Genomic DNA, 72089 nt, shown 5'->3' with positions numbered 1-72089 from the left:
TCAAAAATGAAGTTCATGACTAGGAAAGGAAAACTACACTCCCATCCTCATTCTCCTATTATCATGTGTAAAGGTAACTAGTGACCACCCACCTCTGCAACAGGCTCTCTATTTCTTAGCAGACGATTCATAAAGCATGCAGTCTAAAATGTGTATGCTAATTTTAGTTGTTAATTAATATCATAAATAAATAAATGAATAAAACATTTTTTAGAACATCATGTCTTTTAAGATTTCACATGTAGGTGTGTGCGGTGTACTGAGTACCAACCCAAAAGAAAGAGGTCTGTAAAGAATAGAAATACAGCTGGTAGACTTTCTCTATAGTTTCTCTCAGCCTTCTTAGCACTCTGTCACCAGCAGAGTTACCAGGAATAATGGCACTATAGCACCCCCTTGTGGACATCTCTTCTAACAACCCATTGAGCCACCAAAAAAAAAAATCAAATCACTTTTATTATCACGTCACATTACACAGGTGTACAGGTGAGTGAAACATTTAGGTACATCGTCCCTCACAGTAGTATTAAAAAAGGTGAGTGAACACTTCTGCAAAGAACACTGTAAAGCATACACTTCTTTTTGAATATTGTAACTAGAATAATCCACAGTATGCTTTGCAGAAGAGCCGTGTTCACACAACCTATCCCATTTCTGAAGTGAGAAACTATAGAAACACTGACTACAGAACAGAGAAGCCCTGTAAAGCCACCTCAGTATGAACTTAACACCTAAATAACCTCATTAGTCATTTTTTACACATCTTATATGAACTGTTCTTTTCTCTGTGACTATTTACTGTTTTATCTCATTATGTCTCAAACAAGCCCTTCCTTTGACCCATTTGATTTCATAAGCAGTACTGTGATTTAATAATCAGTGCTTTGAGCTGAATTGTTAACTTGTTTATTTGTGCAGGTTGTTTATGTAAACAATATTATTCATATTTCTGAAATACTTTCCTGAATTAAATGATCCAAAATATCAAACTGTGTGTGTGTGCCCTGCTCTCCTCGCCTGTATATATGAACACAATAATCATTGAAAACCCAAACTATGAACTGTCTCTTCTGTAATTCTCTGTAATTCTCATGTTATGGATTGCTCTAACCATGCTCTAATCATCTATAGCTGATGTGCTGCTCTTGATTTAGCTGATTTTAGTAATTTTAAGTAGTAATAAATGTGGAGGAGTCCTGACTTGACAGGTAAATTGCATTTCTATTAATTACATTTTTGTTACATTTAGTTACATTACCTCCATCTCTCAATACTCAAATGAAGATCAAATGTCCAGATGTTTAAACATGTTAAAAATGTTATGTACATGTACTCTTTATCTACATGTTGGCTGAGTGGATTAGTAACGTCTTCACTGATGTTTGGCTGAGGTAAGATAAATTGAGCATAATGGTTATTTTAATCATAACATATTTATGGAAAATAAACCAGCTTTCCAATATAAAGCTCCTTTTAGATTTTGTGGCTGACATATATAATACTAGACACAAACACTTGGAACAGAATTGAACACAAAACACACAGTCCAAAGAACTCCACTGCACCTCTGACTGTACCAGAGCAGCTAAGCTATGCAGCTGAGCTACTGCTTAAGATAGAGAGAAAATGCTGCTGTTAAAGAAGCTCAGAATATTGGAAATACACTTCTTTAAACTCCTAAACTTGTGTTGTATCAAATGTTTTAGACTTTCTAGTAAAAACACTGGATTACAGAACATATAAAAGTACTAAGAGTGGGATTCTCAGATTAGAACATGCCCCTATGCTAAGCTAAATGGCTAACATATTTTCCATCTTCTCATTCACTCGACATAACTTAACCAAAACACATTTAACTTGGACTATGGCACAAGGCTTCATCAACATATTAGAGTATAGATTCACCACTAAAATGTATGTAGGGACATTTTCATTCCTCTACATGACGAGGAAGAAACCAGCACACAGGTTAATGAGTCGTCAGCCTGTGGAACAAGCTTTATTCTGAACCACTAACCAAGCCAGAGGCTGGAGGTCCTTTACCACTGATGCCTAAGAGCGCCTCTACTGGGAGAAACGAAAATGACCTATTAGCCTTAGTCCAAACTAATAACAGTAGAATGATAATTATACTGAGGTTTAAACCAGCCTAAATGTAATCCAAACAAATGAAATAAAGAAAAATAAAATAAAAATATTAAAGGGGCCCTATTTCTTGTTACTGAAAATAATTTAACTTTTTTTCCCCCCAGTCTGCTACACCTGAAGTCTTGAACTCATGGATATCACCAGATGCTGTTTCTCCTCCTTTTTAATGATCTGTCAGGCCATTACTGCAGCGGTTTCCAGTTGCTGTGTGTTTGTGGGCCTTTCTGTCTGAAGTTTAGTCGTTAACAAGTGAAATGCGTGCTCAGTTGGGTTGAGATCAGGTGACTGACTTGGCCATTCAAGAATATTCCACTTCTTTGCTTTAATAAACTCCTGGGTTGTTTTGACTTTATGTTTTGGGTCATTGTCCATCTGTATTATGAAACACTGACCAGTCAGTTTGGCTGCATTTGGCTGGATTTGAGCACATTGTATGTCTCTGAATACCTCAGAACTCATCCGGCTGCTTCTGTCCTGTGTCACATCATCAATAAGCTTGACAAAAATGACAAAAAAGAAAAAAAAAAGTCAATACATGTACTGACTGATCACTTACCAGTATCACAGCTGTTTACGAACAGTCAGACCCTAGACCCTTGATAGTCCACTTTCAGAGAGGGAGTCGGAAATGGGATCCTGGGAAACTGTACAACAAAAAAGAAAAAAAAGCCAGTACATGTACTGAATGATGACTTACCAGTATCACAGCTGTTTACGAACAGTCAGCCTCACACAGTTGAAGACTGAAAAATGAGAGAAAGAATACCAGCCAGCCAGTCATAGTAGAAAATGGAAAAATCCTTGTTAGTCGTTTCCACCTTCAGAGAGGGAGTCGGTCACGGGATCCTGGGAAACTGTACAACAAAAAAGAAAAAAAAGTCAAAACATGTATAGAAACTGAATAATCACTTACCTGTATCAATGCTGTTCATGAACAGTCAGACCCTAGACCCTTGATAGCCCACCTTCAGAGAGGGAGTCGGTAATAGAATCCTGGGAAACTGTACGACAAAAAAGAAAAAAACAAAGTCAATACGTGTATAGAAACTGAATGATCACTTACCTGTATAACAGCTGTTTACGGACAGTCAGCCTCACACAGTTGATTATGGACAGAATACCAGCCAGCCAGTCACAGTTGTAAATGGAGATGCAGATGGAAAAATCCTTGTTAGTCGTTTCCACCTTCAGAGAGGGAGTCGGTCACGGGATCCTGGGAAATTGCATGACAAAAAAGAAACTTAGTTAGTACATGTACAGAATGATCACTTACCTGTATCACAGCTATTTACGAACAGTCAGCCTCACACAGTTGAAGATGGACAGAATACCAGCCAGCCAGTCATAGTAGGGAATGGAGATGCAGATGGAAAAATCCTTGTTACTCGTTTCCACCTTCAGAGAGGGAGTCGGTAACAGGATCCTGCGAAACTGTACGACAAAAGAAAAAAAAGTCAGTATATGTACTGAATAATCACTTACCAGTATCACAGCTATTTACGAACAGTCAGCCTCACACAGTTGAAGACGGACAGAATACCAGCCAGCCAGTCATAGTAGAGAATGGAGAAATCCTTGTTAGTCGTTTCCACCTTCAGAGAGGGAGTCAGTCACGGGATCCTGGGAAACTGTACAACAAAAAAGAAAAAATAAATAAATACATGTACTGAATGATCACTTACCTGTATAACAGCTGTTTACGAACAGTCAGACCCTAGACCCTTGATAGCCCACCTTCAGAGAGGTAGTCAGTCACGAGATCCTGGGAAACTGTACGACAAAAAAGAAAAAAAGTCAATACATGTATAGAAACTGAATAATCACTTACCTGTATAACAGCTGTTTACGAACAGTCAGCCTCACACAGTTCAAGATGGACAGAATACCTGCCAGCCAGTCAGTCATAGTAGAGAATGGAGATGCAGATGGAGAAATCCTTGTTAGTCGTTTCCACCTTCAGAGAGGGAGTCGGTCACGGGATCCTGGGAAATTGCATGACAAAAAAGAAACTTAGTTAGTACATGTACTGAATGATCACTTACCTGTATCACAGCTATTTACGAACAGTCAGCCTCACACAGTTGAAGATGGACAGAATACCTGCCAGCCAGTCAGTCATAGTAGAGAATGGAGATGCAGATGGAGAAATCCTTGTTAGTCGTTTCCACCTTCAGAGAGGGAGTCGGTCATGAGATCCTGGGAAACTGTGCAACAAAAAAGAAAAAAAAGTCAACACATGTATAGAAACTGAATAATCACTTACCTGTATAACAGCTGTTTACGAACATTCAGCCTCACACAGCTGAAGATGGACAGAATATAGCTGTATTTACCTATATATAGTTGTGAAGTGAGAAGCAAATGGATAGACTCTTGTTATTCGTTTCCACCTTCAGAGAAGGAGTCGGTCATGGGATCCTGGGAAACTTCACGAGAAAAAAGAAAAAAAAGTCAATACATGTATAGAAACTGAATGATCACTTACCTGTATCACAGCTGTTTACGAACAGTCAGACACTAGACCCCTGATAGTCCACCTTCAGAGAGGGAGTCGGTAATGTGATCTTGCGAAACTGTACGACAAAAAAGAAAAAAAAAGTCAATACATGTATAGAAACTGAATGATCACTTACCTGTATCACAGCTATTACGAACAGTCAGACTCACACAGTTCAAGATGGACAGAATACCTGCCAGCCAGTCATAGTAGAGAATGGAGATGCAGATGGAGAAATCCTTGTTAGTCGTTTCAACCTTCACGGGATCCTGGGAAACTGTACGACAAAAAAGAAAAAAAAAAGTCAATACGTGTATAGAAACTGAATGATTACTTACCTGTATCACAGCTGTTCACGAACAGTCAGACCCTAGACCCTTGATAGTCCACCTTCAGAGAGGGAGTCGGTCACAGGATCCTGGGAAATTGTATGACAACAAAGAAAAAAAAAGCCAATACATGTATAGAAACTGAATAATCACTTACCAGTTTCACAGCTGTTTACGAACAGTCAGCCTCACACAGTTGAAGATGGACAGAATACCAGCCAGCCAGTCATAGTAGAGAATGGAGTTGCAGATGGAAAAATCCTTGTTAGTCGTTTCCACCTTCAGAGAGGGAGTCGGTCACGGGATCCTGGGAAACTGTACGACAAAAAAGAAAAAAAAAGTCAATACATGTACTGAATGATCACTTACCAGTATCACAGCTGTTTACGAACAGTCAGACCCTAGACCCTTGATAGTCCACCTTCAGAGGGGGAGTCGGTAATGGGATCCTGGGAAATTGTATGACAAGAAAAAAAAAGTCAATACATGTATAGAAACTGAATAATCACTTACTTGTATCAAAGCTGTTTACGAACAGTCAGACCCTAGACCCTTGATTGTCCACCTTCATAAAGGGAGTCGGTAATGGGATCCTGCGAAACTGTACGACAAAAAAGAAAAAAAAGTCAATACATGTACTGAATGATCACTTACCAGTATCACAGCTGTTTACCAACAGTCAGACCCTAGACCCTTGATTGTCCACCTTCAGAGAGGGAGTCGGTAATAGAATCCTGGGAAACTGTACGACAAAAAAGAAAAAAAAGTCAATACGTGTATAGAAACTGAATGATCACTTATCTGTATAACAGCTGTTTACGGACAGTCAGCCTCACACAGTTGAAGATGGACAGAATACCAGCCAGCCAGTCACAGTTGAAGATGGACAGAATACCAGCCAGCCAGTCATAGTAGAGAATGGAAATGCAGATGGAAAAATCCTTGTTAGTCGATTCCACCTTCAGAGAGAGAGTCGGTCACGGGATTCTGGGAAACTGTACGACAAAAAAGAAAAAAAAGTCAATACGTGTATAGAAATTGAATGATCACTAAAAAGTCAGTATATGTACTGAATGATCACTTACCAGTATCACAGCTGTTTACGAACAGTCAGACACTAGACCCCTGATAGTCCACCTTCAGAGAGGGAGTCGGTAATGTGATCTTGCGAAACTGTACGACAAAAAAGAAAAAAAAAGTCAATACATGTATAGAAACTGAATGATCACTTACTTGTATCACAGCTGTTTACGAACATTCAGCCTCACACAGCTGAAGATGGATAGAATACCAGCCAGCCAGTCACAGTTGTAAATGGAGAGGCAGATGTAAAGACCTTGGTAAGTCCACCTTCAGAGAGGGAGTCGGTAACGGGATCCTGCGAAACTGCACGACAAAAAAGTAAAAAAAAGTCAGTATATGTACTGAATAATCACTTACCAGTATCACAGCTGTTTACCAAAAGTTAGACCCTAGACCCTTGATTGTCCACCTTCATAAAGGGAGTCGGTAATGGGATCCTGCGAAACTGTATGACAAAAAAGAAAAAAAAAGTCAATACATGTACTGAATGATCACTTACCTGTATCACAGCTGTTTACGAACACTCAGACCCTAGACCCTTGATAGTCCACCTTCAGAGAGGGAGTCGGTAACAGGATCCTGCGAAACTGTACAAGAAAAAATAAAAAAAAAGTCAGTATATGTACTGAATAATCACTTACCAGTATCACAGCTGTTTACCAAAAGTTAGACCCTAGACCCTTGATTGTCCACCTTCATAGAGGGAGTCGGTAATGGGATCCTGCGAAACTGTACGACAAAAGAAAAAAAAGTTAGTATATGTACTGAATAATCACTTACCAGTATCACAGCTGTTTACCAACAGTCAGACCCTAGACCCTTGATTGTCCACCTTGATAGAGGGAGTCGGTAACAGGATCCTGCGAAACTGTACAACAAAAAAGAAAAAAAAAGTTAGTATATGCACTGAATAATCACTTACCTGTATAACAGCTGTTTAAGAACATTCAGCCTCACACAGCTGAAGATGGACAGAATATAGTTGTATTTACCTATATAGAGTCGTGAAGTGAGAAAAAAAATGGATAGACTCTTGTTAGTCGTTTCCACCTTCAGAGAGGGAGTCGGTCACGGGATCCTGGGAAACTGTACGACAAAAAAGAAAAAAAAAAGTCAATACATGTACTGAATGATCACTTACCAGTATCACAGCTGTTTACAAACAGTCAGACCCTAGACCCTTGATAGCCCACCTTCAGAGGGGGAGTCGGTAATGGGATCCTGGGAAAATGTATGACAAGAAAGAAAAAAAGTCAATACGTGTATAGAAACTGAATAATCACTTACTTGTATCAAAGCTGTTTGCAAACAGTAAGCCTCACACAAGTGAAGAAGGACAGAATACCAGCCAGCCAGTCACAGTTGTAAATGGAGATGCAGATGTAAAGACCTTGGTTAGTCCACCTTCAGAGAGGGAGTCGGTAACAGGATCCTGCGAAACTGTACGACAAAAAAGAAAAGAAAGTCAGTATATGTACTGAATAATCACTTACCAGTATCACAGCTGTTTACCAACAGTCAGACCCTAGACCCTTGATTGTCCACCTTCATAAAGGCAGTCGGTAAGGGGATCCTGCGAAACTGTACGACAAAAAAGAAAAAAAAAGTCAATACATGTACTGAATGATCACTTACCTGTATCACAGCTGTTTACGAACAGTCAGACCCTAGAACCTTGATTGTCCACCTTCATAGAGGGAGTTGATAATGGAATCCTGGGAAACTGTACGACAAAAAGAAAAAAAAAAAAAAAAGTCAATACATGTATAGAAACTGAACAATAACTTACATGTATAACAGCTGTTTACGAACATTCAGCCTCACACAGCTGAAGATGGACAGAATATAGCTGTATTTACCTATATAGAGTTGTGAAGTGAGAAGCAAATGGATAGACTCTTGTTAGTCGTTTCCACCTTCAGAGAGGGAGTCGGTCACGGGATGCTAGGAAACTGTACGACAAAAAAGAAAAAAAAGTCAATACATGTATAGAAACTGAATGATCACTTACCTGTATCAAAGCTATTACGAACAGTCAGACTCAGACAGTTCAAGATAGACAGAATACTTGCCAGCCAGTCATAGTAGAGAATGGAGATGCAGATGGAGAAATCCTTGTTAGTCGTTTCAACCTTCACGGGATCCTGGGAAACTGTACGACAAAAAAGAAAAAAAAAAAAGTCAATACGTATATAGAAACTGAATGATCACTTACCTGTATCACAGCTGTTCACGAACAGTCAGACCCTAGACCCTTGAAAGTCCACCTTCAGAGAGGGAGTCGGTAATAGAATCCTGGGAAACTGTACGACAAGAAAGAAAAAAAAGTCAATACGTGTATAGAAACTGAATGATCACTTACCTGTATAACAGCTGTTTATGGACAGTCAGCCTCACACAGTTGAAGATGGACAGAATACCAGCCAGAGAGTCATAGTAGAGAATGGAGATGCAGATGGAAAAATCCTTGTTAGTAGTTTACACCTTCAGAGAGGGAGTCAGTCACGGGATCCTGGGAAAACGTACGACAAAAAAGAAAAAAAAAGTCAACACGTACTGAATAATCACTTACCTGTATCACAGCTGTTTACCAACAGTCAGACCCTAGACCCTTGATTGTCCACCTTCATAGAGGGAGTCGGTAATGGGATCCTGCGAAACTGTACGACAAAAAAGAAAAAAAAAGTCAACACGTACTGAATGATCACTTACCTGTATCACAGCTGTTTACCAACAGTCAGACCCTAGACCCTTGATTGTCCACCTTCATAGAGGGAGTCGGTAATGGGATCCTGCGAAACTGTACGACAAAAAAGAAAAAAAAAAAAGTCAATACATGTACTGAATGATCACTTACCTGTATCACAGCTGTTCACGAACACTCAGACCCTTGATAGTCCACCTTCAGAGAGGGAGTCGGTAACAGGATCCTGCGAAACTGTACAACAAAATAGAAAATAATGTCAGTATATGTACTGAATAATCACTTACCAGTATCACAGCTGTTTACCAACAGTCAGACCCTAGACCCTTGATTGTCCACCTTCATAGAGGGAGTCGGTAATGGGATCCTGCGAAACTGTACGACAAAAAAGAAAAAAAAAAAGTCAATACATGTACTGAATGATCACTTACCTGTATCACAGCTGTTCACGAACAATCAGACCCTAGACCCTCGATAATCCACCTTCAGAGAGGGAGTCGGTAATGGGATCCTGCGAAACTGTACAACAAAATAGAAAATAAAGTCAGTATATGTACTGAATAATCACTTACCAGTATCACAGCTGTTTACCAACAGTCAGACCCTAGACCCTTGATTGTCCACCTTCATAGAGGGAGTCTGTCACGGGATCCTGCGAAACTGTACAACAAAAAAGAAAAAAAAAAGTTAGTATATGTACTGAATAATCACTTACCAGTATCACAGCTGTTTACCAACAGTCAGACCCTAGACCCTTGATTGTCCACCTTCATAGAGGGAGTCGGTAATGGGATCCTGCGAAACTGTACGACAAAAAAGAAAAAAAAATCAATACATGTACTGAATGATCACTTACCTGTATCACAGCTGTTCACGAACACTCAGACCCTAGACCCTTGATAGTCCACCTTCAGAGAGGGAATCGATAACAGGATCCTGCGAAACTGTACAACAAAAAAGAAAATAAAGTCAGTATATGTACTGAATAATCACTTACCAGTATCACAGCTCTTTACCAACAGTCAGACCCTAGACCCTTGATAGTCCACCTTCAGAGAGGGAGTCGGTAATGGAATCCTAGGAAACTGTACGACAAAAAAGAAAAAAGTCAGAACGTGTATAGAAACTGAATGATCACTTACCTGTATCACAGCTGTTTACGAACAGTCAGCCTCACACAGCTGAAGATGGACAGAATATAGCTGTATTTCCCTATATAGAGTTGTGAAGTGAGAAGAAAATGGATAGACTCTTGTTAGTCGTTTCCACATTCAGAGAGGGAGTCGGTCATGGGATCCTAGGAAACTGTACGAGACAAAAAAAAAAAAGAGTCAATACATGTATAGAAACTGAATGATCACTTACCTGTATCAAAGCTGTTAGCGAACAGTCAGCCTCACACAATTGAAGATGGACAGAATACCAGCCAGCCAGTCACAGTTGTAAATGGAGATGCAGATGTAAAGACCTTGGTTAGTCCACCTTCAGAGAGGGAGTCGGTCACGGGATACTGCGAAACTGTACGACAAAAAAGAAAAAAAAGTCAATACATGTGTTGAATGACCACTTACCAGTATCACAGCTGTTTACGAACAGTCAGACCCTAGACCCTTGATAGTCCACCTTCAGAGAGGGAGTCGGTAACAGGATCCTGCGAAACTGTACAAGAAAAAAAAGTCAGTATATGTACTGAATAATCACTTACCAGTATCACAGCTGTTTACCAACAGTCAGACCCTAGACCCTTGATTGTCCACCTTCATAGAGGGAGTCGGTCACGGGATCCTGCGAAACTGTACAACAAAAAAGAAAAAAAAAAGTCAATACATGTACTGAATGATCACTTACCTGTATCACAGCTGTTCACGAACACTCAGACCCTAGACCCTTGATAGTCCACCTTCAGAGAGGGAGTCGGTAACAGGATCCTGCGAAACTGTACAAGAAAAAAAAGTCAGTATATGTACTGAATAATCACTTACCAGTATCACAGCTGTTTACCAACAGTCAGACCCTAGACCCTTGATTGTCCACCTTCATAGAGGGAGTCGGTCACGGGATCCTGCGAAACTGTACAACAAAAAAGAAAAAAAAAAGTCAATACATGTACTGAATGATCACTTACCTGTATCACAGCTGTTCACGAACACTCAGACCCTAGACCCTTGATAGTCCACCTTCAGAGAGGGAATCGGTAACAGGATCCTGCGAAACTGTACAACAAAAAAGAAAATAAAGTCAGTATATGTACTGAATAATCACTTACCAGTATCACAGCTGTTTACCAACAGTCAGACCCTAGACCCTTGATTGTCCACCTTCATAGAGGGAGTCGGTAATGGGATCCTGCGAAACTGTACGACAAAAGAAAAAAAAAAGTCAATACATGCACTGAATGATCACTTACCTGTATCACAGCTGTTCACGAACACTCAGACCCTAGACCCTTGATTGTCCACCTTCAGAGAGGGAGTCGGTAACAGGATCCTGCGAAACTGTACAAGAAAAAAGAAAAAAAGGCAGTATATATACTGAATAATCACTTACTAGTACCACAGCTCTTTACCAACAGTCAGACCATAGACCCTTGATAGTCCACCTTCAGAGAGGGAGTCGGTAATGGAATCCTGGGAAACTGTACAAAAAAAAAGAAAAAAGTCAGAACGTGTATAGAAACTGAATGATCACTTACCAGTATCACAGCTGTTTACGAACAGTCAGACCCTAGACCCTTGATTGTCCACCTTCATAGAGGGAGTTGATAATGGAATCCTGGGAAACTGTACGACAAAAAGAAAAAAAAGTCAATACATGTACAGAAACTGAACAATCACTGACCTGTATAACAGCTGTTTACGAACATTCAGCCTCACACAGCTGAAGATGGACAGAATATAGCTGTATTTACCTATATAGAGTTGTGAAGTGAGAAGAAAATGGATAGACTCTTGTTAGTCGTTTCCACATTCAGAGAGGGAGTCGGTCACGGGATCCTAGGAAACTGTACGAGAAAAAAGAGAAAAAAGTTAGTATATATACTGAATAATCACTTACCAGTATCACAGCTGTTCACGAACACTCAGACCCTAGACCCTTGATAGTCCACCTTCAGAGAGGGAGTCGGTCACGGGATGCTAGGAAACTGTACGACAAAAAAGAAAAAAAAGTTAGTATATATACTGAATAATCACTTACCAGTATCACAGCTGTTCACGAACACTCAGACCCTAGACCCTTGATTGTCCACCTTCATAGAGGGAGTCAGTAATGGGATCCTGGGAAATTGTATTACAAAAAAGAAAAAAAAGTCAATACATGTATAGAAACTGAATGATCACTTACTTGTATCAAAGCTATTACGAACAGTCAGACTCTCACAGTTCAAGATGGACAGAATACCTGCCAGCCAGTCATAGTAGAGAATGGAGATGCAGATGGAGAAATCCTTGTTAGTCTTTTCAACCTTCACGGGATCCTGGGAAAGTGTCCGACAAAAAAGAAAAAAAAAAAGTCAATACGTGTATAGAAACTGAATGATCACTTACCTGTATAACAGCTGTTTACGGACAGTCAGCCTCACACAGTTGAAGATGGACAGAATACCAGCCAGCCAGTCAAAGTTGTAAATGGAGATGCAGATGTAAAGACCTTGGTTAGTCCACCTTCAGAGAGGGAGTCGGTCACGGGATCCTGGGAAACTGTACAACAAAAAAGAAAAAAAAGTCAATACATGAATAGAAACTGAATAATCACTTACCTGTATCACAGCTGTTCACGAACAGTCAGACCCTAGACACTTGATAGTCCACCTTCAGAGAGGGAGTCGGTAATAGAATCCTGGGAAAGTGTATGACAAAAAAGAAAAAAAAGTGGATACGTGTATATGAACTGAATAATCACTTACTTGTATCAAAGCTGTTTACGAACACTCAGACCCTAGAACCTTGATAGTCCACCTTCAGAGAGGGAGTCGGTAATGGAATCCTGGGAAACTGTACGACAAAAAAGAAAAAAAAGTCAGTATATGTACTGAATAATCACTTACCAGTATCACAGCTGTTTACCAAAAGTTAGACCCTAGACCCTTGATTGTCCACCTTCATAAAGGGAGTCGGTAATGGGATCCTGCGAAACTGTACGACAAAAAAGAAAAAAAAGTCAATACATGTACTGAATGATCACTTACCTGTATCACAGCTGTTCACGAACACTCAGACCCTAGACCCTTGATAGTCCACCTTCAGAGAGGGAATCGGTAACAGGATCCTGCGAAACTGTACAACAAAAAAGAAAAAAAAAAGTCAATACATGTACTGAATGATCACTTACCTGTATCACAGCTGTTCACGAACACTCAGACCCTAGACCCTTGATAGTCCACCTTCAGAGAGGGAATCGGTAACAGGATCCTGCGAAACTGTACAACAAAAAAGAAAATAAAGTCAGTATATGTACTGAATAATCACTTACCAGTATCACAGCTGTTTACCAACAGTCAGACCCTAGACCCTTGATTGTCCACCTTCATAGAGGGAGTCGGTAATGGGATCCTGCGAAACTGTACGACAAAAGAAAAAAAAAAGTCAATACATGCACTGAATGATCACTTACCTGTATCACAGCTGTTCACGAACACTCAGACCCTAGACCCTTGATTGTCCACCTTCAGAGAGGGAGTCGGTAACAGGATCCTGCGAAACTGTACAAGAAAAAAGAAAAAAAGGCAGTATATATACTGAATAATCACTTACTAGTACCACAGCTCTTTACCAACAGTCAGACCATAGACCCTTGATAGTCCACCTTCAGAGAGGGAGTCGGTAATGGAATCCTGGGAAACTGTACAAAAAAAAAGAAAAAAGTCAGAACGTGTATAGAAACTGAATGATCACTTACCAGTATCACAGCTGTTTACGAACAGTCAGACCCTAGACCCTTGATTGTCCACCTTCATAGAGGGAGTTGATAATGGAATCCTGGGAAACTGTACGACAAAAAGAAAAAAAAGTCAATACATGTACAGAAACTGAACAATCACTGACCTGTATAACAGCTGTTTACGAACATTCAGCCTCACACAGCTGAAGATGGACAGAATATAGCTGTATTTACCTATATAGAGTTGTGAAGTGAGAAGAAAATGGATAGACTCTTGTTAGTCGTTTCCACATTCAGAGAGGGAGTCGGTCACGGGATCCTAGGAAACTGTACGAGAAAAAAGAGAAAAAAGTTAGTATATATACTGAATAATCACTTACCAGTATCACAGCTGTTCACGAACACTCAGACCCTAGACCCTTGATAGTCCACCTTCAGAGAGGGAGTCGGTCACGGGATGCTAGGAAACTGTACGACAAAAAAGAAAAAAAAGTTAGTATATATACTGAATAATCACTTACCAGTATCACAGCTGTTCACGAACACTCAGACCCTAGACCCTTGATTGTCCACCTTCATAGAGGGAGTCAGTAATGGGATCCTGGGAAATTGTATTACAAAAAAGAAAAAAAAGTCAATACATGTATAGAAACTGAATGATCACTTACTTGTATCAAAGCTATTACGAACAGTCAGACTCTCACAGTTCAAGATGGACAGAATACCTGCCAGCCAGTCATAGTAGAGAATGGAGATGCAGATGGAGAAATCCTTGTTAGTCTTTTCAACCTTCACGGGATCCTGGGAAAGTGTCCGACAAAAAAGAAAAAAAAAAAGTCAATACGTGTATAGAAACTGAATGATCACTTACCTGTATAACAGCTGTTTACGGACAGTCAGCCTCACACAGTTGAAGATGGACAGAATACCAGCCAGCCAGTCAAAGTTGTAAATGGAGATGCAGATGTAAAGACCTTGGTTAGTCCACCTTCAGAGAGGGAGTCGGTCACGGGATCCTGGGAAACTGTACAACAAAAAAGAAAAAAAAGTCAATACATGAATAGAAACTGAATAATCACTTACCTGTATCACAGCTGTTCACGAACAGTCAGACCCTAGACACTTGATAGTCCACCTTCAGAGAGGGAGTCGGTAATAGAATCCTGGGAAAGTGTATGACAAAAAAGAAAAAAAAGTGGATACGTGTATATGAACTGAATAATCACTTACTTGTATCAAAGCTGTTTACGAACACTCAGACCCTAGAACCTTGATAGTCCACCTTCAGAGAGGGAGTCGGTAATGGAATCCTGGGAAACTGTACGACAAAAAAGAAAAAAAAGTCAGTATATGTACTGAATAATCACTTACCAGTATCACAGCTGTTTACCAAAAGTTAGACCCTAGACCCTTGATTGTCCACCTTCATAAAGGGAGTCGGTAATGGGATCCTGCGAAACTGTACGACAAAAAAGAAAAAAAAGTCAATACATGTACTGAATGATCACTTACCTGTATCACAGCTGTTCACGAACACTCAGACCCTAGACCCTTGATAGTCCACCTTCAGAGAGGGAATCGGTAACAGGATCCTGCGAAACTGTACAACAAAAAAGAAAATAAAGTCAGTATATGTACTGAATAATCACTTACCAGTATCACAGCTCTTTACCAACAGTCAGACCCTAGACCCTTGATAGTCCACCTTCAGAGAGGGAGTCGGTAATGGAATCCTGGGAAACTGTACGACAAAAAAGAAAAAAGTCAGAACGTGTATAGAAACTGAATGATCACTTACCTGTATCACAGCTGTTTACGAACAGTCAGACCCTAGACCCTTGATTGTCCACCTTCATAGAGGGAGTTGATAATGGAATCCTGGGAAACTGTACGACAAAAAGAAAAAAAAGTCAATACATGTATAGAAACTGAATGATCACTTACCTGTATAACAGCTGTTTACGAACATTCAGCCTCACACAGCTGAAGATGGACAGAATATAGCTGTATTTACCTATATAGAGTTGTGAAGTGAGAAGAAAATGGATAGACTCTTGTTAGTCATTTCCACCTTCAGAGAGGGAGTCGGTCACGGGATGCTAGGAAACTGTACGACAAAAAAGAAAAAAAAGTTAGTATATATACTGAATAATCACTTACCAGTATCACAGCTGTTCACGAACACTCAGACCCTAGACCCTTGATTGTCCACCTTCATAGAGGGAGTCAGTAATGGGATCCTGGGAAATTGTATGACAAAAAAGAAAAAAAAAGTCAATACATGTACAGAAACTGAATGATCACTTACTTGTATCAAAGCTATTACGAACAGTCAGACTCTCACAGTTCAAGATGGACAGAATACCTGCCAGCCAGTCATAGTAGAGAATGGAGATGCAGATGTAAAGACCTTGGTTAATCCACCTTCAGAGAGGGAGTCGGTCACGGGATCCTGGGAAACTGTACAACAAAAAAGAAAAAAAAGTCAATACATGTATAGAAACTGAATAATCACTTACCTGTATCACAGCTGTTCACGAACAGTCAGACCCTAGACACTTGATAGTCCACCTTCAGAGAGGGAGTCGGTAATAGAATCCTGGGAAAGTGTATAACAAAAAAGAAAAAAAAGTGGATATGTGTATATGAACTGAATAATCACTTACTTGTATCAAAGCTGTTTACGAACACTCAGACCCTAGACCCTTGATAGTCCACCTTCAGAGAGGGAGTCAGTAATGGAATCCTGGGAAACTGTACGACAAAAAAGAAAAAAAAGTGAGTATATGTACTGAATAATCACTTACCAGTATCACAGCTGTTTACGAACATTCAGCCTCACACAGCGGAAGATGGACAGAATATAGCTGTATTTACCTATATAGAGTTGTGAAGTGAGAAGAAAATGGATAGACTCTTGTTAGTCGTTTCCACCTTCAGAGAGGGAGTCGGTCACGGGATGCTAGGAAACTGTACGACAAAAAAGAAAAAAAAGTCAATACATGTATAGAAACTGAATGATCACTTACCTGTATCAAAGCTATTACGAACAGTCAGACTCACACAGTTCAAGATGGACAGAATACCTGCCAGCCAGTCATAGTAGAGAATGGAGATGCAGATGGAGAAATCCTTGTTAGTTGTTTCAACCTTCACAGGATCCTGGGAAACTGTACGACAAAAAAGAAAAAAAAGTCAATGCGTGTATAGAAACTGAATGATCACTTACCTGTATAACAGCTGTTTACGGACAGTCAGCCTCACACAGTTGAAGATGGACAGAATACCAGCCAGCCAGTCACAGTTGTAAATGGAGATGCAGATATAAAGACCTTGGTTAGTCCACCTTCAGAGAGGGAGTCGGTCACGGGATCCTGGGAAATTGTATGACAAAAAAGAAAAAAAAAAAGTCAATACGTGTATAGAAACTGAATGATCACTTACCTGTATAACAGCTATTTACGAACAGTCAGCCTCACACAGTTGAAGATGGACAGAATACCAGCCAGCCAGTCATAGTAGAGAATGGAGATGCAGATGGAAAAATCCTTGTTAGTCGTTTCCACCTTCAGAGAGTGAGTCGGTAACAGGCTCCTGCGAAACTGTACAACAAAAAAGAAGAAAAAGTTAGTATATGTACTGAATAATCACTTACCGGTATCACAGCTGTTTACCAACAGTCAGACCCTAGACCCTTGATTGTCCACCTTCATAGAGGGAGTCGGTAATGGGATCCTGCGAAACTGTACGACAAAAAAGAAAAAAAAAAGTCAATACATGTACTGAATGATCACTTACCTGTATCACAGCTGTTCACTAACACTCAGACCCTAGACCCTTGATAGTCCACCTTCAGAGAGGGAGTCGGTAACAGGATCCTGCGAAACTGTACAACAAAAAAGAAAATAAAGTCAGTATATGTACTAAATAATCACTTACCAGTATCACAGCTGTTTACCAACAGTCAGACCCTGGACCCTTGACTGTCCACCTTCAGAGAGGGAGTCGGTAATGGAATCCTGGGAAAATGTATGACAAAAAAGAAAAAAAAGTCAGTATATGTACTGAATAATCACTTACCAGTATCACAGCTGTTTACCAACAGTCAGACCCTAGACCCTTGATTGTCCACCTTCATAGAGGGAGTCGGTAATGGGATCCTGCAAAACTGTACGACAAAAAAGAAAAAAAAAAAAGTCAATACATGTACTGAATGATCACTTACCTGTATCACAGCTGTTCACGAACACTCAGACCCTAGACCCTTGATAGTCCACCTTCAGAGAGGGAGTCGATAACAGGATCCTGCGAAACTGTACAAGAAAAAAGAAAAAAAAGTCAGTATATGTACTGAATAATCACTTACCAGTATCACAGCTGTTTACGAACAGTCAGACCCTAGACCCTTGATAGTCCACCTTCAGAGGGGGAGTCCGAAATGGGATCCTGGGAAATTGTATGACAAGAAAGAAAAAAAGTCAATACGTGTACAGAAACTGAATAATCACTTACTTGTATCAAAGCTGTTTACGAACAGTCAGACCCTAGACCCTTGATAGTGCACCTTCAGAGAGGGAGTCGGTAACAGGGTCCTGCGAAACTGTACGACAACAAAGAAAAAAAAGTCAGTATATGTACTGAATAATCACTTACCAGTATCACAGCTGTTCACGAACACTCAGACCCTAGACCCTTGATAGTCCACCTTCAGAGAGGGAGTCGGTAAAAGGATCCTGCGAAACTGTACAACAAAAAAGAAAAAAAAGTCAGTATATGTACTGAATAATCACTTACCAGTATCACAGCTGTTTACCAACAGTCAGACCCTAGACCCTTGATTGTCCACCTTCATAGAGGGAGTCGGTAATGGGATCCTGCGAAATTGTACGACATAAAAGAAAAAAAAAGTCAATACATGTACTGAATGATCACTTGCCTGTATCACAGCTGTTTACGAACACTCAGACCCTAGACCCACCCTTGATAGTCCACCTTCAGAGAGGGAGTCAGTAATGGAATCCTGGGAAAATGTACGACAAAAAAGAAAAAAAAGTCAGTATATGTACTGAATAATCACTTACCTGTATCACAGCTGTTCACGAACACTCAGACCCTAGACCCTTGATAGTCCACCTTCAGAGAGGGAGTCGGTAACAGGATCCTGCGAAACCGTACAACAAAAAAGAAAAAAAAGTCAGTATATATACTGAATAATCACTTACCAGTATCACAGCTATTTACCAACAGTCAGACCCTAGACCCTTGATAGTCCACCTTCAGAGAGGGAGTCGGTAATGGAATCCTGGGAAACTGTACGACAAAAAGAAAAAAAAGTCAGTACGTGTATAGAAACTGAATGATCACTTACCTGTATCACAGCTGTTTACGAACAGTCAGACCCTAGACCCTTGATTGTCCACCTTCATAGAGGGAGTCGGTAACAGGATCCTGCGAAACTGTACAACAAAAAAAAAAGAAAAAAAAAAAAAAGTCAATACATGTACTGAATGATCACTTATCTGTATCACAGCTGTTTACGAACACTCAGAGCCTAGACCCTTGATAGTCCACCTTCAGAGAGGGAGTCGGTAACAGGATCCTGCGAAACTGTACAACAAAAAAAAAAGTCAATACATGTACTGAATGATCACTTACCAGTATCATAGCTGTTTACGAACAGTCAGACCCTAGACCCTTGATAGTCCACCTTCAGAGGGGGAGTCGGTAATGGGATCCTGGGAAATTGTATGACAAGAAAGAAAAAAAGTCAATACGTGTATAGAAACTGAATGATCACTTACCTGTATCAAAGCTGTTTGTGAACAGTCAGCCTCACACAGTTGAAGATGGACAGAATACCAGCCAGCCAGTCATAGTAGAGAATGGAGAAATCCTTGTTAGTCGTTTCCACCTTCAGAGAGGGAGTCGGTCACGGGATCCTGGGAAAGTCTATGACAAAAAAGAAAAAAAGTCAATACATGTATAGAAACTGAATAATCACTTACCAGTATCACAGCTGTTTACGAACCGTCAGCCTCACACAGTTGAAGATGGACAGAATACCAGCCAGCCAGTCACAGTTGTAAATGGAGATGCAGATGGAAAAATCCTTGTTAGTCGTTTCCACCTTCAGAGAGGGAGTCGGTCACGGGATCCTGGGAAACTGTACGACAAAAAAGAAAAAAAAGTCAATACATGTATAGAAACTGAATGATCACTTACCTGTATCACAGCTGTTTACCAACAGTCAGACCCTAGACCCTTGATAGTCCACCTTCAGAGAATGAGTCGGTAAAGGGATCCTGGGAAACTGTACGACAAAAAAGAAAAAAAGTCAATACGTGTATAGAAACTGAATGATGACTTACCAGTATCACAGCTGTTTGCGAACAGTCAGCCTCACACAGTTGAAGATGGACAGAATACCAGCCAGCCAGTAGTTTTAAATGTAGATGCAGATGTAAAGACCTTGGTTATACCACTTTCAGTGAGGGAGTCGGTAATGGGATCCTGGGAAACTGTACGACAAAAAAGAGAAAAAAGTCAATACAGTATAGAAACTGAATGATCACTTACCTGTATCAAAGCTGTTTACGAACAGTCAGCCTCACACAGTTGAAGATGGACAGAATACACTGTGTGCAGAATTATTAAGCAAATGAGTATTTTGATCACATCATCCTTTTTATACATGTCCTACTCCAAGCTCTATAGGCTTGAAAGCCAACTACCAATCAAGTAAATCAGGTGATGTGCATCTCTGCAATGAGAAGGGGTGTGGTCTAATGACATCAACACCCTATATAAGGCGTGCTTAATTATTAGATAACTTTCTTTCCTTTGGCAAAATGGGTCAGAAGAGAGATTTGACAGATTCTGAAAAGTCAAAAATTTTGCAGAGGGATGCAGCAGTCTTGAAATTGCCAAACATTTGAAGCGTGATCAACGAACAATCAAGCGTTTCATGGCAAATAGCCAACAGGGTCGCAAGAAATGTGTTAAAAAAAAAGGCGCAAAATAACTGCCCATGAATTGAAAAATCAAGCTGCCAAGATGCCATTTGCCACCAGTTTTGCCATATTTCAGAGCTGCAATGTTACTGGAGTATCAAAAAGCACAAGATGTGCGATACTCAGGGACATGGCCAAGGTAAGGAAGGCTGAAAGACTGAAATTTATTTATTTATTTATTTTCAAGGTTTTATGGACTGATGAAATGCGAGTGACTCTTGATGGGCCAGATGCATGAGCCCGAGGCTGGATCCATCTGGCCATGGGCTGGTATCATCAAAGATGAACTTGTGGAACCTTTTCGGGTTGAGGATGGAGTGAAGCTCAACTCCCAGACCTACTGTCAGTTTCTGGAAGACACCTTCAAGCAGTGGTACAGAAAGAAGTCTGTATCGTTCAAGGAAAACATGATTTTCATGCAGGACAATGGCTCCATCACATGCATCCAAATACTCCACAGCATGGCTGGCCAGTAAGGGTCTAAAAGAAGAAAAAATGATGACATGGCCCCCTTGTTCACCTCAAGTCAAGTCAAGTCAAGTCAAGTGGGTTTTATTGTCATTTCAACTACATACAGAGTACACAGTGAAACGAAACAATGTTCCTCCAGGACCATGGTGCAACATAGACAGTGCATACAAAACACAAGTGCAGACAGAGAATAATAAATAATTGCCAGTAGTGTGCAGTGGTGGCTCAGCGGTTAGAGTGCCGGGATATCGATAACAGGGTTGTGGGTTCGATTCCCGGGCTCGGCAAGCTGCCACTGTTGGGCCCTTGAGCAAGGCCCTTTACCCTCTCTGCTCCCCGGGCGCTGGAGTTGGCTGCCCACCGCTCTGGGTGTGTGTGTACTCACTGCCCCTAACACGTGTGTGTGTGTGAGTGTGTGTTCACTACCAGATGGGTTAAATGCGGAGGACACATTTCGCTGTACAGTCCACACTGTACAGTGACGAATACATGCTCCTTTATCCTTTATCCAAATTTGTGCAATGTGTAATAAATAGAGTCCAGTGAGGTAGTAAGTTATTAGTGCAAATGGTTTGTGCAAAAATGCTTCCCCTTTTATCTGGGGTAAATGGTTTGGGAGAGAGAGAGAGAATGTGCATGTAACAGAAAAGACATCAGTTCAGAAGTTGAGTTGAGAAGTCTGATGGCTTGGGGGAAGAAGCTGTTGCAAAGTCTTCTTCGGCACGGGGACGATGGTGGTGGTCTTGAGGCACGTTGGGACAGTGGAGCTGCGCAAGGACACGTTGAAGATGTCCGTGAGAACATCTGTCAACTGGTCTGCACACTCTCACAGCACTCTGCCGGGGATGTTGTCTGGTCCTGCAGCTTTCCATGGGTTGACTCTGCGCAGAGTTTTCCTCACGTCCACTGCAGTCAGGCACAACACCTGCTCGTCCGGCTTGGGCGTGATCTTTCTCACCGACGTGTTGTTCTGTGCCTCAAACCGTGCATTAAAGTCATTCAGGGCATCGGGGAGGAAGGCATCACTGTCACAGGACGGTGGCATTGTCCTGTAGTTTGTGATTTCCTGGATGCCCTGCCACATGCGCCGCGTGTCACCCGTGTCCTTGAAGTGGCTGTGGATTCTCTGGGGGTGTGTGCTTTGCCTCTCGGACGGCTCGTGACAATTTGGCTCTTGCTTTCCTCAGGGCCGCCTTGTCACCCACTCTGAAGGCCGAGTCGCGGGTCCTCAGGAGTCATCCACGGCTTCAGTCATCCTGATCTGAACCCCATAGAGAACCTGTGGTCCCTCATAAAATGTGAGATCTACAGGGAGAGAAAACAGTACACCTCTCTGAACAGTGTCTGGGAGGCTGTGGTGTCTGCTGCACGCAATGTTGATCGTAAACAGATCAAGCAACTGACAGAATCTATAGATGGAAGACTTTTGAGTGTCATTGTAAAGAAAGGTGGCTATATTGGTCACTGATTTGTTTTTGGTTTTGTTTTTGAATGTCAGAAATGTTTATTTCTAAATTGTGTGTTGTTATATTGGTTTACCTGGTTAAAAACAAGTGAGATGGGTATATATTTGTTTTTTATTAAGTTGCCTAATAATTCTGCACAGTAATAGTTACCTGCACAAACAGATATCCTCCCAAGATCTCCCAAATCTAAAAACAAAAAAAAAACACTCCAACTTCCAAAAATATTAAGCTTTGATATTTATGAGTCTTTTGGGTTGATTGAGAACATTAGTTGTTGTTCAAGAGAATCCTCTTAAATACAACCGGTCTAATAATTCTGCACACACTGTATAGCTGTATTTAGCTATATATAGTTGAAAATGGAGATGCAGATGGAATGACCTTTGTTAGTCGTTTCCACCTTCAGAGAGGGAGTCAGTCATGGGATCCTGGGAAACTGTATGATTAAAAAAAAAAAAAAAAATCAGTCAATACATGTATAGAAACTGAATGATCACCCACCTGAATCACACTTACAGAAATCCAGCCAGCCACAGTTCCAGATGGAGACAACCACACACATTTGCAGATGGCTAGACTCTTGTTGGCCAAATCCACCTTCATAGAGGGATGGGATCATGGGCTCCTGAAAACCTGTATGAGAAAAAAGAAAGTATATATATATATATATATATAAAGAAACTGAATATGCAAAAATGCAAAAAAGCAAAACAAACAAACAAACAAACAAAAAAAAAAACAACAACTCAGTTTCTCTTGGATAGAGAGCTAGCCAGAATTGTTTCATAGTCAGATGGACAGCCAGCCAGCCTCAGAGTTGCACATGGACAGACAAAATTGAAGAGGGACATATAGACAGCTAAACAGTGTTGTAGATGGAACAGACAAAATCTAGCTTTTTATCAGAAATGTACCATAAATTGCATCTACACCACCACCAAAATCAGACCTGTGTGGGTAACTAACATCTAAAACCTGGGACAGTGGATTCATTCAGGGTTACGTACTCATTAGACATAGTGAACTAAGGTGGTTATCAGTAATAACATAATTGACAAGGACTGCTTTAGTTGCCAGAGATTGTACAACCCAAATTTAAATGTAATATCACTGGTTCTCATAAGAATTGATACATATGTTTCCTTTTGTTCCTCAGATTGTTATAACTCATTTTCTGACATCTATGATTACAAACACCGACATCATCTCGATACTGCAGGGTTTGAAATATGAGCAAGAGATACTAATATTACTTTAATACAAGTAGAGAAATGGCAGAACAAGTTATTTGAATAGAGTAAATAAATACTTACCTGACTTACCTGTGGGACTGGGTAGGGGCAATAATCCCTAGAGTAGCACCTTCTCAATGTTACCGTAAAGCAAGACAGATCCCAGGCAGCACAGGTGAAGCCTTTCTAGGTGGTAGAGGACCGGACGTCAAACCTGCAGTCAGCAGTGGAGCTTGCTTGCTCCCTCGATTCTGGCGTCTGTCTTCTTCCTAACAGTGTCTCTCCACGGCCATCATGTTTCTTGAGAAAAAACACAGGTTAGTAAAGCAAAGTAATGTAAAGTAACACACATAGTAGATAGCGCAAGGATTGACACTGGCTAAGAAACAAGCCAAAGCTAATATTAAAGAATACAAAGAAATGATTAACAAGCAACATGAGAGCTAGTAAACAGTTAATACTCAGTTAACACTGCTGCGCCTAATCTCACCCCCCATACCAAATCTCACCACTTTCACTGGTGGTACTATTTCCACATATTTCTAAGACTAGGAGAAGCTGCATTTCAAAGAACAAAGATCATACAAGAGACACACATGACAGTATGACACATGAATTTCATGATAAACAGCTTTCAGGGTCTCCTCAGAAAATGCTAGCAATATAAACTTCACCAAGGTGAATCGGGCTGTCTTACTAATGAGCCAAAAAAATGTTCGTTTGTACATACAAGCACATTTCCACTTGAGTTTGGGGAGCTCAGTCAAGTTTGGCAAGCACTTAGCACTTTAAATAAAAAACAATATATAACAATAATAAATATATACATAAAATATGCTGATTTTCACAATTTGTAATGTAATATTCTTCCAGTAAAACATCCAGATAGCATACAAATCCAAAGTCAGTTGTAGTGTACAGAGACACATCTGAAATATACTACTACCCTTAGAATAGATGGGAATGGGTGTCAGGTATGGCTTCAAGTAGGCCTAAGTTGTAGGATTTGTTTTATGCCACAATCACAACAGGCCCAATGAGACCTAAAGCACCAGCACAACAGGCCCAATGAGACCTAAAGAACCAGCACAACAGGCCCAATGAGACCTAAAGCACCAGCACAACAGGCCCAATGAGACCTAAAGCACCAGCACAACAGGCTTATCCCAATGTCCATATGAAGAGCAAGTTAGTTGTAAGGAGTGCAAATAGAGAAACACAAACAAACAAACAAACAAACAAGAAAAAAGAGAAGCTTTCTGCAAAAGCACTACAGCACCCAACCTCATGCATTAAACATACACAAACATTGATAGAATATATGAAGAATTAAAGGATTGCAAACTTACAATGAGTCTTGGGCCTGTACTCATGCCATTTGTCTCAACACTATGCTACGGCTTCAAGTAGGCCTAAGTTGTAGGATTTGTTTTATGCCACAACCACAACAGGCCCAATGAGAACTAAAGCACCAGAACAACAGGCCCGATGAGACCATAAGCACATGACAAATGAGAATTTAGGAACATGAAAACAGGCCCAATGAGACCCTAAAACAAGCACAACAGGCTAATCCCAATGTCCATATGAAGAGCAAGTTAGTTGTAAGGAGTGCAAATAGAGAAACAAACAAACAACAAGAAAAAAGAGAAGCTTTCTGCAAAAGCACAACAGCACCCAACCTCATGCATTAAACATACACAAACATTGACAGAATATATAAAGAATTAAAGGATTGCAAACTTACAATAAGTATTTGAACCAAAGTTCCTTCATTCAGTCTTTATTACAATGAGGCCTGAAGTGAGACTCAGCTAAACCTCTTTGCTACTGAATGATCCTCTCCTTTTGGCTTGTAACCTGGCCTATTTCCAATATACTGCCACATAGTGGATGGAGTAGGAATTACCATGAAAAAACATGCAATTTGTCTCAACACTGGAGTCATATGGGTGTCAGCTATGGCTTTAAGTAGGCCTAAGTTGTAAGATTTGCCACAACCACAACAGGCCCAATGAGACCTAAAGAACCAGCACAACAGGCCCGATGAGACTAGTGCACCCATCAGATATTAGGATTAGATATTGGTCCCGATATTAGCAATGCTTGCTTCCCTTTGGTCTCACTGGACTTCACATTTCAGAATAAAAGTCCTGAGCCAACACTGCTAAATACATGAATAACAAATCTATATGTTCTATATAATCTATTATATCTACATAACTACATAACATTTAGTTAATAGTCATATCTCATATAAAGACATATTAGAATAGCCTAGTATCTTTTAAAAATTACAAAATCTGGTCTCCTATTAATACTTCATCATTGTAAGGCAAATTCTGTCCCAAAGTCCTGCACAATCATTTCTTATTTTAGTAATAAAATAAATAGCAATTCAATAAATGTATATCTGTGATAATTTGTTATATTTTATTTTACAAAGTTAGTGATGTTAGCTGATGCCTTTAATTTCTCCCACATGTTGAGGCATACAGTTTATTTATTTAATAGTATTGGACAGATATTGTGTATTTATTAATAAGTTTATGTATCGTATTGGATCTGAAACTAAACTTGACATGACACCTTAAAATCATGTGCTGAACAGATTTTGTTTAAATAGGCTCAAGCGTTCAAAAGTTCCAGGCTTACTTTTTTGAATAATTATTAGTTATTAAAACCATTGCAAGTATTTTAATACCAAATATGTGAGGAGTGGTAAAAAAAAAATCTTGGACTAGTTTGCAGAAGTAGGAAGGCATCAAGGAATCAGCCATAAATCATTTTGAGTGTAGGACTTACAGGTCAGACGTTATTGAATAAAAACATTTAATGCTTCGCTGCAGCGCCACCGTCAGGCCAGTGAATGTATTTTTTCTTGTCTTTTCACAGCTTATAGATTATTCTATTTTTAATGTGTGCTTAAATTGACATATTTTTCCTTTTATTTTTCCTGACAGCTTTGGAGAAGAAATGGAAGAGTATATACTCTTTTCTCGCTGCAGGATCATACTCATCAGGCTATGCCAAATCACAGCTGCAAAATCTTCACAGATATGTCTCTAAATATCAGCTTAAGGCTCAGTGTATATAAACATCTTTCTGTGTCTTCTTCTTTGTTTCTCTTTGACACTTACATTCACTCCTACACAAACAAACATACCCTCAACATTGCCAAAAAGGATAAGCCATGAAGTTTTGCAAATCAAGGATGCAGGAGGTCTTACAAACATCTGATAATGATCAAATTCCCAAGCACCTAGCTCCAATCTGTGGCCTGTGGGAGGGCATAAACGCACTCCGTCCACCCCGGAGACCACATGGCAACACCCGGGAAGAACAGGGGGTGGCAGCGTCTGCGTCTTTGTAAACAACAGGTCGTATTCAGACACAAAGAAGCGCTGTGTTTATCCTGGCTGTTTACATTCAGTCACATGCGAACTCAGCGACGGTGCTGGGGCTGCTGCATGACGCAATCAGCAAACAAGATACCACACATCCGGACGTGCTGTTTATTGTCGTCTGCAGTTTTAACCACAGCAACCTGAGGACTGTCCTCCCCCAATATCATTATCACGTGAGCTTGTGTGGAATGAAGAAACTGACCTGGTGCTTCAGGACTACTTTGACAGTGCAAACTGGGATGTGTTCAGAACTGCTGCTGTACTGCTGACTTAGAAGACTATGCCTCTGGAGTAACCAGCTACATCAGCACCTGCATAGAAACCACTGTTCCCACAAAGCACTGCATCTTCAACTCCAAGATGATTCCCACCATGGCAGACGTCTTTGTGTGTTCCTCTGGCAACTGACGCTATTTATTATTGATTTTAACTTTAATATTTATTTTACACGTACAGTTCTCCTCCTGAACGCTTAGTTACAGTTGAGAGGCGCTCCTGGAGTTTGGTAAAGTTCATCATGAACTTACCTTAAGCCTTTCTGATTTCCATTTTCTTTTGCACTAGGACACCGCCGAAACCAGCCAGCAAGGTACAGCAGCACCGGCCTCAGGAAGACGACACAGCGGATGGACAGAGTGCCCAAGGCGGAAACGGGGCAAGAGAGGTGGGCTTCATGCAAGGCTAAAGTCCAGGGCTGCGTGTCCACCACTACCTAGCCTGTTGCAGCCAACGTTCGCTCCCTCGAAAAGACTGACCACAGTATTAGCACATTATATAGTCCCAGGAACATCATTCAGTCTTAAAATAGGGACATCATACACCAATTCTGACTCATGATTTACTTGAAGAAGTGATTTGACAATGAGCTTTGTAGAAAGTACAGTAGTACAGTGTGTTTAATAACAGCATTAGCAGTTAAGCTGTGTGATCACATTATTAGTATATTATATGGTCCCAGGAACATCATACATTTATTGTCCCAAGGAGTTCATTATTTTAACACTGAATGTACAATGACCTTTGTACGATTACTAGTTTTAAAAAGTTCATTGTTTAAAGTTCACAGTACTGTGAAGCCGGCGTTCAATATCTGTTTAGTCATTTACCGCTTCGTAAGCATTCTACCCACTTCCACAGCCAGAACTAGAAAACAATGATTTCACCTTAGATAAAGGCTGTAGGTCCAGGGGTTAACAGACACAGGGAACTGTAGTATACGGAGATGCTCAGTATACCTGGCTCTACCCAGTCACACCGGCCAGGTAAGTGATCTATACCATTTTAATAATTCAGCCTGCATGTACTATTTCCATGTCTTTTCCTCATAACAGTGCTAAATAAACAATTCAATACTGAGACTGTCTGTCCGCTGTGTAACTTAGAATCCAAAAAGCCAGAAAAACTGTTTTAACAACCTCATTAGAATTAATACAAACTTGTCCGTCCATCAGAGCAACAGCAACTACCGCATTAAAATAGAAGTGTTAAATATAAGATTGCTAGCACCTAAATCAGTTATTGTAAATGACATTATTACTGACAATCAGCTTAATGCACTATGTCTCTTGGAGACATGGGTTAAACCTGATGAATATATAGCTTTAAATGAGTTCAATACTTAGATTTTACCACTGTGTAAAAGAATCCGTAAACACGGTATTATCTTTCACTGTTATGCTGATGATACCCAAATTTACATATCAGCTAAACCTAACGAGGACCTGTGTCTCAGCCGAATAACAGACTGTATTAAAGAAATTAAAAACTGGATGACTCAATTTTCTTTTACTTAATTCTGATAAAACAGAGGTCCTTCTACATGGTCCTAATATAGATAAAGATATAAATGATAATACTGTGGTAAACACAGATGCTCACTTAGTTATACCTGGTAAAACAGTGAGAAACTTAGAGGTCGTTTTTGACTCTATTCTCATAGTTCCAAATTCACATATTGCCAAAAGACATTCTTCCCTGGGTGTCTAAATTAAATTTCATCAGAGCCATCAGAATCATGTTTAGCAGTTAGGATATATAGTGTCCCTTTGTTGGCCATCTCGGCTGGTTCCACCTTGTCTGCAGAGGTCCCGTATCAGCACCCAATCACCTGGCTTGTGGTCATGGAAGGGCTGGTCAGCTGGTTTCGGCAGCACTGCTTTCACCTGCTTAGACACAGACAGAAGCGCCTCGTACAAAGAGACGCAAAACGCTGTGAGAGAGTGGTCAAGTAACTGGTTATCGAGTGAGGGTGGACCTAATCCCGTATTGGGAGGCCTGCCAAACACCATCTCAAAGGCACTGAGACCAGTTCTTTTTTGTGGCCTGGTTCTGCTTTGCCAGAGAACCAGGGGGAGGCACTTAACCCAATTAAGGCCTGTTTGTTGTGTCATTTTTAATGGTCCCATTAACCCTTTCGTCTGCGTCCAATCAAGTTCTCAAGTCTCTTATCATGTTCCGATAAGGGGCATTGGGGTCCGGATGAACGTTAGCTCCAGGGTTGTAGGTGGGATCAGCCAGGCGTACATCTCTATCCGGCCAGCCTCGATCAACCTTGCAGTAGCTGGAGCCCAATTTTCGGAACAGAATGAGTTTTATCTCATTCGAGGTCGGGCGGCATGACAAAGTCCTCAAATTCTCCTCCAAACTTGCGTCCTCCTACTTGTTGGGGGTCAGACAGGCTGGAGGCAGTTTCCATCATGTCCTTTTCAGTCCAGTATCGATGTATTAAGAGGGGACCCTCTGGTCCAGCCACCTCTACCATAGGGAAAGAGCCGCTCAGGGCTTGGACTGCAGTGAAGACTTCCCCTTGGTCAGGCGGACCCTTGAAGGGTGTGCTGAAGTTAGGTTCTCTTTCTGGATCACGGTTTCTGGTATGGGAGGCTACTGGCGATGTAAGTGGTCTGGCCTCCCTTTGTCCAGCAGCCAGCTCCTCGAGCTCCTGCTGCACATCGGCGTAGGGACCCGAGGCTGGGGGTGGGACATGTGGAGGAAGTGGCCTCACTGCCGCTTGTTCGGGTGCTGCTTCAGGCTGGTTCAGGTTTCCGGCTGGTGCTGGTCTTCTTGGCGGGGCGGCGTCGGTCAGGATCAGCAGGAAATGAGACACACTGAGACACTGGTTTAGTTTTACCCCCCTCCCTCTTTTCTCTCTCTGTCTGCCTGTGCTCTGCTTCTTCTATCCAAAACCCAATCGTCAAAAAAAAACCCTGACCTCAATCCTACTGAAAATTTATGTAAAAAGCTGAAAAGACATGTGCAAGCAAGTCGGCCTACAAACATGGCTCAGTTACACCAGTTCTGTCAGGAGGAATGGGCCAAAATTCCTGCCAACTATTGTGAGAAGCTTGTGGAAGGATAAAAACATCTGACCCAAATCGTACAGTTTAAGGACAACGGTCCCAAATATTAATGAAATGTATTTAATTTACTTTTGACTTAGAAGAAAATCATAAAACTTGCCTTAAAAATACCCCCTCTCATTAATCTGGCATTTAGCAAATACATTTTAAAAGAAATAATTTTGGTAATCCTAATTGATCTGAAACAGGTCAAGTTTATTCTAAATTCATGTCAGACAGTGAAACAAAATGCATGTGTTTTTTATATAGTGTGTGTAAACTTGTAGTTTCAACTGTACATCACACTGTGCTGAAGAACTAGCCCACAAACCAACCACATTGGCACTGTGGAGAATAATTAATGTTATTACAGAAACAGTGTTCCAGACTAATGAGAACAATTCACACTGGAGTAAGAGCTGCACGTCTCTCAAGTCACTTTATAGTCTATTATCTATTTTTCTGTATTATATTTATCCAAATCTGTTGCTGTATTTGCTGTGCATTATTTTTAAAATAAGATTGTTGCACTGATTGGAGTTTGTATACTAATCTTAGCATTTCTAGTATTGTTTATTATATACCATGTACAGCAATTAGCTCTATGAAATTTTCCACTTATTAATACTCTAAATCATGTTTATCCATCATTTTAAACAATGTGATAACCATTTTGATACTTTTTTGTGTGTATTTAACCCTTAAGCCCTTATTTCTCTGTAGACAGGAAATTCATACAACTGTTTAATAAAATTGATCATTTTCATCTTGTCTTTCATCAACTCATGAGTCACCCTGATTGATGTATTTCTAAAGAAACAGTTGTTACAACATCATTGTTCATTAATAATTTTACTTTATTTCCAGAATGTTAACAAAGTAAACGAGGGTAAACACAATCTAATAAACTAATGTGTAACAATAACTACATGAAATGGAAGTACCTGGGTGAGGTTTCTAATATATGAAAACTGAAGAGCTGGAAGCCCTGATGATGTCTCCATCGATGGACTTTGGAGTGCCTTTACAACAGCAGCTGGATCTGCGGGTCAAGCTTGATGACCTCTCTGCAACGTGTCTGGTGAGCTCGTCCCTCCGCGGTCGCCATGTTCCTGCGACAAAAACACAAACACCGGTCAGTGAGACAGAGAACTGTACAGTAACACAGAGAGCTGAGAGCACAAGCATCACAACAACTGGCTCAGATAAAGAAGACAGAGCTGATATTAAAGACTATAAAGTAGGGCCGGTCGCTCAACGCTCTGTGTCAAATCACGTCTCGATCTTCCAAAGCAGAACCGCATGGAAACAGCATTTCACAACCACGCTTCAATACGCGTCAGTTCCCCGCTCCCGCTGTAGACCCGAGCGCAATGAGCGGAATATAAACTGAAATATGGCCTTAAATTAAATAGAAATATAGTAAGTGTGAGAATTTGGATGCGTTTCATTTTAAAAGACAACAAAACAGGCTCATCGTTTTTGCTTTGAAGGTCAAGTGTTGTTTTTTAAACCAACAAAACGTAACTGACAAACCTCCTCCGTATTCCAGGGTTTTTAACTGGAAACGATGGAAAATGACCTTGACTAACATTTAAGTCTGTGTTCAACAGATGTACAGTCTACATGCATATTCAACAGTGATATATACTAGAGAGGATAAAGATGATTGGCTTTAATTAGGATTTTTTTGCATTCTACAAGACTAATTCTGCTTGTCGTTGACGTTCACAGCTACAAGTGATCAGTTTCAGAGTGCAGGTCTGGTCATTATACCACGCTGCTAGCTTTTTCTACCAAATTTGTTTGATCCTGAGCAACATGGTCAAGACTAGAATGGAGCACAAACTACAGATCATCTGTTCTCTCTAGATCTTTAGGGTGAAATAGGAAGGAGATGGAGAAATCTGGAAGGTTATTAATGAAAACACGAGCTGCTGAGCATTTAGCTTCAGAAATGAAGGTTTGGGTTGTGCATAGAACTGACAATATCACACTATTAACAAGAAAACCGCAGAGAATGGCAAGCAATCACCACACCGCAGCATATTTTCTCTGTTCCGTAAGCTGGAGACAACAACAGGTGCTTTGGTCACAAAACCAAACGCAGATTAACCAGTTTAGACAAGGCACTATGCACTATTTGTGAGACAAAGCCTGCATGTTGGACATCAGCTGTAGAGGAGTCATATCAATGAGCAGATGAAACCATGCACTCAGAGATGCCGGTAGTGCACCACCAAAAACAACGACTTTTGCCTTCATACCCTAGAGAGTCCAAGCAGCTCACTCAGAGCTCCATCAGAGAGAGTGTTTGGTGCGGTTGGGCATTTTGTTAGCCTACTCAGATCCTTTCTAAACCACACAAGGCGAACATGTTTTTACTGACGGTAAAACTGCATATCGCGACGTTGACCCACCCTAAATCACTGCAGACAAGAGCGATAGGAGAGCACCTCAGTACTCAGCTGACTGGTTCAGATACTGAAGACCAGACACTGACCAATACTGACCATCATTACAGGGTCTGTAATGTACCACAGAGCTTGTCATGCACACAGTCATGCAATGGGAGTGGATCACAAGCAGACATTTTCTCCAACTGCAGACGTTACACACTCTGATGCAGATGACCACACAGTCCGACCTTCAGCTCCACCAGATGGACGTTACAACAGCCTACTTGACCGCTCTGATTAATACTGAGATCTGTATGGAGCAACCAGAGGGATCTGAAGGGAGGTCAAATCCAGGTGAAAAGGTTGTCTGTAAACTGAATAAGTCACTGTATGCTCTCAAACAGTCTGGAGGAAGCTGGAACCAGGCTGCATTATTATCTAGATCAAAAATGTCTCTACACAGAACCCAGCTGACCATCCTGTTCACACACACACACTGAACACAGGAGGAGACACTGAGGATTTGGGCTCCGATACTTTTCAGTGTTTTACAGAAGAACCTCCAGCAGTGAGAACACCGCCCTGAGGAGCTGTCCTCGCTGCCGGAGCAGGTGAAGAGCCGAGGACCTCCAACCAGTCAGCAGAGGAGAAAACTGGCTGTGGTGGTGGAGGAGTAGCGAACGAACTTCTGTCAAAATAAAAGTCCCTCCTAAGTATTCCTAAGGGAATACTTTCTGACTCTCTAAATTAAAAATGATGAACTAGTTTAAGAAAACAGAGCGTTTACAACCATTTAAAAGCTTATTAAAGTAACTTAAATTAATAACTGTAAATAATAACAGATATAAAGGAGAAATCTGACACAGGACACATAAATCTTTAATAAAAGTGGCCTTATGAAGGAAAATATTTAGCTTTCAGACACTGGCACCATGTTTATCCCTTAATGACAAAGTAAAACAGAGTTTTTGATTTTTTTTGTTAATTTATTGAAAAGGAAAAACTACAATTTTGACATAAGTATTCAGACCCTTCACTTGGTACTTAGTTGAAGCAGCTTTGGCAGTGATTACAGCCTCCAGTCTTCTTGGGTAAGATGCCACAAGGTTTGCTCACCTGGATATGGGGATTTTCTGCCTTTCTTCTCTGCAGATCCTCTCCGTAATGTTGGATGGGGACGTCGGTAGACAGCCATTTTCAGATCTCTACAGAGATTTTTGACAGCAGATTTGTTTTGTAGCCTTCTCCAGATCTGTGCCTCCACAAAGTCCTGTCTCTGATCTCTACAGGCACTTCCTTCCTCCTCATGTCAGCTGTGAGACCTTATGTAGACAGGTGTGTGTCTTTAAACACGTCCAATAAACCTACCAGAGCTGGACTCCAATCAAGGTGCAGAAACATGGGAGACCCCCAGAGCTAAAGTTTAGGTGTCATAGCAAAGAGTCTGAATTTTCATGTAAAAGTTTTTAATTTTAATAAATGTTAAAAATTCTGTTTTCTCTTTCTCATTATGGAGTATTGATGCAGAATGATGGGATTTTTATTTTAGCACATGATCTCAACATAAAATTTGAAAACAAGTGAAATACTTTCTGAATGCATTGTATATTTTTACAAAAGATATTTAAAATACTCTGATAACAGTGATTCAAAAGTCTATGTTTTAAAATCTTAAAATATTTTTTTTTTGTCAGCTGTCATTTTCATACAACACTAGTTTGACTGGAGAGATTTTGGACAAAATGGCAGAAATCCACTGATTCTGTAGTATTTTCCTTCATAAGGCCACTTTTCTTCTATATTCATGTGTTCTGATTAAGATTATATTAAAAGTGACAGTAAAACTGTGTTTATCAGACACACTAGTCTGAAGGTAGACACTATCAGCATATCATCAGAAACTCAGCTTTTTCCTGCTCCGAGTTTTCAGTAAAATGAGTGAATCAACAGTAGTTATAAGAAAACACTAAGGCTGATAGTAAAAAGCCTCTCCAACCAGTTTAACCTGACGTTTTCCTCAGAATACTGCTAGAATCATTTTCCATAGTGAATTCTTTCTGCTGGACTTTAGGATTTTACAAGCTGACTTTTATTTGGAGGGAAAAATCAGAATCAGGCGATGGAGGTGTAGTGTTTTATTAGAACAGCAGGTGCAGTAGAGCTGTCGAGCCTCCAACCACTTTGTCTTCAGCTGGGTTAAAAAGTCTCGTTCTGTCCAGCCCTAATATAAAGTACGGTGGGCAAGAAGACCCACCGCGCTGCAGATTCACAAACGCGCAGCAGAAGCAGAAAGCCCTTCATCAAAACGACAACATGGCTCTACATTTAACAAACGTACCATTACTCTTTCAACCAGAATACGGTAGCATAACACTACACAACCAGCATAGAGGAGCATAACTCACACAGAATACAGTATTCAGTTCAAATGAATTTTATTTATACAGCGCTTTCACAACAAATGTGGTCACACAGCAGCTTTACAGAGATCCGGGTCCAAGCCTCTTTTGAGCAAGCCAGTGGAAACAGTGTCAAGGAAATGTACCAATGTGCCGTCAAGCCATAAAAAGATGAAAACATGAGTGAAATGTTAAAGTCCATGCAGGTACACGGTCACAATACAGCCATGCAGTGAGGTGGACTCCATTCGAGGCCTCAGAACCGGACAGCGGGCAGGAGAGTGGTGGTGAGAGCCAGGTCTGCCGATGGAACACTTGAAACTGGGCATCTCAACACATGGAAACGAGAGAAAAAACACAAAGGGTTAGGAGAGGAGGGGAGAAATCACAGCAAAAACTTTTTAGAAGGGTTACAGCAGGGGGCAGCTCAGCACATGGGGGAAGAGAAGAAATTAAGGAAAAAAATAATAATAAAGAAAAGGTTTAGGTTTATATATGAATATGAACATCACCGTAACACCGCTCAAGCGCAACAAAGCAGCAAAAAAAACTTATACAGAAGACAGCAGCATCATTTTCATGCAAAACACAAGCAGGACACAGCAGCCAAACACTGTTCAAGCAGAACACAAGCAAGTGGCACAGCAGCGAAATATCATTCAAGCAGAAGACAGCAGAGTCACAATTTTGATGCAGGACACAGCAGCGTAACAATTTTGATGAAAAACACAAGCAGGACAAAGCAGCGAAATACCAATCAAGCAGAACACAGCAGCACAATTAATACACAGAACAAGGTTAAGTGACACTGTTCAAGCAGAACACAAGCAAGTGGCACAGCAGCGAAATATCATTCAAGCAGAAGACAGCAGAGTCACAATTTTGATGCAGGACACAGCAGCCCAACATGGTAAAAGCAGGACACAGCAGCGTAACAATTTTGATGAAAAACACAAGCAGGACACAGCAGCGAAATACAAATCAAGCAGGACACAGCAGCCCAACACTGTTCAAGCAGTACACAAAAAAGTGGCACAGCAGCGAAATATCGTTCAAGCAGAAGACAGCAGAGTAACAATTTTGATGCAGAACACAGCAGCCCAACACGGTTCAAGCAGAACACAAGCAAGTGGCACAGCTGCAGCCACCTTCAGCACTGTGCTTGCAAGGCAATCTCATAAAAAATTGGATTTTTAGGTGCAAAAGTTTTACCTGTTTCTAACAGAGAGTGGAATTGTTGAGAAGTTCAATGCGCCACCTTTCCACACGTCGCTGGGGAAAATGCAGTGAAGGTCTACAACATGTTACAATTCAGAGAGAAAGAAACAAACAAGAAATGTGCTGAAAAACAAGTTCAGGGATTACTGAGAGTCAAGAAAGAACCTACCCGATGTTCGCCATTTGTTCTTCACGAGAGCTCAGGGTCCAGCTGAAAGGGTACGGGAGGAATTTGGGTACCAGAAACTGCAGAATTCAGCAGAGTACTCACATATTCTGGCCACTGCATGTCACCACTGGAAAAGCTACCACTCACCTGTGAACACAAAAGCCAAAAATGCTAAATTGAATTTCACATAATGTAGGACGAAAAATCCAAACATACTGGACATTCAAAGCAGAAAAGCAAAATACAGATTCAAGACAAGCTGCAGAGAAGACAACTCAAGCAGAACAGCTATTATGACAGACAGAGAGACAGAGAGCCCCCCAGGCATATACATGTGGGACAAGGTGAGAATTCAGAGAGGGCAACCTGCTATCATGACCAGCCACGATTCTTCACAGTCCAGACGCCAGATGGAAGAACCTATAGAAGAAACAGAACACACATTCACAGAACACAGTTCAAGTTCCTGTTCTTCTCCAGATGTGGTTATGAACAGAAACAGAAACAATGTCCTGCTTATGGACAAGTGTGCAAATCCTGTAACAGCAAAATCACTTTACCAAAAATGTGTCTAACAAAACAATCAGAGCAGAATGAGGAAAAAATAAAAACAATCATGCAGTTGAACAAAAAGACAGAGCAGGAAGATTGAAGAACAGTTGAAATCAGAAACAGAATATTACACAAACATAAACACTGTCACAACAAAAGTGTCTTCAAGTTGGGCACTGGTGCTGAATGCAAAGTTCTTGTTTTATTTTCAGTCAGAACACACATACAGTACACAATCAGAATATTCTCACACATTCAGAGGACACGGTTCAAGCTCCTGTCCATCTGCATCACCCAATGTTGTTGCAGATTGCTGTGTCGAGCCGCAGGTCAGTGAATCTGGTCCACCTGCAGAAACTGGTATTGCAAAACAATCAGACTTACCTGAGACACATGCAAAAGAAGCATACGGGGAGGCTTCTTCCACAGACCTGAAAAAAGGCGAAAGACCATGAATTCAGTGAGTTGCATGACTTGTTAATCAGAGACAGGAGTGTTTGTGGTATTAGGCAAGACCTTGTGGGCAAAGTTGCTGAGAGAAACAGATCAGACATAGACAAAGGCCAGGGATATCTGCTGTGCAAATGAAGGGACATCAAGTGAAGTGAAAAAAAAAAAAAAAAAAAAGTGCTCAATGAAATACAAAACAGAACAAACAGTTGGGTTTGAACACAAGAGCAAATCCAAACTAGCTAAAAATGAACAAGCAACAGAAGCAAGCTGCTCCAGATGTGGTTATGAACATAAACAGAAACAATGTCCTGCCTTTGGCCAAGTCTGTAAATCCTGCAACAGAAAATCACTTTACCAAAAATGTGTAAAACAAAACAATCAAAGCAGAATGAGGAAAAACAAAAATCATGCAGTTGAACAAAAGACAGAGCAGGAAGATTTCTTCATTGAAACAGTTGAAATCAGAAAAACAGAATATTAGACAAACATCAACACTGTCACAACAAAAGTGAAAAGAATAACTGGACTGAAAATCTTGAAATAACCAACAAGAACATTGTTTTCAAGTTGGACACTGGTGCTGAATGCAAGGTCATCTCAGGAAATGTCTACAAGTCACTCTGGTTTTCAAGCTGAATTCTGGGGTTTTGTTTCAAATCTCTCACATATGCTAGCCACTGTATGTCACCGTTGGGAAAGCTAACTCTCACCTGTGAACACAAAAGCCACAAAATGCAAGATTGAATTTCACATTGTTTACAGTGATGTACCAGCAATACTAAAACGTGACACATGTAAGACGTTAGGTCTGGTTTAATGATGGAAGAACCTATAGGAGAAACAGAAAACACCTCCTCAGGACGACTGAAAGAGTTCCCATCAGCATCACCCAATGTTGTTGCAGATTCCTGTGTCGAGCTGCAGGTCAGTGAATCCGGTCCTCCTGCAGAAACTGGTACTGCAAAACAATCAGACTTACCTGAGACACATCCGAGAGAGGCATTCTTCACAAGGTCAGGAAGACAAGTGAAAACACCAGCAAGATACAAGGACTGAATCTGGAACACACATACAGTACACATTTACAATATTCACACACACATTCAGAGGACACGGTTCAAGCTCCTGTCCATCACCATCACACAATGTTGTTGCCTATTCCTGTTTCGAGCGGCAGGTCACTGAATCCGGTCGACCTGTAGAAGCCGGTATTGCAAAACAATCTGACTTACCTGAGTCACATCCGAGAAAAGCATACAGGCTTTTTCCACAGACCTGAAAAAGGCAAAAGACCACTAATTCAGTGAGCTGCATGACTTGCTAATCAGACACAGGAGTGTTTGCAAGACCTTGTGGGCAAAGTTGCTGAGAGAAACAGATCAGACAGACAAAGGCCATGAATATCTGCTGTGCAAATGAAGGGACATCAAGTGAAGTGAAAAAAAAGTGCTCAATGAAATACAAAACAGAACAACAGAAACAAAACAAAACAGTTGGGTTTGAACACAAGAGCAAATCCAAAGTAGCTAAAAATGAACAAGCAACAGAAGCAAGCTGGTCCAGATGTGATTATGAACAGAAACAGAAATAATGTCCTGCCTTTGGCCAAGTGTGTAAATCCTGTAACAGAAAAATCACTTTACCAAAAATGTGTAAAACAAAACAAATCAGCAGAAAAAAAAAAAAAAAAAAAAAAAAAAATCATGCAGTTGAACAAAAGACAGAGCAGGAAGATTTCTTCACTGGAACAGTTGAAATCAGAAAAACAGAATATTAGACAAACATCAACACTGTCACAACAAAAGTGAAAAGAATAACTGGACTGAAAATCTTGAAATAAACAACAAGAACATTGTTTTCATGTTGGACACTGGTGCTGAATGCAAGGTCATCTCAGGATATTGGGGGGGGGGGGGGGGTGGTTCACAGCAGGACAGGTTAGGAAAGAGCAGCCAAACACAAATGCACTCGCACCAGCAGACAGCAGGGGGCAGCTCAGCACATGGGGAAAAGAAGAAATGATGGAAACAAAAATAATGAAGAAAAGGTTTAGGTTTATGTATGAATATGAACAGCACCTCAACACTGCTCAAGCAAAAGTTTTACCTGTTTCTTACAGAGTGGGATTGTTGAGGAGTCTGAAAAAGTACAATGCGCCACCTTATCACACGTCGCTGGGGAAGATCCAGTGAAGGTCTACAACATGATACAGTTCAGAGAGAAAGAAACGTGCTGAAAAAAGTTCAGGGATTACTGAGAGTCAAGAAAGAACCTACCCGATGTTCACCATTTGTTCTTCACGAGAGCTCAGGGTCCAACTGAAAGCACTGAGGCGTACGGGAGGAATTTGGGGACCAGAAACTGCAGAATTCAGCAAAGTACTCACATATTCTAGCCACCGCATGTCACGGCTGGGAAACCTGTGAACACAAAAGCCAAAAATGCTAAATTGAATTTCACATATTGTTGGTGGTGATTTACCAGGGGGGGAGAGAAGGGTTACAGCAGGACAGGTTAGGAAAGAGCAGCCAAACACAAACGCACTCGCACCAGCAAACAGCAGGGGGCAGCTCAGCACATGGGGAAAAGAAAAAAATGATAGAAAAAAATAAATAATGAAGAAAAGGTTTAGGTTTATGTATGAATATGAACAGCACCGTAACACCGCTCAAGCACAACAAAGCAACAAAAATTATACAGAACACAGCAGTGTAACCATTTATATGCAAAACACAAGCAGGACACAGCAGCCAAACACCGTTCAAGCAGAACACAAGCAAGTGGCACACCAGCAAAATATCGTTCAAGCAGAAGACAGCAGAGTAACAACTTTGATGCAGGACACAGCAGCCCAACATGGTAAAAGCAGAACACAGTAGTGAAATGTTGTTCAAGCAGAAAACAGCAGCGTAACAATTTTGATGAAAAATACAAGCAGGACACAGCAGCAAAATACCAATCAAGCAGAACACAGCAGCACAGTTAATATACAGAACAAGGTTAAGGGACACTGTTCTAGCAGAACGGTCAAGCAAAACACAAGCAGGACACAGCAGCCCAACACCTATCAAGCAGGACACAGCAGCATAATGTTGATGAAAAACACAAGCAGGACAGCAGCAAAATTATTATATAGAACAAGTGACACTGTTCAAGCAGAACACAGCAGCGCAATAAGTTTGATGCAAAACACAAGCAGCCCAACACGGTCCAAGCAGAACACAAGCAAGTGGCACAGCTGCAGCCACCTTCAGCACTGTGCTTACAAGGCAATCTCGTCAAAAATTGGATTTTTAGATGCAAAAGTTTTATCTGTTTCTTACAGAGAGTGGGATTGTTGAGTACAATGCGCCACCTTTCTGCACGTCGCTGGGGAAGATGCAGTTAAGGTCTACAACATGTTACAATTCAGAGAGAAAGAAACTGAAACAAGAAATGTGCTGAAAAACAAGTTCAGGGATTACTGAGAGTCAAGAAAGAACCTACCCGATGTTCACCATTTGTTCTTCACGAGAGCTCAGGGTCCAGCTGAAAGCGTACAGGAGGAATTCGGGGACCAGAAACTGCAGAATTCAGCAGAGTACTCACATATTCTGGCCACTGCATGTCACCACTGGGAAAGCTACCACTCACCTGTGAACACACAAGCGAAAAATGCTAAATTGAATTTCACATATTGTTGGTGGTGATGTTCCAGCAATACTAGGACGTGAGACATGGGAGATGTTAGGTGTGGTTAACAAGTGCATGGAATCACAACGTAAAATGACATTCTGAAATTTGACATTGATCTGTTAACTGTTCTTGGATTCCTACCAGGACATCACCACATTCAAGTAGATCCCATGGTCTCACCAGTGATTCATCCATCAAGAAAAGTCCCGATTGCCCTGAAAGACAACAAGCATTGATGAGCTACACAAAATGAAGGGGTGTAAATCACCAAACAGCATGGTCACAGTGGTGAGGATTTTGGCAGATCAAACGTCATGATGAAAGTTCCAAGGTCTGCACATTGAACATACCTATTGAAAGATACAGATTCCTTTGACCTTCTTTTGGGGTGCCCTCAGCTTCAGGTCCTTCAGGTATTCCAAAGGTCAATTGCAGACTATTAAAGGCCTGGAAGGTGTCGTCAACATTACAAATGATATCTTAGTCTGGGGTGAAACGGTCAAGGAAACATGACGGCAGACTCGTCCAAGTGCTGAAAAGGGAAAGACAATGGAACCTGAAACTCAACAAAAACAAGTGCAAGATCACCACAAATCCGGTACATGGCCATATGCTCTCTGCAGAAGGTCTCAATCTGGATCGAGATAAAGTGAGAGCTGTAACACACATGCCTACACCAGAAAACAAGCAGGCACTCATGAGATTAAAGGGCATGATTCAGTACCTTTCCAAGTTTATTCCCAACCTGTCTGAAGTGAGCGCACCCCTCAGAAAACTGCTCGAGCATGACATCTGTGGCACTCCGTGGCAAGTCGAGCACAAAGCTATAAAAAAAAAAAAAAAAAAAAAAAACCTGAAATCTCTGCTGATAAATGCTCTCACACTAAAGCTCTATGATGTAAAAATACCTGGTACACCATCTGTAGATGCGAGCTCAGAAGGCCTCGGAGCAGCAGTTCTGCAGGAGGGAAAGCCAGTGGCTAAATTACATTCTGAAAGGCAACAGCAAATGATGCAGAGATGCAGCTACTACACACAAGGACCATGGAAGGATGGCCCAATGAGAAAAATCCGAACATAAACATTCAAAGAAGAAAAGCAAAATACAGATTCAAGGTAAGCTGCAGTGAAGACAACTCAAGCAGAACAGCCATTATGACAGACAGACAAAGAGCCCACCAAGCATATACATATGGGACAAGGTGAGAATTCAGAGAGGGCAACCTGCTATCATGACCAGCCACGATTCTTCACAGTCCAGACGGCAGATGGAAGAACCTACAGAAGAAACAGAAAACAGAACACAGTTCAAGTTCCTGTTCTTCTCCAGATGTGGGTATGAACAGAAACAGAAACAATGTCCTGCTTATGGACAAGTGTGCAAATCCTGTAACAGCAAAATCACTTTACCAAAAATGTGTTAAAAACAATCAGAGCAGAATGAGGAAAAACAAACAAAAAAAAAAATAAATCATGCAGTTGAACAGAGCAGGAAGATTTCTTCACTGGAACAGAATATTAGACAAACATCAACACAGTCAACAAAAGTGAACAGAATAACTGGACTGAAAATAAAACAAGAACTTTGCATTCAGCACCAGTGCCCAACTTGAAGACAATGTCATCACAGCACAGATCTACAACTCAGATTTGAAACAAAACTCAAATCAAAAATGCAAGATTGAATCAATCGATTGAATCATTGTTGACAGTGATGAACCAGAAATACTAGAACGTAGACATGATGGAAGAACCTATAGGAGAAACAGAAAACACCTCCTCAGGACGACTGAAAAACAGTTCCCATCAGAATCACCCAATGTTGTTGCAGATTCCTGTGTCGAGCTGCAGGTCAGTGAATCTGGTCCACCTGCAGAAACTGGTACTGCAAAACAATCAGACTTACCTGAGACACATCAGAGAGAGGCATTCTTCACAAGGTCAGGAAGACAAGTGAAAACAGCAGCAAGATACAAGGACTGAATCTGGAACACATACAATATTCACACACACATTCAGAGGACACGGTTCAAGCTCCTGTCCATCTGCTGACTGAATTTAAAGTTAGTCATTTACTGCATCCTAGATTTGTTTAGGTTATTCTACAATGTCAAGCTATTCTCATTCTTATATATGCAAGAAAAAAAATATATATTGTGTGGGGATGTCACCTATGTTGTGTACCAAAGAGGCAGCCGTAGGTAACAATCAAGCATGTCAACCAAACACAATGAAGTGTACCACAGAGTCGTCCTTAGTCCATACTTTACACTGAGGGACCGGTTAGCAGTGATGTTCGAGGAGCCCTCAGCTTTTCTCTGGCCTGTTGAAAGCACTGATGCGTACACCACTGACCTGAAGAAAGCAAAAGACCATGATTTCAGTGAGTTGCATGACTCATTAATCAGAGACAGGAGTGTTTGTGGTATTAGGGAAGACCTTGTGGGCAAGGTTGCTGAGAGAAACAGATCAGACATTGACAAAGACCATGAATATCTGCTGTGCAAATAAAAAGACAGAGCAGGAAGATTTCTTCATTAGAACAGTTGAAATCAGAAAAGCAGAATATTAGACAAACATCAACACTGTCACAACAAAAGTGAAACAAATAACTGGACTGAAAATCTTGAAATAAACAATAACATTGTTTTCAAGTTGGACACTGGTGCTGAATGCAAGGTCATCTCAGGAAATGTCTACAAGTCACTCAGATTTGAAACAAAACCCCAGAATTCAGCTTGAAAACCGCTCACATATTCTAGCCACTGTATTTCACCATTAGGAAAGCTAACACAAAACCCAAAAATGCATGATTAAATTTCACATTGTTGACAGTGATGTACCAGCAATACTAGAACATGAGACATGATGGAAGAACCTATAGGAGAAACAGAAAACACCTCCTCAGGACGACTGAAAGAGTTCCCATCAGCATCACCAATTTTTTTGCAGATTCCTGTTTGAGCTGCAGGTCAGTGAATCTGGTCCACCTGCAGAAACTGGTACTGCAAAACAATCAGACTTACCTGAGACACATCAGAGAGAGACATTCTTCACAAGGTCAGGAAGACAAGTGAAAACAGCAGCAAGATACAAGGACTGAATCTGGAACACATACAGTACACATTTACACACACTTTTTAGAAGGGTTACAGCAGGACAGGTTAGGAAAGAGCAGCCAAACAAATGCACTCGCACCAGCAGACAACAGGGGGCAGCTCAGCACATGGGGGGAAAGAAGAAATGAAGGAAACAAAAATAATGAAGAAAAGGTTTAGGTTTATGTATGAATATCAACAGCACTGTAACACCGCTCAAGCACAACAAAGCAGCAAAACAAATTATACAGAACACAGCAGCATCATTTTCATGTAAAACAAGCAGGACACAAGCAAGTGGCACAGCCGCAGCCACCTTCAGCACTGTGCTTGCAAGGCAATCTCGTCGAAAATTGGAGACTGTGGATCCAAAAGTTTTACCAGTTTCTTACCGAGAGTGGGATTGTTGAGGAGTCCAATGCGCCACCTTTCTGCACATCGCTGGGGAAGATGCAGTGAAGGTCTACAACATGTTACAATTCAGTGAGGAAAATAAATAAAAATTATGAAGAAACATTTTAAGGTTTATATATGAATATGAACAGCACTGTAACACCGCTCAAGCACAACAAAGCAGCAAAACAATTTATATAAAACACAGCAGTGTAACCATTTATATGCAAAACACAAGCAAGACAGAGGAGCAAAATTATTATACAGAACAAGGTTAAGTGACACTGTTCAAGCAGGAAATAGCAGCATAGTTAAACAGAACACAGCAGTGTAACATGGTCCAAGCAGAACACAAGCAAGTGGAACAGCTGCAGCCACCTTTAGCACATCTCGTTGAAAATTGGAGACTGTGGGTGCAAAAGTATTACCTGTTTCTTACAGAGAGTGGGATTGTTGAGGAGTCTGAAAAAGTACAATGCGCCACCTTTCCGCACGTCGCTGGGGAAGATGCAGTGAAGGTCTACAACATGATACAGTTTAGAGAGAAAGAAACTGAAACAAGAAATGTGCTGAAAAAAGTTCAGGGATTACTGAGAGTCAAGAAAGAACCTACCCGATGTTCACCATTTGTTCTTCACGAGAGCTCAGGATCCAGCTGAAAGCACTGAGGCGTACGGGAGGAATTTGGGGACCAGAAACAGAATTTGCAGAATTCAGCAAAGTACTCATGTATTCTGGCCACCGCAAGTCACCGTTGGGAAAGCTACCACTCACCTGTGAACACAAAAGCCACGATTCTTCACAGTCCAGACGCCAGATGGAAGAACCTATTCAAGTTCCTGTCCATCTCCAGATGTGGTTTTGAACAGAAACAGAAACACTGTCCTGCCTATGGCCAAGTGTGCAAATCCTGTAACAGAAAATCACTTTACCAAAGAAAGTGTCCAACAAAACAAAACAAAGCAGAATGAGGGAAAAAAAAAGCATGCAGTTGAACAAAAGACAGAGCAGGAAGATTTCTTCATTGGAACAGTTGAAACCAGAATATTACACAAACAAACACTGTCACAACAAAAGTGTCTTCAAGTTGAGCACTGGTGCTGAATGCGAAGTTCTTGTTTTATTTTCAGTCCAGTTATTTTTTTCAACGTCATCAAAGCACAGATCTACAAATCAGATTTGAAACAAAACTCAAATCAAAAATGCAAGATTGAATTTCACATTGTTGACAGTGATGTACCAGCAATACTAGAACATGAGACATGATGGAAGAACCTATAGGAGAAACAGAAAACACCTCCTCAGGACGACTGAAAGAGTTCCCATCAGCATCACCCAATGTTGTTGCAGATTCCGGTGTCGAGCTGCAGGTCAGCGAATCTGGTCCACCTGCAGAAACTGGTACTGCAAAACAATCTGACTTACCTGAGACACATCAGAGAGAGGCATTCTTCACAAGGCCAGGAAGACAAGTGAAAACACCAGCAAGATACAAGGACTGAATCTGGAACACATACAATATTCACACACACATTCAGAGGACACGGTTCAAGCTCCTGTCCATCTGCTGACTGAATTTAAAGTTATTGTCATTTACTGCAGCTTAGATTTGTTTAGGTTATTCTGCAATGTCAAGCTATTCTCATTCTTATATATGCAAGAAAAAAAATATATATTGTGTGGGATGTCACCTATGTTGTGTACCAAAGAGGCAGCCGTAGATAACGATCAAGCATGTCAACGAAACACAATCAAGTGTACCACTGAGTAGTACTTAGTCCATACTTTACACTGAGGGACCGGTTAGCAGTGATGTTCGAGGAGCCCTCAGCTTTTCTCTGGCCTGTTGAAAGCACTGATGTACACCACAGACCTGAAGAAAGCAAAAGACCATGAATTCAGTGAGTTGCATGACTTGTTAATCAGAGACAGGAGCGTTTGTCTATGTCCGATCTGTTTCTCTCAGCAACCTTGCCCAAAATTGGTCGTCCCTAATACCACAAAGGCCATGAATATCTGCTGTGCAAATGAAGGGACATCAAGTGAAGTGAAAAAAAAGTGCTCAATGAAATACAAAACAGAACAACAGAAACAAAAACAGTTGGGTTTGAACAGAAGAGCAAATCCAAACTAGCTAAAAATGAACAAGCAACAGAAGCAAGCTGCTCCAGATGTGGTTATGAACACAAACAGAAACAATGTCCTGCTTATGGCCAAGTGTGTAAATCCTGCAACAGAAAGTCACATTACCAAAAATGTGTAAAACAAAACAATCAGAGCAGAATGAGAAAAAACAAAATCATGCAGTTGAACAAAAGACAGAGCAGGAAGATGTCTTCATTGGAACAGTTGAAATCAGAAAAACAGAACATTAGACAAACATCAACACTGTCACAACAAAAGTGAAAAGAATAACTGGACTGAAAATCTTGAAATAAACAACAAGAACATTGTTTTCAAGTTGGACACTGGTGCTGAACGCAAGGTCATCTCAGGAAATGTCTACAAGTCACTTAGATTTAAAACAAAACTCCAGAATTCAGCTTGAAAACCGCTCACATATTCTAGCCACTGCATGTTACCGTTAGGAAAGCTAACTCTCACCTGTGAACACAAAAGCCACAAAATGTAAGATTGAATTTCACATTGTTAACAGTGATGTACCAGCAATACTAGGATGTGAGACATGAGACGTTAGGTGTGGTTTAAAGATGGAAGAACCTATAGGAGAAACAGAAAACACCTCCTCAGGACGACTGAAAAACAGTTCCCATCAGCATCACCCAATGTTGTTGCTGATTCCTGTGTCGAGCTGCAGGTCAGTGAATCTGGTCCACCTGCAGAAACTGGTACTGCAAAACAATCTGACTTACCTGAGACACATCAGAGAGGCATTCTTCACAAGGTCAGGAAGACAAGTGAAAACACCAGCAAGATACAAGGACTGAATCTGGAACACACATACAGTACACATTTACAATATTCACACACACATTCAGAGGACACGGTTCAAGCTCCTGTCCATCTGCTGACTGAATTTAAACTTACTGTCATTTACTGCATCTTAGATTTGTTTAGGTTATTCTGCAACGTCAAGCTATTCTCATAAATATGGTGTCTAATGTACAGTTCATGTAGTTCAGTTCAGAGACCTCATCTCATTTCCCTTGAGTTTTAAAGCATTATGGTCCGACAGTGTTTGTATGAACGGTGTTGAGAGTCCTGCACAGCCCAAATCCTCCTCATTTATAGTTCTATTCATATTAAGAAAGAGAACAAAAATAGATCAATTCAAGTGTGGGGATTTCACATGTTCTGTAGCTAAGAGGCAGCCCTAGCTAAGAATCACGCAGCTCCCCCAAAAGTACTAAAGTGTGAGTGTAGCACAGAGTCGTCCTTCCTCCATACTTTACACTGAGGAGCTGAAGCGGTTAGCAGAGGGGAAAACGGCCGTGGTGGTCGAGGAGCTCCTCGGCTTTTCCGGGGTCACGCAGACGCCGCCAGTCCCTCTCCGGTGCGGGAGTGGAGACGACGACTCTCGGTGTCCGTCGCGCCGGTAGTGCTGGAGCTCAGACGCCGCGTTGGAGGAGTCACGGGTCAAGCTGGACGACTTCCTTGCAGAGCGGCTGGAAAGTTTCTCCGCGGTCGCCATGTTTCTCGAGGCTACAGAGAAAAACGCAAAGGCCGGTTAGTGAGACAGAGGACTGTACAGTAACACAGACAGCACAAGCACTACAACAACTGCCTAAGAGGAAGAAGACAAAGCTCACATTACGGACTATAGAGCAGGATGGCCGGTCGAAGCTCTGTGTGGAATCACGGCTCGAGCTTTGAAAGCAGGGCCGCATCGAAACAGCAGCTCAGAGTCTCCTCCAAATACCTACGATCACGTGATCGCCGGAAACGAAGCTTCCTTACGTCACTGGAACGCAATCGCGGGTCAATGCGCGTGAGTTTCCGGTCCCGCTGTAGACGAGCTGCATATCATCTGAAATATGTACTTAAATAAAACGTAAATACAGAACATGTGTGAATCTGCTTCACTTTCATCATCAAATTATTGACATTCCTCAGCATTCAAGGTTTTTTACTGGAGACGATGTGAAATGACCTGAATAAAAACATTTTACAGCTCTATTTCTGTGTTCAACAGATGTACAGTCTACATGCACATTCAACAGTGCTGTTTCTCCTTAATCTAATAGTGTCAAACATGCTGTTTTGTTTAGGAGGAGAGTAAAGGAATTACACACTCAGATGAAATTCATTCAGTTAAAGGAAGAAACGCAGTCCGACATCGCTGTATGGAGCAGTTTGGACAAAGCTTATGAACACAAGTGAATCAGGCAGTGGTGGTGTAGTACTGTATTTGTACAACAGGTGGCGCAGTAGAGCTGTGAAGCTGAGCAGCATCCAACCACTTTTCCCTCATTTCTGCATGAAAGGGTTGATTGATTACAGACTCATTTTTGGGATAAAGGATCTGCCCTGTTTTTAGACTTTTATAAAGCCTCAGTTCAGCAGAGCTTTATTTTATTAAGTAATTATTAGATATTTTCTTTATATTATCTGACAGTAACACACTAAATGTCCAAATGTTTGTGGACACCATTTTTTAATCAATGCATTCAGCAATCAGTTGCACCCATTGCTGACACTGTCCCTAAAGAAGTACTGCCAATAGAATAGGACTCTCTGGAACAGATAAACATGAACCTATCTGCTCCATGCCTAATGCCAATCGTGGGCTAGAGAGGTATAAAGGAATGATAAACCTCTGGAAAGATGGTGCTCATGATGCCCTTTACTTCTAGGGTGAGCTGGGGAAACTTTTAGCTTTGAGTTGGAGATGAGGTTGGGTGATCATCCAATATTCTGACCTCACCAATGCTCTTCTTGCTAAATGCATTTCTCACAGCAATGCTCCAAAATCTAGCAGAAAGTCTTTCATGGTAGTAGAAACAGTTACTCCAACAAAAGCAGGCTAAACTCCTTTTTAATACTCTTGATTTCAAAAGAAACAACAAATAAGCAGGTGTCCAAATACTTTTGTCATATAGTGTATTTCTTAGAAATGCTGAATTCTTTTGTTGAAGAGACTCTGGTCAGTTCTGAGAGCAGCAGGTCTAAACTTAAACCTGGACTAAATAAAGAGAGGAGTTTTAGATTTTACTTGGAGTAGAAACAAATAAACATCCAGAACACATCAGTAATGCAGAACAGCTCTTCATTCAGGCTCTTTTCCTGAACATGATATTAATAATAATAATAATAATAATATAAACTTTACAGCTGTTTGGAAAAGATGAAGCATTAAGGAGGAGTCTAAAGTAAGTGTACAAATGAAGACACTGCTCAGCACTGATGTGTGTATTAATGATAAACTGATTAGTCGTGTGCTTCTCTGTGGACGAGTTGTGATGAAAAAGAGGATCTCAGCCCGTTCTCTTCCTACAATGGAAAACACACACACACACACACACACACACATTAAACACTTCATACACTTCCATCTCCAAATATGAGGGTTTATTTAGGGTGTATTCTACACACTGCACACTAACATGTTTCTATAAAACAACAATGGGGCAGAAATGAAAATATTGCAGCACTGATATTAAAAAGTACCACAAGTGTTTGAGCAGCATGAGTGTAGAGCTTTTGCACTGACTGCATTTTAAACTGAAGGTCAGACTGATGGTCAATAAGAGAAAATATCTCACATACTTTAAAAATGAATCTTAGTCTAGATACAGGAGAGGAAACCTCGGCCTCCTGGTTTAAAAACTGTATGTTGAGGAGTTTAGTCAGTTGTGGATAAATGCTGCATCAGCATGTTCAGAAACTTCAAACAGCAGGTTAGCGTGAGGGTTGTTGTGAAAAAGGTTTCTTCTTTTTTCGTCAGGATCTGCTTGAGAGACAACATGACAGATTATCTAGAACATGTCAAGTGATTTGGATAACATCAAATACCTCAGAGTTTAATAGTAGTTAATAATAATAATAAATTGAAGGGGAGTTGAAGCCTCGGTCTCCTGGTTTCCTGCATCACTGTGGGAGCAAAGGTTCCAGCTCAACCATGACTCACGAAGCAGGACTTTCCTATCAGAATTGAACCCAGCCAGTAGGTCAAGACTTAGAGCCATGCTTGAGGGCTACAAGGGGTTTACCCTTGTCGACTTCTTTATTCATTTATTCACTCACCACTCAACTCACATACCTTAATCTTGGGAACTTTAGCCTCCTGGTTCTTTGCTTCATGGTGGACTGTGTGAGAACAGCTTCTGCCTCCACCACTGGACCACAGAGCACAACCTCACAAGCCTGCTGGGAACACGAAGAAGCAGAAACTTCTGCAGAGGAAGCAGAATGATGAGCATCCTGCTGGGAAAAAGTTCAAATTCAGTAGGCATAGCTCCATTCAACCTCACAAGTTAGTCAGAAATTTCATTTTTCTAATGACAAATGACAGGTATTGGGTCCTATGCACAAAAACACAAGCACACATTTCACAACACCTAAACACAATAAATGCATGTAGTCTAATGCAAAACTACTGACAAAGTCTTCCAGCTGTAATAAGTGGGCTTTTGTCAAACTGGTGGTTCTCGTGGTGTGCAAACTGACTGACCTCTTTATCTGTTCTTTGCTTCAAAGTCTGGTACATTTTAAAAAAGCTCAAGCAGGTTAATCACATGGACATGTCTGACTTTGTCGGTGTCTCCCTGAAAGATAACACCTTCATTCTGTAGTTCTGTAGTTAATGGCTGAGGCGAGGTCAGGTCCATCACCAACTGTGCTTAAAAGTTCTGCATCTGTGTCTACTCCACATTTTCACAATATCCATAGTCTGTAGACTCTACTAGACGCTACTAGAATTCCAGGTTATGTCTGGAAAATCTAGATTACTACTGGCTCTCGTTTTCACAGTTACAGCCTCATTAACTTCATTTAGCATATGGGCTGTCAGTTCAGTTGCTAAAGCGTTCACTTCAGCCATTCAGCTTCTCCACCCTGGTCCTGGAGGCACCCACCGTACATTTGAACATTAAATTAAAGTGAGGTTGCAATAATACTTACTAATTTAATGTTTCTACTGTTTAAGCTCTGCCAGTGTGTTGTGCCACAGCAAATCCTGTCCCAAGTCCCGTGAGCTTCTGAACCTAATATTTCTAAATACAATTATATCATTAACTACAGTTAATTCAGTGTCTCTGCAAATACATTTCAGGATCTAATAAAACCCACAAATTCATTTTACCTTGTGTTGCCAAAGTATGAGCAGGACTAGCAGATTCAGCCCCTGCCTCCCAATATCTAGACAAGCAGCAGCTTCTGGAGCTGTTTAATTCTGCTACTTAGAAGGAGGACTACTTTCAGACACTGGAAAGAAATCAGTACTTTTTCATTACGCTTCAGAGCTAAAATGTGACCCTGGAAGTTTTCAATTCTCACTTAAATAAGAACTAATGAAATATGGGAGGTAAAGTTGAGTTAAACAGAGCTAATGCAGCTCAGCATCAGCTATTAACTCTAACTAATATTCCTACTGGAGGAAACAACAAGACCAGCTAAAACAGATAACGGCAGAAAGCCTGTGTTGTCGGATGAAACAGTATAGAAAAGTTAGTCCGTTTTTATCAGGAGCTTTTCCAACAACGTGGAAAATAAGAGCCTCTTTTAGAAAGGTTAGAGCTCCCGAAGTTTCTAAGTTAACGCCGAACATCAGCAGCGCTAGCAAGTTAGCTCCTCCAGTCGTACAGCTGAAGTACAAACACACACGAAAGCAGAAAACCAAGCTTTCAAACATTCACTGTACGTTTATGGTCACATATAAGGTAAAAGATCAGCTTAAAAGCAGCTAGTTCACATGAGCTCACCTGGCTCTATCGGGAACGTCTGTCCTGGGAGCCTCCTTGAAGTAGACTGACAGACTGGAAGGGGCGATACCGGTGACTGCGCCTCGTCCCAACACAACTGGACTACAGCTTCATTTGGGCAAAGCTGGAGCGACGATGAGGATTGCAGATGGAAAATCTTCCATAAACTCCAAACTGCTGAAGCTCCTCATTTAGATAAGGCTTTAAACACTGTACACTCATATGCAATTGTACACACACTGTTTAATTAGCAGATTTGATTCATTTAGAAAGTCCAGAATATGCTGCCATAGTATTTCTATGTTGTTTATTTGATGAACAATCCACATTTAGTACATCATACATATTTATAGTACTAAACTGTAAATCATACAGATTTAAACATTTTATTATATTTTTATTTTATTAAATAGGTTCATTCTCAGCGTCTTTAAAGCTTGCAGATGAAAACACTGAGAGACAGAAAGTGTAAACTTCAGGACTGGAAATCAGGATGTAATTTAATTTATTAAAAAATAAATGAAGTGAAATGAAAACTTTAACACTGTAGAAGAAATCTGTCTCTACTGGACAGACACGTCACTTCCGGCTGACAGGTCCAGCGCTGCTCTCCTGCTGCTTGTTTCTCCCAGTCATATCTTTGTATCAGGGATGAGCAGAACGAGGCTTTTTAACCAGTTGAAGCAGAAGTGGTTCATTTGAAGCTCTACTGCGCCACCTGTTGTACAAATACAATACTACACCACCACTGCCTGATTCACTTGTGTTCATAAGCTTTGTCCAAACTGACCCCAGAGGAGCATCCAGTGATGTCGGCCTGTGTTTCTTCTTTTAATGAAATGTCTGTGATCTGAGTGTGTAATTGCTTTGTTCTGTTCCTATTTAAAACAGCATGTTTGACACTATTAGATTAAGGAGAAACAGCACTGTTGAATGTGCATGTAGACTGTACATCTGTTGAACACAGAAATAGAGCTGTAAAATGTTTTTATTCAGGTCATTTCACATCGTCTCCAGTAAAAACCCTTGAATGCTGAGGAATGTCAATAATTTGATGATGAAAGTGAAGCAGATTCACACATGTTCTGTATTTACGTTTTATTTAAGTACATATTTCAGATGATATGCAGCTCGTCTACAGCGGGACCAGAACTCACGCGCATTGAACCGCGATTGCGTTCCAGTGACGTAAGGAAGCTTCGTTTCCGGCGATCACGTGATCGTAGGTATTTGGAGGAGACTCTGAGATGCTGCTTCGATGCGGCCCTGCTTTCAAAGCTCGAGCCGTGATTCCACACAGAGCTTCGACCGGCCATCCTGCTTTATAGTCCGTAATGTGAGCTTTGTCTTCTTCATCTTAGGCAGTTGTTGTAGTCCTTGTGCTGTCTGTGTTACTGTACAGTCCTCTGTCTCACTAACCGGCCTTTGCGTTTTTCTCTTTAGCCTCGAGAAACATGACGACCGCAGAAAAACCAGCTTTCCAGCCACTCTGCAAGGAAGTCGTCCAGCTTGACCCGTGACTCCTCCAACGCGGCGTCTGAGCTCCAGCACTACCGGCGCGACGGACACCGAGAGTCGTCGTCTCCACTCCCGCACCGGAGAGGGACTGGCGGCGTCTGCGTGACCCCGGAAAAGCCGAGGAGCTCCTCGACCACCACGGCCGTTTTTCCCTCTGCTAACCGCTTCAGCTCCTCAGTGTAAAGTATGGAGGAAGGACGACTCTGTGCTACACTCACACTTTAGTACTTTTGGGGGAGCTGCGTGATTCTTAGCTAGGGCTGCCTCTTAGCTACAGAACATGTGAAATCCCCACACTTGAACTGATATATTTTTGTTCTCTTTCTTAATATGAATAGAACTATAAATGAGGAGGATTTGGGCTGTGCAGGACTCTCAACACCGTTCATACAAACACTGTCGGACCATAATGCTTTAAAACTCAAGGGAAATGAGATGAGGTCTCTGAACTGAACTACATGAACTGTACATTTGACACCATATTTATGAGAATAGCTTGATGTTGCAGAATAACCTAAACAAATGTAAGATGCAGTAAATGACAGTAACTTTAAATTCAGTCAGCAGATAGACAGAATGTCTCTCTCGGATGTGTCTCAGGTAAGTCAGATTGTTTTGCAGTACCAGTTTCTGCAGGTGGACCAGATTCACTGACCTGCAGCTCGACACAGGAATCTGCAACAACATTGGGTGATGCTGATGGGAACTGTTTCAGTCGTCCTGAGGAGGTGTTTTCTGTTTCTCCTATAGGTTCTTCCATCATGTCTCATGTTCTAGTATTGCTGGTACATCACTGTCAACAATGTGAAATTCAATCTTACATTTTTGGCTTTTGTGTTCACAGGTGAGCGTTAGCTTTCCCAACGGTGACATGCAGTGGCTAGAATATGTGAGCGGTTTGTAAGCTGAATTCTGGGGTTTTTGTTTTACACATTTTTGGTAAAATGGTATGGTATTGCTTTAGTACTCTGTTGAGTTCTCCCTGTTGTTTCCCAAGCGAGGCCTGCAGTTTAGGTTCCCCTAGTATTACCCTGTATCCCAAGCTAGACTTGCGGTTTTCATTAACCCCTTCCCATGTTCTTATTTCGGTAGATCACGGCTCAATCACTCCCTGCTCCTCCCAGTCCCAGGTTTGTTGTTTTCGCCGTTTGGTTTGTCACTTTCTGTTTGAGTTTCAGTTTTATCCCTTAGGTTGCTGCACCTTGTTTTCTCTGCACCTTGTTTTGTATTCCTGTTGTGTTTCAATAAATCTTGCTTAGATCCATCTCTGCAAGTCTTCTCCCTGTCTTTGTAAAAGTTGAATCCAGTTTCTTTTTTAGAAGGTTCCTTAAAGCACCTTAAGAGGTTCCTCCACAGTTTCAAATTGAAGAACCTCCAAAAGATCCTTGAGGAACTTATTCTTTTAACAGTGCGCAGGTTATTTTTGGATCAGTATCCGCCACCATAATTAATAATATTTTTCACTACCTCAGATTTGATCATCATTATTTTGCCCCTACATTTTTACTGATTTTATTAACTGTTATGCCACACATATTTAGCAGGGTTACAGGGCTGTTGCTTTATTTTAAAGTGTGCAATCACAAAGTAGTTTTGGTCCATGACTTTGAAATAGCACACAATACTACTTCAAATATTTAGTTATTAACAGACGCTTTTTTGTTTCCTGAATAATCCAAATCTATTCCATTATTTGGTTGTTGATTATATGGTGAGTGTCTCTGGTGTAAGAGCACTGGTGGGAATTGCCTGCCACTTACATTTGTTACAGTTGTGTTTCTATTGTTATTGTGCTGTTTTCTTTCATTTGCATGTTTGTTGTTATGTTTTTTACAGCAACATAACTCCCCGCCACATCCCTAGTCCGTATCCGATGGACATTCCGGATACATATTCTGGTGATCCAGAGCTTTGCGAGGGGTTCGTACTTCAGTGCTCGGTTTATTTAAGTTGTCAGGGAACCAGCACTGACCAGGCGAAGGTCGCCTTCTTCGTATCCCGTCTCACTGGAGAAGCTCTGGATTGGGCCAGCACCACCTGGGAGGAGTTGAGCGTGAAGCCCTTCTCGGAGTACGTGAAGCACTTTAAGACAGTGTTTCAGTGTCCCCGAGGGGGGCTCACACCGGACGACCTGCTGCTGTGGCTGGAGCAGGGTGACAGGTTGGAAGCCACTATGCGCTGACTAATACTGACTGAGGGTGTTATTGTGTTTAGAGTAGTTTGTGTTAATAACTGCTTCATTTATTTATTCCAGTATGTTTGTCTTGATATCATTTGATACTGGCTGTTATTGTAATACTATTATTAATTAAACCTTCAGAACTCAAATCATTGATATAGCTTTCTCTAGTTAGAAATTAGCGTTTGAGATATTAATGATTTGAACATATGACAGCGATTTCATTTATTAATGAGGCCGATTTCATTTATTAATGAGACCCATTTCATTTATGAGGCCGATTTCATTTATTAATGAGACCCATTTCATTTATGAGGCCGATTTCATTTATTAATGAGACCATTTTTATTTATGAGGCCGATTTCATTTATTAATGAGACCGATTTCATTTATTAATGAGGCCGATTTCATTTATTAATGAGGCCAATTTCATTTATTAATGAGGCCCATTTTATTTTTAAGGCCCATTTCATTTTTAAGGCCCATTTCATTTATTAATGAAGCCAATTTCATTTATGAGGCCCATTTCATTTATTAATGAGCCTCATTTATTAATGAGGCCCATTTCATTTATGAGGCCCATTTCATTTATTTATGAGGCCCATTTCATTTATGAGGCCCATTTCATTTATTATTGAGGACAATTTCATTTTTGAGGCCGATTTCATTTATGAGGCCCATTTCATTTATTAATGGGACTGATTTGTTTAATTATTTGAGAATTCTGAGGCTGGGTATCCAGCACGTTTTATGATGTCATTGTGATTAACGTCCCCATTTTCCCCACACTTTCTTTCTCTACTCTTCTTCTGTCTCTTTCATTCCCTTCATCTTCATCGTCACTCTGTCTCTTTCTGTTGCCTTCTGTCTTTCCCTTCATCTTCATCGTCACTCTGTCTCTTTCTGATGCCTTCTGTCTTTCCCTTCATCTTCATCATCACTCTCTCTTTCTGTTGCCTTCTGTCTTTCCCTTCATCTTCATCGTCACTCTGTCTCTTTCTGTTGCCTTCTGTCTTTCCCTTCATCTTCATCGTCACTCTGTCTCTTTCTGATGCCTTCTGTCTTTCCCTTCATCTTCATCGTCACTCTGTCTCTTTCTGTTGCCTTCTGTCTTTCCCTTCATCTTCATCGTCACTCTGTCTCTTTCTGATGCCTTCTGTCTTTCCCTTCATCTTCATCGTCACTCTGTCTCTTTCTGTTGCCTTCTTTCTTTCCCTTCATCTTCATCGTCACTCTGTCTCTTTCTGATGCCTTCTGTCTTTCCCTTCATCTTCATCGTCACTCTGTCTCTTTCTGATGCCTTCTGTCTTTCCCTTCATCTTCATCGTCACTCTGTCTCTTTCTGATGCCTTCTGTCTTTCCCTTCATCTTCATCGTCACTCTGTCTCTTTCTGATGCCTTCTGTCTTTCCCTTCATCTTCATCGTCACTCTGTCTCGTTCTGATGCCTTCTGTCTTTCCCTTCATCTTCATCGTCACTCTGTCTCTTTCTGATGCCTTCTGTCTTTCCCTTCATCTTCATCGTCACTCTGTCTCTTTCTGTTCCCTTCTTGTTATTCCCTTCCTTTTTTTTTTTTTTTTTTTTCGGTTTCGGTTTCGGTTTCTGTCTCCCTCTCTCACTTCCTCTTTCTGCATGCAGCAGAGAGTCGGCTCCAGAAGCCTTTAAGCCTCGCCCTGAGAAGGCTGAGAAGGCTAAAAAGGCTGAGGCTCTTCTCCTCAGCGGCCCTCTCAGCAGCAGCCCTCTCAGCAGCGGCCCTCTCAGCAGCGGCCCTCTCCGCAGCGGCCCTCTCCGCAGCGGCCCTCTCCTCAGCGGCCTTCTCTGCAGCGGCCCTCTCCGCGGCGGTCCTCTCTGCGGCGGCCTTCTCCGCAGCTGCCTTCTCCGCAGCTGCCTTCTCCGCAGCGGCCCTCTCTGCAGCGGCCTTCTCTGCAGCGGCCCTCTTCGCAGCGGCCTCCTCTGCAGCAGCTGCCTCCTCTGCAGCAGCTGCCTTCTGCTTCAGCTCCTCCATGACCCTCTGCTTCTGCATTGCCAATGGAGGAAGAGCCGATACCAGGTTGTACTCTTTGTCCAGTGCCTCTGTCAGAGCCCTTTCCTGTCGCAGGACCTCCAGCTCCTGGTTCTTGTACCAGTTCAATGCATGCAGCTCCATGTTTTGGGCGTACAGCTGCTCTGCCAGCACCCTGCACCTGCTGAGCCTGGTTTTGTTGTCTGCCAGCTCCTTGCTGACCTGTCGTAGGATTTCCGACTGGAAGTCCAGCGAGTCCTTTACCTCCTGCTTGGCCTCCTCCAGGTCCTGAATTTTGGCATGTAGCTCGTACGTCTCCTTTTCAATGTCCTGGTCCCTTGTTGTGTTGACCCTTTTTATCCAGCGGTTGTGCCTCCTTGTGTTGGCTTTCCGCTCCCTCAGCCTGGCTGCCTTCTCCTTCTCAATGCTCTCTTGGGCCTCCTTGAGCTGAAACAGCAGGGACTCCCGCTCAGCCTTCCACTGCTCCATCTCCCCGGTTTCGGTCTTGGTTCAGGTGAGAACTGGTAATGCCACTGACTGCTCCTTTGCACTGCGTGAGTGAAAGGCTCAGAGTGAGGAAGGTGAGCTCTGCAGGGTCTATTTATACTGCTCTGTGGGGCCGTGATGTCACAGGGATGTCAAAGAGGCCATTATGACATCATCGACTGACATTCTTTAAAACCGTGCCCTCTGATTGGCCACTTGGCCACTGCCATTGACTTCTGCAGGGAGCTGTACTAAACCTCTGGCCATGGTGTAACCATGGTAACAAGGGTAAACAAGGAATGGCGGAACCCTCACTGTTGTCTAGTAATTCGACACCTCAAACAACTGAACCAGCTCCTTTGGGAGTGATCAGACAGGGTGACCGGATGCCCCCCTTTGCTGGGACAGGTCCTTTTTTCGGAATCTAATAAATGCTACTGTTTAATGCTAATTACTTTTTTACGATGTTGTCTCCGCGTTTCTATTAATATCTTTGCAATAATACATTGCAGAAACACGGTTCAAACGCCTCCTGAATCACAACTTTTCATCTCAAGATCGTAGATCTGACCAGGGGACACTCAGGAAATCACTAAGGATTTAATTTTTTTTTTTTCTAAGCATTTTTTCAGGTTTGGGGCCTTCATTCATTCACTCATTCATTCACTCATTCATTCATTCATTCATTCATTCATTCATTTATGGCCAGCCGTAAAATTTGATCAGTACTGCTCTGAGGTCCACCGGCCACAAACACCACAGAAGAACATGCTAAGAAGACCTACAGCTATACAGCTCATTTCTGCCTCAGTTTTGATCACCTAGATTCCAGCTTCATCCACTTTAATTTTGTCAAGTTAGGGGCCTTCATTCATTCATTCATTCATTTATGGCCAGCTGTGATCCTGCAGCTCCATGCAGCCATTGGACAAAATTTCTGCCCGTAGAAAGAGAGCAGGGAGATGGCGATTGACTAAATAATTGCTAAAAGCTAAGATACAAAACCAAAACACACTGATCAAGCACTGATCAATCATCGTATCAATCACCAAATTAATCACACACACTTACAGCCTGTCAGACACCCCAGAAGGACTGATGAGTGTCCAGTAAAATTATTTATTATTTCTGTATTTTTATTATATATGTATCCCTAGTATTTACTGTTTATAAATATAGTTCTTATTACTGTATTAACACGTTAATAAATAAGTATTTTCAATTACAGCTTAACTCTCTTATTTTCTGTATTGGTTCACACGAATCGTTTCCGTAATCTTATTGGTTTAAACTCCTGTCAATCAGTCCTGTGGGACCAATGAGCAGGGTTTCGGAATTTCATCAGTCGGTCGAGAACTGGCTGAGGCGAAGCGGTTCGAGGACTCAGCAAATAGTTCTGACAGAAAAGTGTCCAGACTGAGGTAAACGCACAGTAAAAGCACATATACATATATATTTATTTATTTATTTATTTATTTGATCGTATTTGGTCATATCAGCTATTAAGGCCATGCATTAGTGCTGGTACCTGAGCTTCCATGGCTCAAACAGAGGTAACACTGAACACTCCAACATCTGATAGGGGATTTAGGCTGCGTCCCAATTGCATACTACACACTAGTACTAAAGGGTATAGACTAGCACAGCAGTGACAGGGTGTTGGTAGCTTACTGCACAGTATTTTGGTAACTAGGCTTCCAGCAGTGTCCAGCATAGCTACTATTTTCTGCTTACCCTTTCCATATCAAACTCTTTTAAATGCATACAGCATATGTACATAGATTATTGGACAGCATATCTGCTACCACCATTGTACAAACCTAGCGAGTACGGGTGACCAATGCAGCAATATATTTATTTATCTTTTCTTGAAACATAATTACATAAACATACTTACTTATGCAGACACGTATTCAAATCACTAAGCTCAAGTCTATGCTTGGCTTTAGGATCCTGAAACATTTATCCTCACTAGTCCATCGCAAGACTAGTCTTGATGTGAATAACTGAAACACTGCCTGACAATTAATTACTCAATCAAAAATGTGGAATTACTTGACCTAAGCAAAGTCTAAAACTAAGATCATGGGATATCTTCCTATAAGGCATTAGTCAACCTAATGTCAGCTTAACTCTTAATTAACCTCCTGCAACATGTAATACATACAGTCTAAAACAGACTGTCAACAAAGTCACAAGCCATTGATCAGGAAACAACCTGATTCCCAGGACAGCACAAGGGGTCCACATGTTATATAGACAACATGGTTATTAATTACCCTGACGCATCAGGTATCCATCCTAGTCAACAAAGCTAACAGTGGCAGTGGTGGCTCAGCGGTAAGAGCGCCGGGATATCGATAACAGGGTTGTGGGTTCGATTCCCGGGCTCGGCAAGCTGCCACTGTTGGGCCCTTGAGCAAGGCCCTTTACTCTCTCTGCTCCCCGGGCGCTGGAGTTGGCTGCCCACCGCTCTGGGTGTGTGTGTGTGTGTGTACTCACTGCCCCACTGCCCCTAGTGTGTGTTCACTACCAGATGGATTAAATGCGGAGGACACATTTCGCTGTACAGTGTACAGTGACAAATACGTGCACCAAATACGTGCACCTTGACACCTTCACTAACTTTCCTCTCTATAAGGCTTAATGATGATACTTCCTCCTTTCCATCAAAAGCCATCTATCTAATCATTTCCACAATATTAAATCATATTTGGTGTTTTTTATTTATTTATGTATTTTTTTATGATGCAATCATATAATTCAAAGCTTTAACATGACCAACATTATTATGCATTGTTAGTCAACCAGAACGGCCCAGATGTTTGCATAAAGCTGCCCAGATGTTTTCAGTCTTATAGGAACACCTTGTGGAAAACTAACCTGCTAAGAATTGGAAGGACTTGCTTGACCTGCCATGAACTTTATCTCTCCCAGTGGACATTTCATCCATAAGTGCTCTTCAAATGTACGATAAATCATACCCTGAAGACCAACGGGGGACGTAGGTACCCTTGCTCACCAGTAGGTGACAGCACCAGAGGAGGAAAATGGGTGTGGCTACACAGGTGATTAAAAAGACTGTCCCAACAAAGAACCAACCTGTTTCCCCAGCCAGGTAAACAAACACCCAACAGGGATAAACAAAGGAACCAAGGAGGTCCTCTACCATTGTCCTAACAAAGGACAGACAGCTCTTGATGGGCCTAACTCTAATCACCTTAGAAACCTTTTAGAATTTCAGCTGGACGTCTGATCAGCGTTCCCACACAGCTACTTTCTTGAAATCACGGGTGGAACGGGTGGTCACGACCTGAACGAGGGTAAAGCGAACATTTCCTGGGAACTTTTCCTGGACCAGAAGCCAGAAAGATGAACATTCCTAGAAGCAGTACCTGGACGGCACGTCAAGAATCTTCATTCCATCAGCTGAATCAGCTGAGGACAACAACCACTGGATATTTAAGAAAAGATCGATCACGTGAGACTGAACTTTAAAATCTGGGCATAGTTTAGCGAATACATCCTTAATCTTAAAGTTGAATGCTGCATCAATTGTCAATTGACTGGAATCCATGCAACCCTCAACTTTACCAAGATTCCCAGTATCTGCACTGGCCACACAGCCCCACAGCATGATGGAACCGCCACCAACGTTTACTGTGGCAAGTGTTTGTCTTGGAATGCTGTGTTGTTTTTCCACCATGCACACCGCCCCTTGTTATGTCCAAATACCTCCATTTTAGTTCCACAGCACCTTATTCCAAAGTGAAGCTGGCTTGTTTAAATGTGCTTTAGCATACCTCAAGCGACTCTGTTTGTGGCTTGTGAGCAGAAAAGGCTTCTTCTGCATTACTCTCCCATAGTACATATATTTGGACAGACAGCCTCTCCTTGTGCAAAGTGCGCTGAATAGCTGAACGATGCACAGTGACACCAACAGTGACAAGAAGTAAATAATCAAAGATGACTTGTGTTCCACCTCTGTTCTGTCTCCTCTCCAGAGTTATAGGCAGTTTTTTTTTGTGGTGGACGTCAATCAGTTTGAGGGAAACAGCAGAGCTTATTCTGATCTAGACGTCATCCCGCTCCAGTCCACAGAGCAAGAGTCTCAGTCTTCCTCTTTGTGCAGTGGTGGAGGCAGAAGCTGTTCTCACACAGTCCACCATGAAGCAAAGAACCAGGAGGCTAAAGTTCCCCAAGATTAAGGTATGTGAGTTGTGTGATGCGTGAATAAATATATATTGGTGTGGGCACCAACCAATAACGGTTGGTGTGGCGCAACGAATAACACCACTACCTGCCACTGAGCTGCCACATCATGTGGGAGACGTAAGTCGTTTTGGATAAGAGAGTCAGCTAAATACCATAAATGTGTGTGTGTGTGTGTGTGTGTGTATATGTGTTCTTGTTGTGTCCCTCCAACAGATCCTGACGAAGTCGACAAGGGTACACCTCTTGTAGCCCTCAAGCATGGCTCTAAGTGTTGGCCTACTGGCTGGGTTCAATTTTGATAGGAAAGTCCTGCTCTGTGGATCATGGTTGAGCTAGAACCTTTGCTCCCACAGTGATGCAGGAAACCAGGAGACTGAGGCTTTAACTCCCCTTCAGATTATTATTATTAACTAGCATCAAACTCTGAGGTATTTGATGTTATCCAAATCACTTGACATGTTCTAAATAATCTGTCATGTTGTCTCTCAAGCAGATCCTGAAGAAAAGGAAGACTATACCTCTTGTAGCCAGTTAGAGAAGATGTCCAGCACGATTCCAGGTAACTTTCAGTGTGTGTTTAAACTGTGGTGAACACCATGAACCTTTTTAACCTCTGAAACTCCACAGGAACTCATTCCTCACTCCTTTAACTTTAGAAGGATTTGGGCAGTGTGTGCTGTATTCCATGTCATTGCAGAATAATAATGCTTAGAATGTCAAAGTCTGGGAGTTTAAGAGGTAAAGGAATAAAGGCCCTAAGAAGGTTCATGTCTTCTACGTGATACAAATGTCTTTCACAACAGGAGAGATGTCTAATACACAGCTTCTCCATTTTCAACTTCAGTTCCAGGGAGCATCAGGTCCTCTCAAGGACCAATCCAGCTACCAGCCCTCATCAGAGAACAGTCTTCAGAGAAATCCCCCTACTGACATTTATAAGAACTAAATGTGTTGATCAGCTTCACCACCCCAGGAGGATTCATCATTTTAGAATAGAAAATCTTCAAAGGTAAAAATCTGTGCTTGGGTTCGGTACCTACACTGATTCTAACCGTCAGTTCAGTTAGAAAATACACAGCAACACAACACCGTCTAATCGCTGCTCCTGTCATTGAGAGAGGGGGAGTTTGATCTCTGGGAGGCCACAGCGATCTGTGGAGTCTGAGATCCAAGAAATCCTTTTCTCATCAACCCACACGCTAACATGCTGTTTGAAGTTTCTGAACATGCTGACGCAGCATTTATCCACAACTGACTAAACTCCTCAACATACAGTTTTTAAACCAGGAGACCGAGGTTTCCTCTCCTGTATCTAGACTAAGATTCATTTTTAAAGTATGTGAGATATTTCCTCTTATTGACCATCAGTGTGACCTTCAGTTTAAGATGCAGTCAGTGCAAAAGCAGCAACCTTGCCCACAATAGGTCTTCCCTAATACCACAAACAGTCCTGTCTCTGTCTCTGATTAATGAGTCATGCAACTCACTGAATTCATGATCTTTTGCCTTTTTCAGGTCTGTGGAAGAAGCCTCTCTGTATGCCTCTCTTAGATGTGACTCAGGTAAGTCAGGTTGTTTTGCAGTACCAGTTTCTGCAGGTGGACCAGATTCACTGACCTGCGGCTCGACACAGGAATCTGCAACAACATTGGGTGATGCTGATGGGAACTCTTTCAGTCGTCCTGAGGTGTTTTCTGTTTCTCCTACAGGTTCTTCCATCTTTAAACCACACCTAACGTCTCACATGTCTCACGTCTTTCTTGTACATTTCTTGTACATCACTGACAACAATGTGAAATTCAATCTTGGCTTTTCTGCTCACAGGTGAGTGTTAGCTTTTCCAATGGTGACATGCAGTGGCTAGAATATGTGAGCGGTTTTTAAGCTGAATTCTGGAGTTTTGTTTCAAATCTGATTTGTAGATCTGTGCTGTGATGACATTGCATTCAGCACCAGTGTCCAATCTGAAGACAATGTTCTTGTTTTATTTTGATTTTCAGTTCTGTGTTATTTTCACTTTTGTTGTGACTGTCAATGTTTTTCTGATGTGAGTTTTTCCAGTTTCAACTGTTCCAATGAATAAATGTTCTAAAATGTTCACAAATGAATGTGTGTTCTGTTTTCTGTTTCTTCTATAGGTTCTTCCATCTGGCGTCTGGACTCTGAAGAATCATCAATGATCATGATAGCAGGTTGCCCTCTCTGAATTCTTGTCCCACATGTATATGCTTGGTGGGCTCTTTGTCTGTCTGTCATAATAGCTGTTCTGCTTGAGTTGTCTTCTCTGCAGCTTGTCTTGAATCTGTATTTTGCTTTTCTTCTTTGAATGTTCAGTATGTTTGGATTTTTCTCATTGGGCCATCCTTCCATGGTCCTTGTGTGTAGTAGCTGCATCTCTGGATCATTTGCAGTTGCCTTTCGGAATGTAGTTTAGCCACTGGCTTTCCCTTCTGCAGAATTGCTGCTACGAAGCCTTCTGAGCTCGCATCTACAGATGGTGTAGCAGGTATTTTTACATCATATAGCTTTAGTGTGGGAGCAGTTATCAGCAGAGATTTCAGTTTTTCATAGCTTTGTGCTCGACTTGCCACGGAGTGTCATGCAGTTTTCTGAGGGGTGCGCCGACTTCAGACAGGCTGGGAATAAACTTGGAAAGGTACTGAATCATGCCCTTTAATCTCATGAGTGCCTGCTTGTTTTCTGGTGTAGGCATGTGTGTTACAGCTCTCACTTTATCTCTATCTAGATTGAGACCTTCTGCAGAGAGAGCATATGGCCATGTACTGGATTTGTGATGATCTGATCTTGCACTTGTTTTTGTTGAGTTTCAGGCTCCACTGTCTTTCCCTTTTTAGCACTTGGATGAGTGTGCCGTCATGTCAAAGGAATGTGTATCTTCCAATGGGTATGTTCAATGTGCAGAGCTTGGAACTGGAGTGGTAGCTTTCCCAGCGGTGACATGCGGTGGCCAGAGTATGTGAGTACTTTGCTGAATTCTGCAGTTTCTGGTCCCCAAATTCCTCCTGTACGCTTTCAACTGGATCCTGAGCTCTTGTGAAGAACAAATGGCGAACATCGGGTAGGTTCTTTCTTGAATCTCAGTAATCCCTGAACTTGTTTTTCAGCTCATTTTTTGTTTCAGTTTGTTTCTCTCTGAATTGTAACATGTTGTAGACCTTCACTACATCTTCCCCAGCAACGTGCGGAAAGGTGGCGCATTGTACTCCTCAACAATCCCACACTCTGTAAGAAAACGGTCAAACTTTTGCACCAAAAAATCCAAGATTGCCCTGCGAACAAGGTGGCTGCAGCTGTGCCACTTGCTTGTGGTCTGCTTGAACCGTGTTGGGCTGTTGTGTCCTGCTTGTGTTCTGCATCAAAATTGTTACGCTGCTGTGTTCTGCTTTTACCATGTTGGGCTGATGTGTCCTGCATCAAAATTGTTACTCTGCTGTCTTCTGCTTGAACGATATTTCGCTGCTGTGCCACTTGCTTGTGTTCTGCTTGAACCGTGTTGGGCTGCTGTGTCCTGCTTGTGTTCTACATGAGAATGGTTACACTGCTGTGTTCTGTATAAATTGTTTTGCTGCTTTGTTGTGCTTGAGCGGTGTTACAATACTGTTCATATTCATATATAAACCTAAACATTTTCTTCATTATTATTATTTTTTCCTTCATTTCTTCTCTCTTCCCCCATGTGCTGAGCTGCCCCCTGCTGTCTGCTGGTGCGAGTGTATTTGTGTTTGGCTGCTCTTTCCTACCCTGTCCTGCTGTAACCGTTTTTGCCCCCTTCCTCCTTTGTGTTTTCTCTCTCTTTCACATATGTTGAGATGCCCAGTTTCAACTGTTCCATCGGCAGACCTCGCTCTCTCCACCACCCTCCTGACCGCTGTCTGGTTCTGGGGCCTCTAATTGAGTCATCCTCACCTCACGGCATGGCTGTGCTTGTGACCGTGTACCTGCATGGACTTCATTTCACTCATGTTTTCATCTTTTTATGGCTTGACGGCACGTTGGCCATATTCCCTTAATTCCATGTTTTATTCCTGTTCTGCTTTTCATTGTGCTATCCAGTGTCGACCAGAGGAGGATGGGTTCCCTTTTTGAGTCTTGGTTCCTCTCAAGGTTTCTTCCTCTCGATCTGAGGGAGTTTTTCCTTGCCACTGTTGCCACTGGCTTGCTCAGAAGAGGCTTGGACCCGGATCTCTGTAAAGCTGCTGTGTGACCACATTTGTTGTGAAAGTGCTGTATAAATAAAATTCATTTGAATTGAATACTGTATTCTGTGTGAGTTATGCTCCTCTATGCTGGTTGTGTAGTGTTATGCTACCGTATTCTGGGTGAAAGAGTACTGGTACTGTATTCTATATCAAAATAATGATTCTAATGTCTTCTGAATGAAAGCGTTCTGCTACTCTGTTGTGAATGAACAGTTTCAGGCTACTGTGTTCTGTAAGACATCGTTACGCTACTCTATTCAGGTAGAACAGTGTTCTGTTACTGTGGTCTGTAGGAAAGTTCTGCTACTTCTCATACAGAATTCAGTAGCATAGCTCTGAATACGGGATACAACAGCATTGCGCTTCACATTCAACACAGAGCTTGTAGCGCCCCCTATGGATTCTATAAGGGGATAAGCATAGCCCATTTTTCAGATAACATGATTCACCCCCCTGAAATGTAATCCTAAAAATACTGTAAATATCAGAATTGAAACAGAAACAGAATTTCACACAGTTGAAAATAAAAATAAAAAAACAGCCAGTTTTAATTGTAAGGGATGAAGCGTGATTTAATATAATATTTGGACATTTAGGCCCAGCCCTAGGTGTTTCTTAATCTTCACACATCACTGCTATTACATTATCAAAAATGTTTAATGCTATTGCATTATTAAAAAATACATTTAAAATAATGACAGGATACAGGGTGGTAAAAGGTGCCTTGCACGCAGAGTTCAGTGGAGTCTCATCAGGTTCATGCACAGAGTGGATTCTGCTGGAGTTCTGTTTCTATAGAGATCAGATAGCTGGTAGAGAACTGCTCAAGCTCTAGTCAGCTAAATCCTGAGGTGCTTTCTCTTTGCATAGCGTGTACCATGTCTGTCTTTCTTGAACCTGAGTCTGATTAACACGGTTAGCTGTCAGCAGGGGGATACACACCTCTCCTCATGGAAATCATCATCATCATCATATTCATCATCATCTGACATTGCCTGGTCAGTATGGGTTTGGTGTTCTGTAACACACGTAGAACAGACATGGTCTTGTGTTTTTTACAGTGTTTCTACTCTGAGCAGATTTCCCTTGTATGCAGGGTTTAGGTTCAATTTATTACCATTTAGTTTTTTTGTTTTTTCATGCCCTGGTGGAGCTCAAGGTCATTACTTGACTGTAACCCTTTGTACGTTTCAGATCCATCTACACTATTTTAAATCGTACACCCATGTGTGTTCACTCACGCATTCACTCCAGCCAGAGAGAAGTCCTCTCCTCTTTCGTAGCTTCAATGCAAAGCTGGGATTTTGTTAGTGTGGCTGAGTGGTCTAAGGGGCTGGAATGAGGTTCCAGTCTCTTTGGTAGCGTGGGTTTGAACTGCCACTGCCAAAAGACACCTTTTGGGGGCAGTGGTGACTCAGCAGTTGGAGCACCGAGCTATTGATGACCGGGTCAGGGGTTCAATACCTGGCTCGGCAAGCTGCCACTGTTTGGCCCATAAGCAAGGCCCTTCACCCTCTTTGCTCCCGTGCGCCACAGCAATGGCTGCCCACCACTCCAGGCACTGTCACTGTGTGTGTTTTTAATTACTGGTGTGTATGTGTGTGTTCACTGCATGAATGGGTTAAAGGAGGAGGCCAAATTCCATATGTGTCAGACACAAATGGTAAACATGGTTGTCTTTTGCTCTGTGGTACATTACAGACCCTGTAACAGTAGTCAGTAGTTGGTCAGTGTCTGGTCTTCAAAATCTGACACAGTCAGCTAAGGCGTGTCTCTGTCTTCCTCTGTTTGAGCGCCATCTTGAGCATCAGTTTGAAACTCTTGAACCTTTTCTGGAGTCTGATGAACATGGTTAGCTATTGGCATGGGGGTACACACCTCTCCCCATGGAAATCATCCACCATTGACTAGTCTGAGGGTTCTCCAATTCCACTCAGCTGTATTTTGATGTGGTCAGTGCAGAGGTCTTGTGCCTTATGCCCTTCTCACTTAGTGATGACTGCAAATCCCTTGCTGTGAACTTTGTACCATTATCTGAACAAACACATTTTTCTGTTCCATATGGAGATAAATCAGCCAAGAATTGCTCAATAGCTTTTACAGTGTGACTCTGTACTTCTCTGTTGTCATGCCTTCTACTATGTCCTGTAATGTTGCTTGACAGCTAGCGTTTTCATTAATAACCTTCCAGATTTAACCATCTCCTTCCATCTCACCCTAAAGATCTTGATCATCTAACAGATGATCTGCAGACTGTGCTCCATTCTAACCTTGATCGTGTTTCTCCAACCTAACACCAAGTTGTTTCTGCCTACCTCTCCTCTGTTTGAGTTGCCACTCAGTCGGGTTGTTTGTCTCTGACCAAATAACACGGTGATGTTGCTTTATGAACAGTGAGCAAAATCAGTCCTGGCTTTGTTGAGTGTGAGTATTACCATTACTGTTGATTCTACTCATTGACTTGATGTAAAGTAGCTCCTAATGTTTTAATAGATCACCAAACTAGGCTAACTGTCACACACACTCAGGGTTAGCACCAGGTCCGTATGATGGACTATGGAATCATTCCTCATTTGTAATAAACTGCACTGTATTACTGAATCGGTACAAGGTGAAATTTTTGTGCACGTAACTGTTGAACGATGTCTCTCACTCGACCTACCTGAACATCTAGTTGACCGAGCTTTGGTGCTTTTCACAAACACAGCCTCTCCCACGTTGCCAAGAAACAACAAAGCCAATCCTGTTAGTGATGTTGGTTAGGGAGACGGGACTCGTAGTAGAGAAGGAGATCTGTTAACCATCTTTTGGGGTGCTTAGTCTTAAAGTGGCAGGCTAGTCTCCGGCTTCCAAAAAGCAGCACAATTTCCTGCTTAACACAGTCTATGGTCTTGGTGAATTTGCTGTGGTTTTTTATCAGAAGCAGCTCTTTCTACTGATCAGACATTGATTTAGGACCCCCTTAACATTAGGTTAAATTTTGCCCCTGGGTATTAAGAGAACTCTGTATTTCTCCACCTGACTCCATCTTCAACCAACACCTACTTCAAACATCTCCACCTGCCACCCCTTTATTAGCAAATGTACCATAACAACCTCAACAGCTAGTGTTTTCATTAATAACCTTGCAGATTGAACCATCTCACCCTGCAGATGCAGAGCATGTAACAGATGATCTGCAGGCTGTGCTCTGGTGTAGTCTTGACAGTGTTGCTCCAATCAGAATCAAAGAAATGTCGTTAAATGCAATAACATCAAACACCCTAGATTCTCTTTCAGCACTGTAACCAAACTTACCAGCAGTCATAAACTGTTATTCCTGCTGACATTGGTGGTAATAATGTAATCCACTCCCATTACTTGTCTGGAACCCTTAGCATTCCTCTAGAAACATCCAGAAACAAGCTTCCAAACGTCAGCATATGCGTCTTCATTTTCATCACTGTCTTTATCCTGTTCACTCGTGTGAGGAGTTTAATATTGTGTCCTTTAGTCCTAGCAGCCGCAGATGCCCCAAAAATGTTGTCTTCCATATGTGTGCCATATGTTCTGCTTCATGTGTAGACAGAGCAGGAAGTAAGAGGCAATGTTTAGTTCAAGTTTACCTCAAGTTTCAGTTTCTCTCCACTCTTTTTGTAACGGTTCATGATCAGTTGTACCCTTTAAGTACCTAATTACATGCTCTACTGCAGTCCAGTGTTGTTCATTTGGCTCAGACAAGTACTGCGATTATTTAACTGCTCCAACTTTGATCAGGTCTTGTGCGCCTCATCACAACAAACAAGCTACATGCTGCTTTGTGATTGGGATTTGTGGTTGGACCTTGGTTACAGTGTGACCTACCAAATTGTTCAGGTACTTTTGATGTGTACTTCTTATGACTCCTATTTACTGCGCCTTGACTTTGATTGAAATCAGTACCTAGAAAATGGTTCAGTTTTCCTAGATCCTTCATCTTGAATGCTGTTGGCATCTTTTTTACCTCAACCTCAGACCCTCAACCCAGATTATCAGTATCATCCTCCTGATTTCAGTGTGTTTGTCGTAGACACAGTGGTCTGCTGGGTTCTGTGGAAAGCAATTTTCATCCTGATAATCCAGACAGTTTAAGAGTATACAATGACTTATTCAGTTCACAGCTGTATTTGACTTTCCTTCAAATCCCTCTGATTCCTCCATATACATCTCACAATCAATCAGAGCGTGCAAGTAGACTGTTGTAACGTCCCTCTGGTGGAGCTGAAGGTCTTACTGTGCTGTCATGTTGCTCTGACCGAACACCAGGTCTTTACTACCTGCCTCTGCTCTGTCTGAGCTACCACATGGTCGAGTTGTTTGTCACTGATAAAATAACAGTGATGCTGCATTTTGAACAGTGAGCAACAACATCCATGGCTTTGTAGAGTTCTAGTATTACCCTTACTCTCCAAGTCTACATTTTATTTGACCTTTTCTCTTCAGTCTTACTTACATTGTTTTATGGAGCTTTATGTACCCAAACCTGCCCTTGGTCCATTAAAATAATAACAAGCTGTTTTTATTACTGTGCCGTTATGTAAATGAGCTTTCTTCTGATTGGCTGCATTTTTCTGAAATGCAACTTAAGCATTATTGTCTTAGTGGGGCTAAACTACTGCAGCCTGAAGGTGGATGAATGATGTATGGAAAATGAA

Source organism: Salminus brasiliensis, chromosome 15 (assembly GCF_030463535.1).
Source record: "Salminus brasiliensis chromosome 15, fSalBra1.hap2, whole genome shotgun sequence".
NCBI lineage: Eukaryota > Metazoa > Chordata > Actinopteri > Characiformes > Bryconidae > Salminus > Salminus brasiliensis.
This window is presented reverse-complemented; position numbering follows the sequence as displayed.